At 43.3% G+C, this 72,089-nt stretch overlaps 1 protein-coding gene across 1 annotated transcript; it reads right to left on the bottom strand.

Annotated features, from left to right (window-relative positions):
- Positions 1-56,373: 56,373 nt before the first annotated feature.
- LOC138667764 (D(1C) dopamine receptor) lies at positions 56,374-58,524 on the bottom strand. Its single transcript, XM_069755859.1, has one exon. It carries the CDS (start codon positions 58,494-58,496, stop codon positions 57,099-57,101), a length of 1,398 nt encoding a protein of 465 aa, XP_069611960.1. The 5' UTR covers positions 58,497-58,524; the 3' UTR covers positions 56,374-57,098.
- Positions 58,525-72,089: the final 13,565 nt, after the last annotated feature.

Below are 72,089 nucleotides of genomic sequence, written 5' to 3'. Positions count from 1 at the left end.
GCAGCGGTTTACAACCCGCAGCATGTCACTTCTTTGTGCAGAATCGCAGTGATTCTGCACACATAGAAATGCATTGATCCGCTTACTTCCCGCATGGGGCTGTGCCCACCATGCGGGAAGTAAGCGGATAATGTGCGGGAGGTACCCGGGGTGGAGGAGAGGAGACTCTCCTCCAGGCCCCGGGAACCATATTTGTGGTTAAAAAAAAGAATTAAAATAAAAAATAATGATATACTCACCTCTCAGTGCTGCACGGGGCCATCCGGTCTCAGGTTGCTATGCGAGCAGGACCTGCGGTGACGTCGTGGTCACATGACCGTGACGTCACGAAGGTCTTTCTCGCACAGCATCTTTGGAACCGGACCGCCGCCTGCAGCACCGAGGAGATCGGGACGTCAGAGGGTGAGTATAACCATTTTTTTTTTTAAACATTACTATTGATGCTGCATATTACTGTATATGCAGCATCAATAGTAGGAGTAAATCCCGCAGTGGAAACCGCAGGACAAAACATGATAAATCTGCAGGGATAACCGCAGCAGTTTTGCCCTGCAGATTTATCAAATCCGCTGCGGGAGAACCCGCAGGGACCCGACCCTACGATGAACATGGCCTAAAAGCTGTTAACAGAGACTGCCGAAAACGATGTACCTGGTCCCCGCTGACATCGCTGACCGTGAATGACAGGACGCCCAGTCAGGGCATAAGACTACGCATGTACCGACGGGAGAATTGGGACACCCACTGTGAGGGGTTTCCCTTTGTACCTGAATCGAGTTGCTCGTTTTCCCTGAACACTGACAGGGGGAAAGACTGTGCTCTGTCCGGCTCATCATTTCCTGACACACCGATCACCGACCAGACCACAAGGAATCACCGTCGATGCCAGGAGCCAAGACATCATCTTTTCCCGGACTACACTGGACCACGAGGAATCACCATCGCCACGAGGATCCAGGACACCATCTTTTCCAGAACCATACTGGACCCCTTACACGCCACTGCTTTGGCGCCAATGTCCACATCCTGAACAAACCGCATTCTGAAGTCGTCAGACTGATAAGTTTGCTATCCTGGAAATTCCTAACCTATGTTTCACACCCGCTTCCCCGAGTTACGTCGCCTATGTTCCTTTATACTGTTTTATCTGTTTTCTCCCTCCGAGGAGTATGCCTGTTAGATTAAACCCCACGATAACACTTGTTCTGCCTCTGGCCCGTTACTGCATCTTCCTACCTGCTCACACTTGGCGTAGTCGACAGGATGCAGTCTACTGGCACAGAGGGGCAGACCAAGCATCTGGGGAGAGCCCTAGGTCCAGCATTTCCCTGGGGGCAATGTTAAACAACCTACCTAAATTTAATTGTAGTAACACCATGTTGTGGAGCTGGACTGAACATATTAAAGGGATGATGAGAATACCCGCCCTACAGGCAGAGGTCGCCATGATGGCCCTGGAAGGGGAGGCGAGGTATTCAGTAATGCTACGGCCCCCCAGACAGCGGGATATGCTTGACAAGGTATTACGTATACTGGAGGAAACACACGGGGACCCCACAGATGTAGGAGAGATGCGCATGCGACTGTTTAGCCGAATTCAAAAAGAAGGGGAGACAGTGACACAGTTCATTGAACATATTGCAGGAAATATACACTGCCAGATCCCAGAAAGATGGTGTGGGGGTAGGGTCGATTGACGTGGTGCTGCGTGATCAGTTAGTGACTGGATTGAGAGATGCGCTGCTGAAACAGGCCCTGCGGGAGCGCTGGCGTGCGAACCCAAACGTGACTTTTGCAGAAGTTGGAAGTGAGGCACGCACGTGAACAAGAATAGGGGGTGACAGTTCCGGTGGTGAAGGTCCAGAGCAGAGAGGTGGCTGTGAATGCAGTGGGCCACCGAGGTGTGGTACTGACTTCGGGTGACACAGAGCGTGGATATACTGTTACCCTGGGGATGAATATGCTTAAGAAGTTTGGAAGTTTGCTTATCAACGAGTCCCCAGGCCTGTTTCTGAGACAATGGAGCCCCTGAACACCTCAAAGGAAAATATTTCCACAGTTGATTCGGCGGCTCAGGCGCAAGAAATCTCCTGCGACGGAAAATTGCTGGGCAGAGTGCTCATTCCGGCTGCAAACAGTCTTGAAATACCTCCGAGGCAGACCTCGCTCTCTGTCACTGTACGGCCCTGCACCCCTCTGGAAGGAGTGGAAGTACAACTAGAACCAGCTGCTATAGAGAATCTACCACCCGGACTCCTAATTGCACAAACATTGGCTACTGTACAAGATGGGAAAGTGCCCGTGAGATGTCTAAATTTGAGAGAGGAGACACTGACACTTTTCCCCAGGCGTGAAATAGCACAAATAGTTGGCATGCCGGAGGTGCTGATGCCATCGCAATCCACACAGTTGATGGCAAAAAAATGAGACCCTTGGACTGTAACAGTAGAAAATTATTCAATGTCGGAACCCCACGGCAAAGAAAAGGACAAATAATCTTAGAACAAATGCAGGCTTAACTAACAGAGCTCACAACGCAGCAGATACAGCAGGTGGAAGATGTACTCTGATGCTATTAAGACGTATTTGCTCGTCATGAGAACGATTTTGGCTGTACCACTGCAATCGCTCACGAGATCCCAACGGGTAATGCTGCACCCATTAGAGAACGCTACTGTCAAATTCCTCAACAGCTGTACCAGGAGGTGAAAGGAATGCTCTCACAGATGTTACAGAACGGTGTCATCCAGGAAAGTAAAAGCCCATGGGCTGCTCCTGTAGTCCTAGGACGGAAAAAAGACAGCACGCTGAGATTTTGTGTAGACTATCGCAAGTTAAATGCCTGCACTGTGTGGGATTCGTACCCGCTACCCTGGACTGAAGAATCCTTATCCGCCCTGGGACAAGTGAGATACTTCTCTCGCCTAGATCTGGACAGTGGTTATTGGCAAGTGCCAATGTCTGAACATGACCGAGCAAAGACGGCCTTCATACTACCTATGGGCCTGTTTGAGTTTAATAGAATGCCATTTGGGCTGGCCAACGCTCCTGGAACGTTTAAGCAACTGATGGAGAGGTGCTTGGGTGACCTGAATTTCAAAGCCACTTTGATCTATCTAGATGATATAATTGTCTATGCCGCCACATTCGAAGAACACCTGCAGCGTTTGGAGCAAGTACTGAGCTGACTCCAGAGACATGGACTGAAGGTAAAACCGTCCAAGTGCCATTTTTTCTGCATCCAAATCGAATACCTAGAATGTGTGGTATCTGTGGAAGGAGTACGTCAGTCCCATGAAAAGATTGCAGCAGTGCAAGATTGGCCCACCCTGAAGACTGTCAATGATGTCCAGGCTGTTCTGGGAATAACCGGGTACTATCGACGGTTCGTGAAAGACTTCAGTCGCATCGTGAATCAGTTATTGGAGCTGCTGAGAGGAGTTCCGTCTGCAGCCAAAAATCGGGAAATCCAGTGGGGAGAACAGCAGGAAAAAGCACTTCAAGCCTTGAAAGTGGCTTTAACAGAAGCACCCGTCCTGGCCTACGCTGACTTCTCTCGGCTTTCATTCTACATACTGATGGAAGCTTGCATGGACTAGGAGCTGTGTTGTTGCAGGTTCAGGACGGGAAGTAGCGAGTGATTGCTTATGCCAGTCATTGTCTTCATGAATCCGAAAGGAATACGGACAGCTACAGTTCGTTCAAGTTGGAGCTGCTGGAGTTAGTGTGGGCTATGACAGAGAAGTTTGCGGAATACTTGTCAGGGTCTGAAGTTCTAGTGCGCACTGACAACAACCCACTGGCCCACTTGGAAAATGGCAAGTTAGGGACCCTGGAACAACGGTGGTGGCAAGAATGGCTAAATAACGGTATAAGATCGCCTACAGAAAGGGAGCTGAAAACAAAATAAACATATAGTGGACAGCTAGGAGATGTGTAGCTTATATGGCTGTTTAGCTGTGTTGGCAGAAGCCATATGGCATAGAAATATAATGGGGCAGGCAAGAAAATATCTGGCAGAGTCAGCATTAGCAGCTTCATCCGCAGCAATACTGTATAGATAACATTACAGACAGAGAGTAGATGCTTGGCTGGGCATGGATCATCAGCACTAGCTGTAGCCAAACACTAGAAGATATTGAACAGGCAGGAAGGCAGATGCACGTGGGTAAATGAAAGTCACCAGACACCACGGCAGGCATCCACTTGGCTTTGCCGAGCAGGGAACACAGCTTATTCTGAAAATATTCCAATTTGGAACCTTTTAGAAGAAAAATCCCCCATTTTGCTTTCATAATGTGGGTCTAAAGGCATAGCTCTGCAGTAGTCATCCCTTTGTTTGATAGTAATGATATGCTTGTAATCTCACAAGCATTTGAGCATACATCTTCTAGCAACACCAAGGGCCTTGGTTCAAATTACTACTGAAAAGCTGCTTGTACAGACGCTCCAACATATGTAGCATAAAATTCAAGTAGGTTGCGACATTGCAAATTAGGTGGCTCTCTAGCAGACTGTTCTGTTTTTGCAATAATTAGAGGGCGTGCTTTGGCATGTAAGAATGGTTGAAATCATTCAATCATATTTACTAACTACTTGCTATATTTTTTTCTATATTTGACCATCTATGGCAGCTTGGCTACTTGTGTCTTGAGTCATTGAACTTTACCTGTATCCTGTGAAATACGATATACGTTATATGATTTTACCATGTAAATTTTTTTGGCCCATACAATATTCTATTTGATTGTTATATATTTTTCCTTTAACTATTGCCCACTAAATCTTTGTCTACATTTAGTCACCATAGTATCCTGAATGATGCTTAATTGTATCAATGTAATGTATGTTTCCATACTGTAACCAATGGAATACATGGTTTTATTTTACAATGGTTAAAGCTCATACAAAGTTTTCAAGTTTTCATTTCCATAATTCAACTTGTTGCCATCATGCCTCTTTTTCTAGTGGTTAAATACATATTCCATTTGTCCTTCCCATAGAATGCTGAAATCTCATTGTTCAACGTGTTTATAATCCATTTTAATAATGTATAATTTCAATGAAAATATATATTCTGTCATATCTATTTTGGGTTAATTTGGGTCCATTTTTTCCAAATTAGTTTGTTAAATTACAGCAAAAAGCCGAAAAAAAATCGTTCTGTGCTCGAATTGTGAGATTTTTTCCTTTGTTGCTCTGGTTTTATTCTTACAAACTTCATTGTGCTGTAAACATGACCTGGTGTTTTCTTTTCAGCAGGTTAGCACAATAACAGAGATAACAAATGTTTATAATAATGTTTCTGTTTTAAAGCTTAAAAAAATGAAAACATATTTTTTTCTTAATAGAGCTGTGTAATGGCTTTTTTTTTTGTATGGCGTGAGCAACAGATTTACTCTTTTTAAGTGACTAGGTGACTTAAAGAAATGGCAATTCAAACATTTTTTTACAAAGTTCACCAAGTTTGATAAATAATATTTCACAATTTTGGACTTTCATTACAGATGTTCCCTTTCTGGTTTGTATACGGGAAATCTGGGCAAATAAGACTCTTTTATTACATTCATATGCTGTATATACATCATTTTGCGCTGTTGGCTGGTCTGCATACTGTGGCTGACACACATAGCAGATGCATTTACAGAATGGGTCATCTGCTGCCAGGATGCTTATGAAGGATTGAAGGCATCTGTGGCTGCAATTCTCTACAGAGGGACATCAGTACCTAGTTTATCATACCTGGAATAACCATTTCCAGCGACTCAGATTCACCATTCTCCTTTGTTTGTTCTTTCTTTTAAACTTCTTTTTATTAAGAGTTTTAACACAGATACAGCACAAAATATCCATGTAGAAATATGATAAGAATAAATTTAAAAAGATTGGGATATAAAAACATGAAAATGATGATGCAAAGCATCGTAGTCAGCATATTTTGTTTGAGGAAGAAAGGAAAAATGAAAGTTGGGACAGAAAACATAGAACATTAGAGAGGAGGGATGGAAGGAGGGGTGGAAGGGAAAATCTGATAAGTATTACAATAGGAAGGTGGTCCGCCAAAGCGGATCATAATATGGAAGATAAAACATAGGTATAGGAAATCATGGAGTTTCTGATCCAAACATTAGACCATTCCAGATAGTTGACCTAAAAGTGAAGTTTGCATCTTACGCCAGGAAGACCATGTGTCTATGAAGCTCAAGTGTTTTCTATGCTCCCAACTTGAAAGCTCTTCCAGTCTGTAGATCTGTTCAACTTTTGTTATCTAGTGATGGATGGTGGGAGAAGATTCAGATTTCCACAAGGTGGGAATCAGAATTCTAGCTGCGGCAAGAAGCTGTCTGAGAAACGTTAGCTTATCTTTTGGGATTTGGGCTGGGAAAAGATGCAAGAGGCAAATTTATGGAGATGCAGTCAAATGTGTTTTAAGGACTTGATTTATGATGAATCACCTCTAGCCAGTATAGCACAATTTTTGGGCAAATGCACCAAATATGATAAAAGGTAGCAACCTCAGAAAGTCACCTCCAACAGTTGGGACTATAATCTTTATCAAAGCGGTGCAGACTTGCTGGAGTGGAGTGCCATCTTGGGAGAATTTTAAAGCCACTTTCTTGTACTCAAATACACTTAGAAGAAAGTTTAGGTGCGAGAAGGATATGGTCAATTTCCGAGGATGAGAAGGATCTGTTGAGCTCTACTTCCCACTTGATCAGGAAAGGAAGTTTACTGGATAAGCTGAGGGATACTATTTGTTTATATAAAGTTGCAACAACTTTCTTCTGGGGCTTGGTCAAAGCCATTAAGGTTTCACATTTTGTTAGCTGTCTATTTAAGTCTAGAACCATGGCAACCATTTTAAAGAGAAGTGAGAATTTATGAAAATGGAGAGGATTGAGTGTAGAGACATTTAATATTAACCCTATGTTAGGGCTAGCGGAACGCACCAAGTGAATAGAAGAAGATATTGGCGCGTTCGCAGCCCGGGGTCCACCGTGCAGGTGGAACCTGCTGCAAGCAAATGGCACTATATGACGGTGTAAGCGAACTCTGTTACTTCACAGAGTCGCCGACAAAAGAAAGCACTGGGCCCTGTTAGACTCACAGGAATACACAGCTAACTGCTGAGCTGATAGCAGTCAGTGGTCTTGCACACACACAAACTCCTCACCGGAGGTGCCGGAATACTAGGGGCTTATTTCAGCTGGGACCCTGGATACATACACACAAAACTCCTCACCAGAGGTGCCAGTATTCTAGGGACTTATTTCAACCGGGGCCCTAAATACATACACACAAGACCACACTGGCACAAAGCACATAACATAGATTGATACTATCACATGGCCGTGCGGTCATGCGAACCTTTTATAGCTGCAGCAACTTCAGGACCTTCATAGAAAGAAGTACAATTATGGAGATACCAAGCATGCATACTTTTTTTTATTTAAATGGAGAAAGAAAGTAAAAAAAAATGTTTTGCTTGTGCGCCCTTTTCCGAGACCCATAAGGTTTAATGTTTTTGGCTCGTGGGTCTACTATTTTGTGGTAGTAGATTCCCTGTCCCACTGCCTTCCTCCACTGTTTGAAGAGATTACAAACAGAGCAGGCAGGTCACTGAAAATTCAATGATCTGAAGGGACAGGGAATCACAGACAGGGAGGAGAAGACCCCGTGTACAGTCCGGCCCCTGTGCACAAAAATCTAATTAGCCAAAAACTTCAAATGGTGATTAAAGAAGAACAACAAAGCGGATTTCTTTACCCAAGGCATCTATGTAATCAGTATTACAGCGCCATAACAGCCATATCTTTATTCAACGTTATGAAATCAGGCTGACAGATTCTCTTTAATGTTGCTGTGTTTCGGAGTAAAACATACTGGCCTGAATTGTCAGAGCCAGTGTCTGATACATGCCGCCTGTTGTTAAAATGATTCATTTGCTTCTCTAATCACTTAACCCTGCTGTTCTGTTCGGTCTGGGGAGACCTATTTTGAACTTTGGTATTTTTTGGGGTGTTCAAGATGCGGTTCTGAAACTTGTGGTTGATTGACTTAAATGAGGATGGGTCGGTCGGCCACGGGTTTCAGAGTCGCATCTTGAATATTTTAAAGAATATTGAAGTTCAAAGTCGGTCATTTTTGACCAACAGAACAGCAGGGTTAAATCAATTGAAATGCCAGGGTATAAATTTCTGATTTCGCTTTCACCTTCTGATTGTGTAAGTCCTTTGCTTGTAATTGCAACTAATTTCATGACTCATTACATCCATAAACATTAGCACATTTGCATTCTGACAGGTTCTCTCATTATTTTGCCTCTTGACTCTTAAGGCATGTAGTCAGACCTTATTGCATTTAATATTCAGCAAAGTGATAGTGTTGGCAAATAAGAACTGATTGCACCTAAATAAAAAATGCCACTAATTACATTAAATATATTTATGCAATGGACCATTGACATTGAGTATGAACTTATTGTATGCAGTAATCACTTACCTGAAATGTTATGGCTTATGATGTTAACGAGGTTTTCAAAATAGCCTCCATGATATCGAAAGGCTTATCCTACAGAACCACCTCATGTAACCCTAAAGGATTTAAGCAGGACCCTGGTCTCTCAAGATTGCAGGATGTTGGTCCAGCAGACATGCCAGGACTCCATAATCGAGGGACCAGATAACTGTGGCCCTATTACCATGCTGCAGGGGAATGACATTGTGAGGGCTTATGAATTAGAATGTGCCCTGGAGATGCCTCAGGTAGTAAGAGAGTGATAGTGTTGGCAAATAAGAACTGATTGCACCTAAATAAAAATGCCACTAATTACATTAAATGTATTTATGCAATGGACCATTGACATTGAGTATGAACTTGTTGTATGCAGTAATCACTTACCTGAAATGTTATGATGTTAACGAGGTTTTCAAAATGGTCTCCATGATATCGAAAGGCTCATCCTACAGCACCACCTCATGTAACCCTAAAAGATTTAAGCAGGACCCTGGTCTCTCAAGATTGCAGGATGTTGGTCCAGCAGACATGCCAGGACTCCATAATCGAGGGACCAGATAACTGTGGCCCTATTACCATGCTGCAGGGGAATTACATTGTGAGGGCTTATGAATCAGAAGGTGCCCTGGAGAGGCCTCAGGTAGTAAGAGAGTAGCAGTGCTCTGACCCCGTAACCATGGGATAGGAACGTGGCCACAGGACCAACGTCATGTGAATCTTTTTGCACAACTCTACTCCCTACTCATATACTAATCTTTGCAAGTTAAGAAGTGAAGTAACTCAGGCCCTTCCATGTAATCGAATAGGTAGTATGAAGCACCTATGAGTATGACAGCAGGCCTCCTTATCAACTTGTATTTCCTGTCATGCTCCTGTCAACGGTTACCTGGTATGTCTTATTGTCTGTTAAAATACATGTAGAGAAGACCTTCTTTTCTGACATGTTTGTTTTACAAAATCCTTTAATTCTCAATGAATTAACAATTTTGGATTATCTCTTCACAATACTTGTTGAGCTGTGCAGTTTCTCCTTTAGGGTATGTTCACATGTTGCATTTTTTCCAGAAAAAAAATATTTTCGCAAATACTTGTATAATGTAGAAATACCATTATAGTCCCTAGAAATGTATACCTGCAAAGTCTGTGAGGGTAAGTAAAGAAATAAGGATTCCAAAGATATGATTGTTATTCCTGAACTAACTTTCACTGTACTCACGTTCACCATGGACTCGTTAGTATGCAGAGCAAGGACCATTTACGGACTAACGGCTCGCTCACATTAGCGTATAAAAAATTGGTCCCATTCTCATCCAGAAAAGTGGTGCAATTTTTCCTCACCTGTCATCTGTGTGCTGTCCGTATGCAATCAGTTTTTTTACTCAGCGCCTAAGAAACATTTACAGTTTCCTATACTGCATAATTGTAATCTATCTGTAAAAATCAGTTGCCATACTTATGGTCCATATTTTATCCAATTTTTTTCTCACGCTTGTCAGATTTTGGAATGAAATCGCACTATGCTGCAATGTTTTTTTCTCATGCCAAATACATCTTAGAAAAAATACCCAGATCGGCAGTTCATCACTGAATAAAATTGGTCCAAGTGTAATCCAATTTTTTATTGAATTGCACTCGTCCAATTTATAAGCTAGAGTAAGCGAGCCCTTAAGGCCACATTCATACGTTCAGTATTTGGTCAGTATTGTACATCAGTATTTGTAAGCCAAAACCAGGAGTGAAACAATCAGAGGAAAAGTATAATGGAAAGATGTCACCACTTCTGGTTTTGACTTACAAATACTGAACGTGTAAACATGGCGTATGGTGGGTATACTGAGAGACAGTCATTTAATAGACTGTTTACACAGGCAGACTGCTTTTAACAACGTGCACTGAGCGATCTGTAATAGATCATTCACTGGGCATAGGTTGGCATTGTTCTCAGTAGTGCAAGTCAATACAATATAACTAGAGGATGGGTGTCTTATAGACGCCTCTCCATTACTAATCCATGGGCTTGTTGTTACCGGACATACAAAAGTGACTTCAACCCCACAAATATGAACCCCACTTATCACCACTACAGGACAAGTGGGACTGCTATTTTTAGGCCGGGGTGACCTGAGAATACCAGCCCCCCAGCAATCTGCTTTAGCTTGGTTGGTTGTCAAAAATGGGCAGGACCCCACGCCGTTTTATATAATTATTTATTTATATAATTTAAAAAAAAACAGCTTGGGGTCCCCTCTATTCTTGAGAACAAGCCTTGGTAACGCTGAGGGGTGCAGCCGTGTACTGTTGTGGTACCCGAACCCAAACTTTTTTTTAACTCTTCAGCCAAACCCACCAGATCAGAACATCCAGGGATCTGCCCATCTCTAGTAGAGATGAGTGGATTGATCTGATGTGAATTCACTTTGTGTTGATTATCTTCAAATTCGCAAGTCACCCGGAATTCGAACAATTTTCCATTCAATTCACAAGTATTGCAAGAAAAAATTGCTCACCATGCTTTCACACACTGCTGAAGATTGCAGAAGCCAGGGAGTGGGTAAATGATGCCTGACCCCAGCACACAAGATTCCCCATAATGCATTGCAGCAAATCACATAGTCTAGTGCAGTCAATCGGAGGACTATCACAGGGACTGTAAAAGATGAGGTTAGAACAAGCAGCGGCTATTTTAGGAATTTACAGCTTAGGGATAGGCGATCTGCTCAGTACATATAGTGACAAAAAAAGGCCTAAATCTGTTTAAAAATGGGAATGGTTGTCTCAGTCTGTGAATAACAATTCCAAAATTTAAGTGATAGGCAAGTGCTGTGCCTGCAGAGTAAGTATGACTGTCAATTGATTGATCTGTGATATACGGTAGTAACAGCACCTGAATAACATTATTTATTCTTCACACACTGTAAAGAAGGAGGCCATTTTAATACCTGTGTCCTAATTTTGGCTTGGAAGAAAAATTCTGAAACCAAAAGTTGCTTGCCGGAGAAAATTTACTTCATGGCTTGTTAGATTGATAAGCTATCATTTTTTAAGACAAAATAAAAATCTCCATATTCCAGAAATGTAAACATACAGTTGTGCTCAAAGCTTTTCATTTTAAGATTGGCTACAAATCATATTTTGTGATAAAATTCGATGGAGCTGGCAAATTTGAATTTCATTAAATCTGCTCATCTCTAATTAATAGTGTTTATTCCAGATCCTTATTTCAATGAAGAGAGGAGACTTCACCATCTTGATGTGGGCAGAGCCTTAAAAAAACACTCCCATGAGGATTTTTTTTATAATTAATCTGTGCATATATGCAATGTACTATGTATGGATTAATTTCCTTGCCTACCATTGTGTTCTCTTAGAGGGCTTCTTTAGAGATCTATGCAGATTGCACTAATGAAACAAGGAGGTCAGTGTTTATTTATCTTCCTTCCAGAGAAATAAGGGTCAGAAAGTATCAAAGGTTCTAATGTAGAACAAAAATCATTTCCAGCTGCAATGAGAGCACGGATCTCTACATACCACAGACCGTTAGAGGTCATTAGACCAGAGCCATATCTGCTTCATCATAAGAGCATAGATGCCTACTAAGTGAGTATGTCTGTAAAACAGTCTCCTAGAGCAGATCTTACACCTTTAGGAAGTATTACAGACTGGATATTAGACTCCCTGGATCATAATAACTCATCCTAAATGGTTCATTCTCATAGCTGCTGCCTTTGAAGGACAAGGAAGATATAATTTCTTAGCATACATTCTCTTTGCTTTAGTCCAAGTCAACACCACAGCTTTTCCGCCTAATAAACTATATTATCTTTTATTTTCAGTAGACCTTGTATAAAGATTTTTCTCTCAGTACTAGGACTATATAGGCTACCAATTCATTTAATTAATTATTAATTTCTATCATTTCAGGGATAGAGAATCTCAATTCGTGTTGGTGCTTTGGGCTACAGGAAAGTGAATGCATGGTAAGAAATTTCATTATTTTCACGCCGGTCACTGGGGTTGTATTAGACTCTAACTTCCTGTTCATTAAGGAAATCCACTTGTACATTAGAAGCAATAGACTGATTCTGACTCTGATTCTGGTGTGATGTATTGAAGCATCTCAGGGGTTGAAAAAGTCATTATGAAAGGAAGAGGAGTGAGGTCAGCTGTGACATCATTTGCTGTGAATGGGGGATCCTGTGTTATCAGTTGAGTATAGATATTACCTATAGTGATGAGCGAATATACTCGTTACTCGAGATTTCCCGAGCACGCTCGGGTGTCCTCCGAGTATTTTTTAGTGCTCGGAGAATTAGTTTTCATCGCCTCAGATGAATGATTTACATCTGTTAGCCAGCATAAGTACATGTGGGGGTTGCCTGGATGCTAGGGAATCCCCACATGTAATAAAGCTGGCTAACAGATGTAAATCATTTAGCTGCTGCAAGGAAAACTAAATCTCCGAGCACTAAAAAATACTCGGAGGACACCCGCGCGTGCTTGGGAAATCTCGGGTAACGAGTATATTTGCTCATCACTAATTACCTGTCATTATAATTCTGCCTCTGCTGATAATGAGCCTGATGAAAACTCTTCCTTAATGGACATAAAGTAGGAGCTAAAAATAGCTCCATCCAGTGTAAAAATTGCAAAATTTCAAATTTTATTTCCCAATAAACATTGTAATAGGTAAAAAAAAAAAAAAAAAATCTGATTTAAACATCACCTTTATCATAGCCAGAAGAAGTACTATTGGATTTGTGTTAGAAGCTGTAGGACAACCAAGAGTTACACAAGTTTTACAGCAACAAAACGGTAGGACACTTTTTTTAAACATAATAATGGAAAGTTGCCTAACTCAGAAAATTAAAACGGATATAAAATATTAAAATCAGTTTGCAGACTTTTCCATAGCCTTTAATTTAAAAACATTTTACATTTTTACATTATTGCTGTAACATGCTTGCATTTTGTAGTTGCCTACGATTATAGACAAAGGTCAACTAGTTAATTCTGATTGACTGTGTGACAATAACAAAGAATAAGACAAAGCAAAGATCCCATGAGGCATCTGCCAATATAGCTTCATAGGATGAAAAATTGTTACCTTATTTCACACCTGGCAGTCACAGCAGCTCACTGAACCAATAACTGTAATGTAATTGCAGTCTACACGCTGTTACTAGCATATCCAGTGAAGAAACCCATTCAGATCTTCTATTCTTTTACAATTCTCCCACATTACACTGCAGGGAACTCCAAATCTAATGAACCCTATAATAAAAAAAAATGAATGGGAATAACCTTCCCTCTAGTCACAGTAGATCTTAAAGGGTTTCTCCAAGAAATGTAATAAAATATATTCACATTTAAATATAAAACCTTTTTCCAAATACCTTTATTTAGCAAAAAGCTATTCTTTAGCTACTGCACTCTGTCATGATTTAAACATAATTAATTTGCATTTTATTGCATGAAATAAATATTTGATACAATAAAAAAGCAGAACTTAATATTTGGTACAGAAACCTTGGTTTCCAATTACAGAGGTCAACGTTTTTTGTAGTTCTTGACCAAGTTTGCACACGCTGCAGCAGGGATTTTGGCCCTCTCCTCCATATAGATGTTCTCCAGATCTTTCAGATTTCGGACCTGTCAACGGGCAACATTGAGTTTCAGTTGCCTCCAAAGATTATCTAATGGGCTTACGTCTGGAGACTGGCTAGGCCACTCTAGGACCTTGAAATGCTTCTTACAGAGACTCTCCACAGTTGCTCTGGCTGTGTGTTTTGGGTCATTGTAATGCTAGAAAACCCAGCCCTGACCCATCCTCAATGCTCTTACTGAGGGAAGGAGATTGTTGGCCAAAATATGCAGAAAAGCACCTCCAAAGTATGATGGTTCCCTCACCATGCTTCTCCGTGTGGATGGTGTTCTTGGGGTTGTACCCATCCTTCTTTTTCCTCCAAACTTGGCAAGTGGAGTTGATACCAAAAAGTTCTAGTTTGGTCTCTTCCGGATCATCCAGGTGGTCATTTGCAAACTTCAAATGGGCCTGGACATGTGCTGATCTGAGCAGTTTTACCTTGTGTGCCTGGTGGGATTTTAATCCATGACGATGTAGTGTGTTGTGATAGGCAATTCAGTATCACAATGGACATAGCAGTCAGAGCACATACAGTGATCTGACAATAACCCAAAATAATAGAACGAGCTCTGAGACGTGGGAACTCTGCAGACCGCAATCCCTAATCCTCTCCAAACAACACTAGAGGCAGCCGTGGATTGCGCCTAACTCTGCCTATGCAACTCGGCACAGCCTGAGAAACTAACTAGCCTGAAGATAGAAAATAAGCCTACCTTGCCTCAGAGAAATACCCCAAAGGAAAAGGCAGCCCCCCACATATAATGACTGTGAGTTAAGATGAAAAGACAAACGTAGGGATGAAATAGATTCAGCAAAGTGAGGCCCGACTTTCTTAACAGAGCGAGGATAGGAAAGATAACTTTGCGGTCTACACAAAACCCTAAAGAAAACCACGCAAAGGGGGCAAAAAGACCCTCCGTACCGAACTAACGGCACGGAGGTACACCCTTTGCGTCCCAGAGCTTCCAGCAAAACAATTAGACAAGCTGGTCAGAAAAAATAGCAAACAAATAGCAAAGAAGAACTTAGCTATGCAGAGCAGCAGGCCACAGGAATGATCCAGGGAAAAACAAGTCCAACACTGGAACATTGACAGGAAGCATGGATCAAAGCATTAGGTGGAGTTAAGTAGAGAAGCACCTAACGACCTCACCAGATCACCTGAGGGAGGAAACTCAGAAGCCGCAGTACCACTTTCCTCCACAAACGGAAGCTCCCAGAGAGAATCAGCCGAAGTACCACTTGTGACCACAGGAGGGAGCTCTGCCACAGAATTCACAACAGTAGTGTGCTACAAATGTGTGTTGAGACTGTGGTCCCAGTTCTTTTCAGGTCATTGACCAGGTCCTCCTGTGTAGTTCTGGGCTGATTCCTGACCTTTCTCAGAATCACCTCACCCCACGAGACAAGATCTTGCATGGAGCCCCAGAAAGAGGAAGCTTGACAGTTATCTTGTTTTTCTTCAGTTTTCTATTAATTGTGCCAACAGTTGTTGCCTTCTCACCAAGCTGTTTGCTGCATTGCCAAGTTTTTAACACTAAGATTCGGATATGGCTTTAAAGAAAGCTACTACTTGCGATATAACACAATTTTATTTCAAAGTACAAAATTAAAGGAATTTTGTATTTTAACATACAAAGGTTGAGTACATATAAAGATTAAATACAAATAAAGATTAAGTACATATACTCACATCATCACCAAGGAGCTTTTAAACATCATCTGCCTGGAATATCAGAGAAGCAAGCACCAAGACAGAGAACCCCTGGAAAATTCACAACACTGCACGAGTGTCCCCACTTATGCAGGTATCACAAGATTGAGTGATGGGCAGCGGGGTAAATTCAAAAAAGTTCTTTTTTACCTCATTAATCTACACTCTGCACCCCACCTTGACTGAAAAAAACAGAAATGTAGTAATTGTTGCAAATTTATTAAAAAAGAAAAACTGAAATATCACATGGTCTTAAGTATTCAGACCCTTTGCTCAGTATTGAGTAGAAGCACCCTTTTGAGCTAGTACAGCCATGAGTCTTCTTGGGAATGATGCAACAAGTTTTTCACACCTGGATTTGGGGATCCTCTGCCATTCTTCCTTGCAGATCCTCTCCTGTTCCATCAGGTTGGATGGTGAACGTTGGTGGACAGTCATTTTCAGGTCTCTCCAGAGATGCTCATTTGGGTTTAGGTCAGAGCTCTGGCTGGGCCAGTCAAGAATGGTCACAGAGTTGTTCGGAAGCCATTCCTTTGTTATTTTAGCTGTGTGCTTAGGGCCATTGTCTTGTTGGAAGGTGAACCTTTGGCCAAGTCTGAGGTCCAGATATCTCTGTACTTGGCGGCATTCATATTTCCTTAAATGACAAGCAGTCGTCCTGTCCCTGCAGCTGAAAAACACCCCCATAGCATGATGCTGCCACCACTATGTTTCACTGTTGAGATTGTATTGGGCAGGTGATGAGCAGTGCCTGGTTGTCTCCACACATACCGCTTAGAATATCACCAAAACAGTCTATCTTCATCTCATCAGACCAGATAATCTTATTTCTCATAGCCTGGGAGTCCTTCATGTGTTTTTTTATCAAACTCTATGCAGGCTTTCATATGTCTTGCACTGAGAAGAGGCTTCCGTTGGGCCACTCTGGCATGAAGGTCACACTGCAGGAGAGCTGCAGTGATAGTTGACTTTGTGGAACTTTCTCTCATCTCCCTACTGCATCTCTGGAGTTCAGCAACAATGATCTTGGGGTTCTTTGTTACCTCTCTCACCAAGGCTCTTCTTGCACGATTGCTCAGTTTGGCTAGATGGCCAGGTCTAGGAAGACTTCTAATGGTCCCAAAGTTCTTCCATTTAAGGATTATGGAGGCCAGTGTGCTCTTAGGAAGCTTGAGTACTGCAGAAATTCTGTTGCAACCTTGGCCAGATCTGTGCCTTGCCACAATTCTGTCTCTGAGCTTTTTGGCCAGTTCCTTTGACCTCATGATTCTCATTTGATCTGACATGCACTGTGGGCTGTGAGGTCTTATATAGACAGGTGTGAGCCTTTCCAAATCAAGTCCTATCAGTTTAATTAAGCACAGCTGGACTTCAATGAAGGAGTTGAACCATCTCAAGGAGGATCACAAGGAAATGGACAGCATGTGACTTCAATATGAGTTTCTGAGCAAAGGGTCTGAATACTTATGACCATGTGATATTTCAGTTTTTCTTTTTTATTAAATTTGCAAAAATGTCTACATTTCTGTTGTTTATCAGTCAAGATGGGGTGCAGAGTGTACATTAATGAGAAAAAAAATAACTTTTTAAAATTTACCAAATACAGTTAGGGCCAGAAATATTTGGACAGTGACACAATTTTCGCGAGTTGGGCTCTGCATGCCACCACATTGGATTTGAAATGAAACCTCTACAACATTATTCAAGTGCAGATTGTAAGGTTTAATTTGAAGGGTTGAACAAAAATATCTGATAGAAAATGTAGGAATTGTACACATTTCTTTACAAACACTCCACATTTTAGGAGGTCAAAAGTAATTGGACAAATAAACATAACCCAAACAAATTTTTATTTTCAATATTTTGTTGCAAATCCTTTGGAGGCAATCACTGCCTTAAGTCTGGAACCCATGGACATCACCAAACGCTGGGTTTCCTCCTTCTTAATGCTTTGCCAGGCCTTTACAGCCGCAGCCTTCAGGTCTTGCTTGTTTGTGGGTCTTTCCGTCTTAAGTCTGGATTTGAGCAAGTGAAATGCATGCTCAATTGGGTTTAGATCTGGAGATTGACTTGGCCATTGCAGAATGTTCCACTTTTTGGCACTCATGAACTCCTGGGTAGCTTTGGATGAATGCTTGGGGTCATTGTCCATCTGTACTATGAAGCGCCGTCCAATCAACTTTGCAGCATTTGGCTGAATCTGGGCTGAAAGTATATCCCGGTACACTTCAGAATTCATCCGGCTACTCTTGTCTGCTCTTATGTCATCAAATAACCAAAAAAGGGGGAAGTACCAGCCAAATATAAAACGAAGATTATTTTATTGATAACAAAATTTTAAAATACATACAATATAAGAAAAGAAAAAATGATGAACAGATGGGGACAAGGCAGAGTAGCCCCAAAGCAATCCATATATAGGTTTAAACAATCACATGTAGGTACAAAAAAAGTTCATGCATGAGCAGGCGCAGGATGGGTAGTAGATATAAACACAATGAGGTAGTACAAATCTATGTGCAAGTGTTTATATAGCTCCTAAAGATAAAGTATATAGGTGGCTAGTCCTGTAAAAAATGTGGTTTGTAGAAAATTGATATGTATGCTGAAAAAACAGCTATACAAAATGGCTGGGGAATAAATGTGTATGAAAATATTAATGAGTGGCAAATAAAAAACAAGGCTGGATGTTGGCCCACAGGGAGGCAAAGTGTACGTGGGAATGCTATGTAACTCTCATAGCATTCCCACGTACACTTTGCCTCCCTGTGGGCCAACATCCAGCCTTGTTTTTTATTTGCCACTCATTAATATTTTCATACACATTTATTCCCCTTTTTTGCAGGCATTACTTTCGCACACTTTAGTAGGCCCATACTATTTTTGTTTTCTTTAATTATCACATCCTCCCTTCTTTTTATTTGATCCCCCTTTTCATCGGCACTTGTTTGTATATCAGCAACATATGACACTCCATACGGTCCGCGCTCTGCCCATGTTTAGCATAGTCTTTCTATTCCCCTACTTAGCTCCTCCGTGGTGCTTCCTTTCTGCAGCGTGGTGCGCTTGCGCCCGTCGACCGTCCTGGGTTGCCGTAGTAACGTGTCCCTTCGCGTCATCCTGATCCCCACCTCTCTGACGCGTCAGAGTGGGGCGGGACTTGGTGACGTGGGATGCCGGATCTGTCGCTTCCTGGATTGAGCCTGATGGATGCCAGCGCTGAGTTTAAACGCCGCATATATAAGGTTCTCACTGTGCCCCCCCTTACTACCACGACCCCCAGGAAGAAGCTACGTTGCGAAACGCGCGTCGGGGTTTTCCTCCTCACAGCAATCCTCCCTCCAGCAGGTACTTGTATGGTGTTTCTTATCTACAGCTCCTCTCCCTTTTTCCCTTCAATAGTGCGGTCTAGACTCTGTATTTGGATACACGCTGGTATCTTCTATGCACTTAGCATTGTATTTGCTATCCAGCCGCACTATACTACTTACCTATTAGCCCCCAATTTTAGGGTATTATTGATAGTTCCCGTATTAGTGTGTTTATTACTTCTTTAGCTGTTCTGAATTGCTATTTTTCTGGTCCGCACATTTATGTGGTCCTATGCCATTGTGCACTACACACTTTAATTATACCCCATTACTATATGGTTTGTTTAGCCGTCCTCTGCACTGTCACTTTACTAGCCATTTTGTATAGCTGTTTTTTCAGCATACATATCAATTTTCTACAAACCACATTTTTTACAGGACTAGCCACCTATATACTTTATCTTTAGGAGCTATATAAACACTTGCACATAGATTTGTACTACCTCATTGTGTTTATATCTACTACCCATCCTGCGCCTGCTGATGCATGAACTTTTTTTGTACCTACATGTGATTGTTTAAACCTATATATGGATTGCTTTGGGGCTACTCTGCCTTGTCCCCATCTGTTCATCATTTTTTCTTTTCTTATATTGTATGTATTTTAAAATTTTGTTATCAATAAAATAATCTTCGTTTTATATTTGGCTGGTACTTCCCCCTTTTTTGGTTATATGATATTTTTCTGGTGGTACCCCACATGTATTTATTGGTCTATGTTTTTGGGTAAATCTTATGTCATCAATAAACACAAGTGACCCAGTGCCATTGAAAGCCATGCATGCCCATGCCATCACGTTGCCTCCACCATGTTTTACAGAGGATGTGGTGTGCCTTGGATCATGTGCCGTTCCCTTTCTTCTCCAAACTTTTTTCTTCCCATCATTCTGGTACAGGTTGATCTTTGTCTCATCTGTCCATAGAATACTTTTCCAGAACTGAGCTGGCTTCTTGAGGTGTTTTTCTGCAAATTTAACTCTGGCCTGTCTGTTTTTGGTATTGATGAATGGTTTGCATCTAGATGTGAACCCTTTGTATTTACTGTCATGGAGTCTTCTCTTTACTGTTGACTTAGAGACAGATACACCTACTTCACTGAGAGTGTTCTGGACTTCAGTTGATGTTGTGAACGGGTTCTTCTTCACCAAATTAAGTATGCGGCGATCATCCACCACTGTTGTCATCCATGGACGCCCAGGCCTTTTTGAGTTCCCAAGCTCACCAGTCAATTCCTTTTTTCTCAGAATGTACCCAACTGTTGATTTTGCTACTCCAAGCATGTCTGCTATCTCTCTGATGGATTTTTTCCTTTTTTTCAGCCTCAGGATGTTCTGCTTCACCTCAATTGAGAGTTCCTTTGACCGCATGTTGTCTGCTCACAGCAACAGCTTCCAAATGCAAAACCACACACCTGGAATCCACCCCTGACCTTTTAACTACTTCATTGATTACAGGTTAACGAGGGAGACGCCTTCAGAGTTAATTGCAGCCCTTAGAGTCCATTGTCCAATTACTTTTGGTCCCTTGAAAAAGAGGACGCTATGCATTACAGAGCTATGATTCCTAAACCCTTTCTCCGATTTGGATGTGGAAACTATCATATTGCAGCTGGGAGTGTGCACTTTCAGCCCATATTATATATATAATTGTATTTCTGAACATGTTTTTGTAAACAGCTAAAATAACAAAACTTGTGTCACTGTCCAAATATTTCTGGCCCTAACTGTAGCTGCTATGAAACAAATAGTGTAAAATTTAAAGGAGTATGAGTACTTTCCATTCCCACTATATGACCTCTGTTCTGCTTTATCTAAGTAGTATTTAACCATCTTACACCTCCATCAATGAGCACAATTAGAATTGTACTGGTTTCACCCTCATACATCTCCAATTAGGAGTTTTAGAGAGATTTTACCCATTTTTAAATGATTCTACTCCAACAAGGAATTTAACTGGTTTGATCATTACAGTTAGGAGTATCAATTGAGGTTACTGGTATGACCCATATATATCTCCAATTAGGAGTATAGACTAATATATTCCTGTTTTTTACCATTATACACAAAACCCCGCTAAGTGGTTGGTCCAAAACTAAAATCAATTTTCATCCTATATGTCTCTCTATTTATTTTAATAATATTAAAGTTTTTCTAATATCGTTTAATTAAATAGACTAGGCCTACCCTTTGTCTCTAATCTAAGTGCTTTAATTTTATTTTCATTTTGATGACACTTTGTTTGAAAACCCCAAGGCATGCTGGGATATTGAAATGGGGCATCATCAGGGGGCAAACGCTGCAGCCACTAGCACAGCCTCTGTCCCCACACTGAAACAAAGCATCCTTAATCCATCTGTTTCAGGGGTTGTGCTAATCTCTGCTGTACTGAGCATGTGTCAGTATCAAGCTCACTGTCAGTGCCGCATATTGTAAGGAGATAACCAGCGAAAAAGGCCAGCCACGCCCCTGAAAGTAACAAAGCTGGTCACTTTCTCTGCTCGCCAGGTTCTGTTCTTTCTTTGGAAATCACCAAAGATTTCATTGCATGCATTTTACAATCATTACAAACGAGCACACAAAGACTCACACTGGGGAGAAACATTTTCTTTCCTGAATCCAGCCAATTGATTCAAGGGTCTAAGCGGGTGGCTCTCCAGGGAACATACAAACATGTATATAACTAGTATTGTTTAGTTTGTTGTTATATATAGCCATAAAAGAGCTCATCTACGTTATACCCAAGGCATACACTTTTGCATCCCATCGATATAAATATATGTAGACTGATAATATTCAGCTGTCTAAGAAAATGCTATACCGTAGAAGACGCAAGTGAGGACGTGACGTGAGCTCTAAATGAGCATTATGTTTGTAAAGTCCGAATGGCACAATAATGATATAAAAACAACATCTCCTAAATTAATCAAGCATTGTTTAGTGCAACATTAATATTTTCATCCATTCCCATATTAATAAATAGGCTCTCCTATCTGAGATTAATGAGGTTTTTTTACCACTAGCGCACACAGAGCGAGACCTGACTATTTACTTTACACCTGTCAAATAAATGTAGAATGCAGGGAGGGAATCAATATATATTATTAGCGGAGCACAGACTTTAAAATAGATAGAGATTCTGTATGGATTTTTAGTGGAGCTGAATGTGTTCTCAATTAATTATGACAGAACAGATTCCTGAGGGGTTTGAGGTTTCGATGCTTGTTTATAATATGCAAAATGGCTGATAATTGAAATTAATTACTATGAAAATAAACTTTCTAATACAAATAGAGATCTCAACTAAATACAAATGAAGAAAGATGGAACAAAAAGTCAGTGGAGGGGCATGAATGGAATAATAGGCTTAATCATTATAAAGGGGAAGCGCTGCTTCTTTTCCCCTGACTTCAATTCCTGTATAATTCTGAAAATTTTTCTGACTGCATATTGACATGTCTGTGCTCATCACACCTAGCCTCATCTTTTGATCTTATCCTGCCTCTGTCTTCATCCTTGGTAGTCAAATGTTGTATTAACTGGAATCTGCTAATTATCCCCTGCTGTGGACTATTCTCCACCTCCTTCCCCCCTCCCTCTCTCACCTGGCTTCATTTCTTGGTCATTTGACTGGTATAAGTTGCAGGGAGCCGGTCAGATCTGACTTCAGTCATATGTGACATAATTTCAAGCGACATATTTTAAGTGTATCATCTGAAATATACCAGAAATAGTCCAGAAATCGGCCAGACGGTAAGACTAAACACTGTCTTCTAAGTTTACTTGCCTTTCTTTTTCTCGCCTGCTCTTTAACCATGCTCACATTTCCCCCGCTGTTTTTTCTCCACTAATCCTCACTCTCCTCCACTAACCCCATACCCTTGCACCCTCAAACCACATAACTATCTCCCCCTCTCTCTTACCCCCACCTCGCTTCATCTGCAGACCTGCTCTCTAACCTCAGACCTCTACCACCAAAATATAATATAAGCCAATCACTCTCCTTCACCCACCTGCTTCTTTATCTGCTTATTCTCATGGCTGGTGACACATCCCCCAATCCTGCCCCCCCCCCCCGCCTCATTCATCACTAATCCTCACCCCTAACCTTCTCACACTATGAGAAACTATCACAACCCCTCACACTTAAAAACCTGTGCCACTGACCCCCACCCCCCTGCTTCCGCTCTCTGGGCACTTTGGATTGCCCGCTCTGTCTGCAACAAGCTCCACATGGTCCATGATCTCTTCACTTCCCGCAACCTTTCCTTCCTGGACCTCAGTGAGACCTGGCTGACGCCCCCTGACATGGCCTCGCTGGCAGCACTCCTCGCTCTGGCAACAGACATGGTGGAGGAGTGGGTATCCTTCTTTCTAAGAACTGTTCCTTCAACCCTATCCAACCCCCACCCTCCCTTATCCTCCCTTCTTTCGAGATTCACTCTGTCCGTATCTATGCTCCCTCCAATCTCCAAATGGCTATCATATATCTACCACCGGGCTCAGCCACTGCCTTCATCGACCAATTCTCCACCTGGCTCCTTCACTTTCTCTCTACTGACATCCCCACCATCATTATGGGTAGCTTTAATATCCCTACTGACACCCGCCAGCCAGCAGCCTTCAAGCTACTGGCCCTTACTTCATTGTTTGGACTCACTCAGTGGTCCTCCACAGCCACCCACACAGACGGACATACACTAGACCTCATCTTCACCCGCCTCTGTTCCTTATCTAATCTCGCAACCTCTCCCTTCCCCCTATCTGACCACCATCTACTCACCTTCTCATCCTTGTTCCCCTCACCTGCTCCCCATGTCCAGCCATTACCACATCCTCGCAGAAACCTCGCACATCTAGACATTCACAGACTCTCAGACTCTCTCCTACCGCTGTCCTCCATATCTTCACTACACGACACGGACAGCGCCACCGTTTTCTATAACTCCACCCTCACATCAGCCATAGACTCAGTCGCCCCTCTCATGCATTGCACAGTGCGACGAACCAATAGGCAACCTTGGCATAACAATCTCACAAAAAACTTCTACAAGCATCCAGGGTGGCGGAGCGGCGTTGGAAGAAAACATGCCTGCCAGACGACTTAACTGCTTTCAAACAAGCTACATTTGACTTCAAATTAGCCCTCACCTCCGCTAAACAGACCTATTTCACGAACCTTGTATCTTCACTATCCTACAACCCAAAACAACTATTCAGCACGTTTACCTCCCTCCTTCGCCCACCACTGCCACCTCCAACTCCCCTCATCTCTTCAAAGGACTTTGCCACCTACTTCAAAAACCAGATCGACCAAACAAGGCAAACCCTAACTGTTCCATGACCCCAACCACTCCATATACCAGACCTCTGCCCTTCCCTAATAACCTTCCTCTCCAACATCACTGAAGGAGAGCTTACTCGCCTCTTTTCCAAATCGCACCTCACCACCTGTGCACTTGACCCCATCCCCTCCCACCTGCTCCCCAACCTCACTAACATCCTCATTCCAGCCCTAACCCATCTCTTAAACCTATCGCTATCTTCTGGTACCTTCCCCTCGGCCTTCAAACATGCCACCATCACACCCATCCTCAAAAAAACTAACCTTGACCCAACTGCTATGCCCAGCTACCGCCCCATATCAGTGCTCCCGTTTGCTTCAAAACTCCTTGAGCAGCATGTCCATGCTCAAATTTCCTCCCACCTCTCATCTAACTCTCTCCTTGACAACCTCCAATCTGGCTTCCGCCCTCACCACTCCACCGAAACTGCCCTGACAAAAATTACTAATGACTTACTCACAGCCAAAGCTAACAGACAGTTCTCCTTCCTCCTCCTTCTTGACCTGTCCTCTGCTTTTGACACAGTCGATCACTGCCTACTGCTACAGATTCTTTCTTCCCTTGGCATCAAAGACCTTGCCCTGTCCTGGATTGCCTCATACCTTTCCGACCGCACATTTAGTGTTTCTCACTCCCACACCACCTCCTCATGCCCGCCCTCTCTCTGTTGGAGTCCCTCAACGCTCTGTCCTAGGGCCCCTACTTTTTGCCATCCATACTCTTGGCCTAGGACAACTCATAAAGTCCCATGGCTTCCAGTACCACCTGTATGCGGACGACACTCAGATCTACCTCTCTGGCCCAGATGTCACCTCTCTGCTGTCCAGAATCCCGAAGTGTCTGTCAGCCATATCCTCCTTCTTCACCTCTCGCTTCCTAAAACTCAATGTAGACAAAACCGAACTCATCATCTTTCCCCCATCTCACATATCCCCACTATCTGACCTATCTATTATGGTAAACGGCATCACGCTCTCTCCCGCACCTGAAATCCGCTGCCTCGGGGTAACTGTTGATTCTGCACGGTCATTCAAACCGCACGTTCAAACTCTTGCCACCTCCTGTCACCTCCAACTTAAAAATATTGCCAGAATCCGTTCCTTCCTCAGCCCACAATCTACCAGAACTCTTGTGCATGCCCTTATCATCTCCCACCTCGACTCTGTTGTCCAGAATCCCGGAGTGTCTATCAGCCATATCCTCCTTCTTCAACTCTCGCTTCCTAAAACTCAATGTAGACAAAACCGAACTCATCAGCTTTCCCCCATCTCGCGTATCCCCCCTACCTGATCTATCTATTATGGTAAACTGCATCACGCTCTCTCCTGCACCTGAAATCCGCTGCCTCGGGGTAACTCTCGACTCTGCCCTGTCCTTCAAGCCGCACATCCAAACTCTTGCCACCTCCTGTCTCCTCCAACTCAAAAATATTGCCAAAATCCATCCCTTCCTCAGCCCACAATCTACTAAAACTCTTGTGCATGCCGTCATCATCTCCCGCCTCGATTACTGCAACACCTTCCTCTGTGGCCTCCCCGCTAACTCTCTTGCACCACTCCAGTATGTCCTCAACTCTGCTGCCCGGCTAATCCACCCCTCTCCTCGCTACTCCCCTGCTTCTCCCCTCTGCAAATCCCTCCACTGGCTCCCAATTCCCCAACGAATCCAGTTCAAACTACTAACACTGATCTACAAAGCCATCCACAACCTGTCCCCTCCCTATATCTCTGAACTAATCTCCAAATATCTTCCCTCATGTAATCTCCGATCCTCCCAAGACCTCCTACTCTCCTCCACACTTATTCGTTCCTCACACAACCGCCTCCAATATTTCTCCCGAATATCCCCCATCCTCTGGAATTCCATGCCTCAACACGTCCGACTATCCACCACCCTCGGCTCCTTCAGACGGAACCTGAAAACCCATTTCTTCAAGAAAGCCTACAGCCTGCAATAACCATTCTACTGCCTCGCCATCGCCAGAGCCACCGCCTCACCCCTACCTTCTGCCTCTTCCCCACTATCCCATAGAATGTAAGTCCGCAAGGACAGGGTCCTCTCCCCTCTGTACCAGTCTGTCATTGTAAACTTGTTTACTGTAAACGATATTGTCAAGGTGAAAATATATGTCTTTATACACTTTTGTACTTTTATATATTCTTATGCTGTGAAACAATAAGTTTTTCCTTCATGCTTGCTAATGCATATGTAATTGTACTTAAGATGGCTGCCAGTATTCACCTTTGCCTTAGTTTTTATTCTTGCCAAGAATCTACTTTCGTTTCTGAAGCTAAAGTATCGTTTCTGGAGAAATGGAAACTTAAAGTGACGTGGAGGAAGGAGGATCCATCATATGACGTCAGACCAACCAGAAGGACTGAATACTAGATACATTGCTTAAACCCCGCCTAACCCCGCCCTCTGCACACCTTCCCCCAATGGACCATATAATGTTGTGTATATGAAATAAAGAGTTCAGTTGCTGTGACGTTCCCACTACGTGTGGAAGTACGAGCATGCAATGAGTTTGAACCAGCATTTTGTCTGACTCATCCTTCACTCCGGTACCAACATGCTCTTAATCTGATTTGGAATGACTGGTGGATGAAGGGTATTGTCGTGACGACCCCAACAATTTGGCGCAACCAACGTGGGGCGTGGCCCGCGATCCGAGACCCCCTGGACCCATGCCTGGATATCCGTGGACGACACCCGTAGTGGCTGACCTCGAGGACTGATCACCCTCTAAACACGGTAAGTGGAGAACACATACTATGTATGTGTCACACTTGCTAGTGTTTCAGCCGTTATTGGTTAGTCTGTGGTCTCCTTGGGTCTGGGGAGTGACCGGTCGAGTGGTGAGACCGAGCGCGATCCCGTGCCACGCTTCGAACCAGCAACTGAGAGACGTTGCATTCTGCGCATCCTCGTGTACACCACACCTCCTCCACCGGTCATTGTACTCCATTCAACCACCCTACCCGTGACTATTGTCTAGTAGTGATAGAGTGAAAGATTGAAGAAGTTGTGGATTGGGGGCGGCTGAGAGAAAGGGATAGGAGACGCAGCCTCTGTGATATTGTACACATTGGTAATTAAGACGTCCCAAGTGGGGGGACCACCAGAATCACATTGGTAATTAAGACGTCCCAAGTGGGGGGACCACCAGAATCACATTGGTAATTAAGACGTCCCAAGTGGGGGGACCACCAGAATCACATTGGTAATTAAGACGTCCCAAGTGGGGGGACCACCAGAATCTCAGTGGAGGGGTCTCACTAGGAGACCGCCTCCCAATGTTTAGAATATCGTGACAGGGCAGACTGTAATCACTGGTGTTCAGGTTAGGGAAAAATACTGAGCGCGAGGCTCTTTATTCATAGCACGTCGAACGTGAGGCTCCGTGCTTAGGACACAAGTGTTGCTGTCGCTGTCAGCGGCCTGCTGCAGTAGGGCGTAGTATTCTGTGAGTCATGTTGCGTCTCTTATAGCAGAAGAAGTCCGTGCCCCACGAGTTAAGTGAGGATGCTGTGGAAGTCAAGACAATAGTAGAGTCACGGGAGGGCAAGAAGGCAGTCAAGAATGTTGAGAGGTTGATGGAGAGGAAAGATGAAAGGATGCAGAGCCCGTGTTTGGTTATAAAATACCTCAATCATTAGTTTTTCTAGGGTGTTCTGGCTTATGAGTTGTGTGAAGGTTTTGTAGAAATGAATTAAGTCTGAGAACTGCTGTATTCCGTTACTCTGTGGTTTTCCGAGACACCCGATGGGAGGGGTCAAACAGCTGCGCTGTGCCTTTCTTCTTTGTGTTGAGGAATGCTGTCATGTTCTTATCTGTTCCGTGTTTCTGGTATGGAGGGGGTCGAGTCGCTGCCTCCTCTCCTTGTGTAGTAAGAATTATTGTAAGTTTAAAGTAAAATATGGTGTTTTGTTTTAGATTGTTACGTTGAAAAAGGAAAAATTGTCTATTGCTATGACAAAAACTGGATGTTTTGTGGTGCAAGAAGGAACTGAGAAAGTGACTGAGATTAATGTATTGGGAAAGCAAACAATAAGAAATTTGGTACAGGGGGGCTCCCTGTTAGGTAATATGGTCCCTCCCCAGGAAATTAAGTCTCTTTTCCTGACTGTAAGCTCTGTGCCCCTTAACCCCAAGGCACCAATATATCCTAGACTGCGGAGAAGTTCTATGGGCGTCTTATGGTAGTGTTTAAATATCTGGGGTTTTCACTGTATAATAAAGCCCATTCACACGTTTTTGTGGTAGCTTTGATGTCCGAGTTTTAAATCTGAATTGAAAGAGGCAATAATGTCAGTTAGACCTGACATCGAGAATTCCACTCCGGACGATGCATTAAAAGTAGTACAAAGTTTTCAGAAAAGCTTAACCCATTCTGTATCAGCAGCTGCAGCGATCTCTGCTTGCTCTGTAGCCCCCACCGCTCTCAGCCCCCCCCCAGCTGCAAGGACACAGCTCACAGCTCCATTCCTTATCAGTGGCCCAAGCAGAAGACTCCAGCTCCAGCCCCCCTCCCCTACACAAATGCAGTCTCATACTCCAATATCCATTTTAACCCTGTGTCTGGAAATCTCTCTCGCCATGTTAATTCTCAGACCAAGACAAGATAGATGGATTTGTAAACATTGCGGTCAGACAAACCCAGACTGGAGAAATACTTGTATAATCTGTGCTGCAACCCAACCTAAGTGAATTACGCTGAATCCTGTCCAGATAAGATCACATGTAGTGATATAAGAAGCTGACACAGGATTGTGGTTAGTAGGTAGTGGGGACATTAACTTTTGGGAGTAGGCTGACAGTAATCCTTTTGGGAAGGAGCTGTAGACCAGCATGTCATGTCACCCCCAACCGGTCATCTAGTCACCCCCACCACCAGAGAACCAACCACATCAGGTAGTGTAAGACAGATACAGGAGTATTATCCCTGGAAGCCCTCTGACTAGCTAGCTACGCTAAAATAATTAGCTGACCCTGAGAACAAACCTTTCCCATTTTACAGACAAAGACAATATGATGGACGTATAAGTGCACCTGAGCAGACCTAGAGAGTTGATGAGCCAAGATGATGGTCAGATGGTATTTATGTTATATAACCCCTATGCAGATGAATATAATGAGATGTGTATCTTGCACGCCCTTTCCCAATCAGTTTGAAAAAAAAAAAAAATAGGGGGGATAGTGTGTTTAACCCTGTCAGTTAGAATATCCTTATGTCACGCTGCTTCAGTATGTGGGTAATTTTTTTTTTGTTGTGTACACAGACAGAGCAGGAAGCCATTGTTGCCACTGTTAGTTTTCGCAAGTATCTGGCAGATCTGAACTGTCGGGTTTCGGCCTCGAAACTTCGGTTCTGCCTTGGTCAAGTGATATTTTTGGGTCACTGTCTCCTTCAGGGTGCCAGACACCTCACAGAAGAAAGAAAAATAGCCGTCAGCTACAAAAGGATGAGACTGAACTCCAACGTTTTCTTGGACTATGTACTTATTGTTGTCAGTGGATACCGGACACGTCCCGCATAATGCTACCTCTATACAATGCCCTGAAAGACTGTTCAAGATATGGTGATGATTTTGGCAGATTCCACACTGGATACGCTGTTACTACGGAAGACACCGTAGTGCACGCAGCTGCACTCCCTCCCTCCCTGTCAGCACAAGAAGCAGAACGTCAGGATCTGTCTACTGCATGTGTTCTGGCCAAAGACAGACGGGCTAATAAATACACGGACTCACAGTATGCATTTGGTATTGCTCATGATTTCGGAGCCCTATGGGCCAATCGAGGGTTTGTTACTACCGCCGGGACTCAGTGAAGAATGTTGAAGCTGTTAAAACCCTTATGGACTCAATCGAATTACCTACTCAGGTGGCCATTATCAAAGTTAAGGAGCACGGTACTATGGAACAGACCACAGACTGTTGGTAACGCCTTTGCGGATATGCAAGCAAAAGCCGCTGCTCTTCTGCCCGTTGAACAGACCATACCTGCTATGGTGACCACACGCTCTCAGCGTAAACAGTTACAAGAAACACTGACTCTACAGGAACCTGATGATCTACGACAGACTGAGGTTTTCTGCCGGACCCCCCGAGACCGCTTAATGACGATGCAGAGAATGTCTCCAAAGGAAGAAGTGAAGCAGTGGAAGGCTGATGGAGCATGTATGGACAATGGTCTCTGGAAAAAGGACCAACTTGTGTGTCTCCCTAAGCAGATGTACCCTGCTATTGCCACATGGGCGCATGGGCCCACACATCGAGGTATCTGTCAGACCTGCAATCCCGGTCATCTTCAACGTGTACCCCCGAAGCACCTTGCTAAGCCCGACTATCCTTTCCAAAGGCTCCAGGTGGACCACATCACGTTGCCTAACTCTGGAAGGTATGAATATTGTCTGGTGGTTGTCGATATGTTCTCCAGTTGGCCAGAAGCATTCCCCGTTACCAACGTGACTGCAAAGATCACAGCAAAGAAACTGGTGATGGAAGTTATATGCAGATATGGTGTTCCAGAAGTTGTTGAAAGTGACCAAGGCCCGGTCTTTCCTTTTCATGTGTATCAGGAGGTTCTGACAATGCTTGGATCCACTGTAGCCCTCCATACTCCGTACCATCCACAATCTAGTGGGAAAGTTAAGAGGCTGAACGGCACACTGAAGGGACAATTGACCAAATTGATGCAGGAGACTACGGCTCCATGGCCAGGGCTCTTACACGTTCGTACTACCCCTAAGGCAAAACATGGCCTGTTACCATATGAGATATTGTTTGGTGCTAGGTTCTCAGTTGCAAATTTTCAGTCTCAGTAGTTGTCAGAAGAAACTGACTGTGCTGTTCAATATGTTATTCAGCTTAGTAAAAATGTTGCTAACACCCATGTTTTAGTTTCTTCTTCCCTTCCAGATTCAGCAGAAACCAATATTGGTCACAATTTGAAGCCTGGTGGTTTTATGGTCGTGAAAAGCTATGTCAGAAGACACGGACTAGAACCCTTGTATGACGGTCCCTACCAAGTCCTCATTACTCCTATGTCAGTAAAGCTGGAAGGAAGGCCGACGTGAATCAACGTATCGCACTGCAAGCTGGTCAAACAGACTAGTGGCAAATAAGGGGACATGATGTTTTGGTTTTTCGTATTTCCATATAATAATATTGGTAACCGCATGGGACAGTCTAAATTCCCCAATATTCTTGAATAATAAGTTTGTACAATATCATAAAAGATTAGTAGTACAGATGGGTATAGCCAATAAAATTGTCAGTTATACAAATGTGGGATAAATTGGTTAGGCCACAGATTGTCCAGATGATCAAATTTGGGATATATTGGATATACTTAATACTACTGCCTGTGTTATGAATCTGTTGAAGGATTTAAAGCCCACTGATTGCTCAGATTATGTTCCACTAATTCATGAAGAACCTAAACTAAAGGTCCCAGGGGGAATAACCGTATTAGCTGATAATTATACCTGCTATAATTCCCACGACACTACAGGTACACCAGTAGGGGTCTTCGAGACAGGTTTCTGCAAAGAGAACAGTTCCCTAGATACTGATTTGCTAGCTAATCATACACAGTACATGTACGACATTTATTGGTTATGTGGAGATGGTAAGCTCCGTCCTAGGTTGCCTAATGCCTGGATAGGTCAATGCACCCTTGTTAAACTAGCTATGCAGTTCAAGATTTTACCTTGGGATCCAGAGATACCTGATGAATATACCAGAAAGAGGAGAAGTCTCGATCAGCTCAACATGAGTTATGAAGAAGATCCATTAGTATATGTCGATGGCATTGGAGTGCCAAGGGGGGTGCCTGACCAATTTAAAGCCCAGAACCAGATCTATGTTAGCTTTGCTTCCATAATCCCACAGGTGCAGATTAATAAAAATGTTGATTGGATCAATTATATATATTACAGTGAACAAAGGTTTGTCAATTTTATCTGTGATGCTTTCCAAGGTATAGTTGAGGAGTTAGGCCCTAACACTAGAATGACCCTCCAAAACTGACTAGCCCTTGATATGATCTTAGCTGAAAAAAGAGGAGTCTGTGGGATGGTGGGAGAGGAATGTTGTACCTATATCCCTCAAAACTCTGGGGTAAATGGAAAGACCATGATAGCCCTTAAAAAGATAAATGGGTTAGCAGCAGAATTAAAATCTAATGCTGGAGTAGACATATCTTTCTTTTCCGGTTGGTTGGGTGGGCTCAAAGGATTCTTTCAACGAGATTGTCTAGTACTGATTGCTCTCCTTGTAGTTGGATCGATAATTCTCTGTTGTGTTATTCCCCTGTATAAAAAGGTTATCATTGAGGCAACTCCGACTGGCACCTTCCTTAACCAAGAAGTAGATTCACCAGAGTACGATGGCACTGATCCAGGGGAGATCCCTAAGTATGTCCCCCTCAAGAAGATAGACAAAACCCCTTACTCTCAGATGATGCTAAGAGATTTAGTTTAGGGACAGCGGGAGAACTCCATGTGAAGCTAGTGAAGGGTTCAGCTGCCTGGAGGCCTCTCACAAGGGGAGAGCTTCTGAGGTGTCTGGATGAAGAAATCCACCTCCCCTTTCCCCATCACATGGACAGTCTCGAAGGATCTTTCTTTTTAGGGAAAAACTTAGTGTTTAGGGGGGATTGTCAAGGTGAAAATATATGTCTTTATACACTTTTGTACTTTTATATATTCTTATGCTGTGAAACAATAAGTTTTTCCTTCATGCTTGCTAGTGCATATGTAATTGTACTTAAGATGGCTGCCAGTATTCACCTTTGCCTTAGTTTTTATTCTTGCCAAGAATCTACTTTCGTTTCTGAAGCTAAAGTATCATTTCTGGAGAAATGGAAACTTAAAGTGACGTGGAGGAAGGAGGATCCATCATATGACGTCAGACCAACCAGAAGGACTGAATACTAGATACATTGCTTAAACCCCGCCCTCTGCACACCTTCCCCCAATGGACCATATAATGTTGTGTATATGAAATAAAGAGTTCAGTTGCTGTGACGTTCCCACTACGTGTGGAAGTACGAGCATGCAATGAGTTTGAACCAGCATTTTGTCTTACTCATCCTTCACTCCGGTACCAACATGCTCTTAATCTGATTTGGAATCACTCGTGGATGAAGGGTATTGTCGTGACGACCCCGACAATATCTATAACTCTGTATGTAACCCCTTTCTCATGTACTGCACCATGGAATTAATGGTGCTATATAAATAAATAATAATAATAATAATTAATAATAATAATAAAAGGAGAAATACATGTCATAGAACTGAAGTGGAGCAACTATTTCAGTTTATGGTTTGTTTTTATGATGGGAAAATGAAGGGAAACATCATAATCTAGGATTCAATCTGCTTGTTTCTCGAGAATTGGTGTATTCCAGTTCAAAAACAACCTATACATATAGAACCTACAGGTGCAATGCCCAAAATTTGGACTAAATGTTAGAGTGAATATTAGAATGTTATCCCCTTCCCCCTGGGAGCATTCATGGCCTTAATAACCAATACAATTATTTAGATGTTTGCATGTATATTATATTTTTTAAGCTATCAAAGGGATTTCGACATTTTCTTATCATGGTATAGGTATTTTATTATACCATGTTTATCACCTTTTTTTTGCATCAAGCAATGAATGAACCTTACACACACACACACACACACACACACACGCATATATTGTAGTGCAGCAGGGTTGATGCAGTGTGACAGACAGGCAGCGACCACAGCAAAGTTCAAAACAAAGTCTCTTTAATGTCCAACGTACTCACAAATGGAAAATAAATTGTATCCTCTGGATCACAGCCGGGAATCAAGACAGTCTGTATCCGAGACCGGTTGCCGTGGGAGACTGCACCACCATGCTACGCTGAGGGGTGCCATGCCCTTTGGCTTCACTTAGCTCTGTGTTACTTCACCTGCTCTGCAGGTTTGCAAAACAAGACTGACACACCCAACTCTTTGCTGCAGGGTTTTCAACTGAAATCTGTGGCCATGGGCCATTTGTAAGACCCGGCCTGGAGGGAGCGAGTTGTCCCACTACCATCCTGTAGTTCACTCCAAAAATAACAGCCCATGCCGGGTTTTCCTAAATCTACCTTGGGCAAATAGCTTGCCCATGACCAAACTTACTTTTACTTTGCACTGCAATCACAGCTATGCCTGTGACTGCAATGCACTCCAGCAGCCTCAATTCACCTCTATGCACATCCTGGGGTACACATAGCGACCTTCACATATAACACCTGTAATTGCCTTACAACATATATATAGATAGATAGATAGATAGATAGATAGATAGATAGATAGATAGATAGATATAGATATACAGTACAGACCAAAAGTTTGGACACACCTTCTCATTTAAAGATTTTTTTCTGTATTTTCATGACTATGAAAATTGTACATTCACACTGAAGGCATCAAAACTAGGAATTAACATATGTGGAATTATATACTTAACAAAAAAGTGTGAAACAACTGAAATTACGTCTTATATTCTAGGTTCTTCAAAGTAGCCACCTTTTGCTTTAATGACTGCTTTGCACACTCTTGGCATTCTCTTGATGAGCTTAGAGAGGTAGTCACCGGGAATGGTATTTTTTGTATACCACATGCAAAAGCCCAGAAAAGTGCAGTAATCAAGGATCATCCTCCCTCCAGGTTCGAATCACTGTAATCATTGCAGTAATCAGCTATACACCCACCCAAGTTTATTAATATTGTAGCAATAATTTGCAGTTATGATCCATCATATGTCCTTTGCTATCTCTAATGTCCTCTACTGTTTTTTGTCACAGACAGTAACTATGATGACGCACAGGAATTATCCATCACATGCTCTTATGATGGATTTACACTGCACAATTATCATTTCCCGATAATCATCCAGTGTAAACAGGCTACAAAATGAATGAATGAAAGATGAATAAGTAAAATGCTCATTCATTGGGAAAAAAAAAATTTTTTAGGCTGGCTTAAAAATCTTGATTCTCGGCAGCACATCGTCCTTTGTAAACAATGGCTGTGTGTGCATAGAACAATCTACTACTGATCGTTTTATGTGCATATTTCTTCGGGACGTTCTAGACACTCTATTGAATGAATGCATTTAGCCAGTAGGCGGTCACATAACCTTGGCTAGAGTAGATCTGTTCTTAGCCTAGCCTAGTAAAGAGACTGTGATGTATGATTATTTACTGCATATCATAGTTATTGCCTGTAGGGAGAGGACGCAGAAAGATAATAAACATGATATGCAGTAAATAAGCGTACATCATCATCACATGATGTTAGTTCTCCTCCAGACAGTTGTCTGATGTTAAGAGATTTACAAATGCAGCTCATGCTATAATTACGGTCTGGGAAAAGGGTTGGTGGGGGCCTATTATATAAATGTCTGGGGCTTAAAATAAGTCCCCACCTGTATTAGACGGTAATTATGGGCTTAAATTATATAATATTTTAAGTTAACTGCTTTCTAATGTTATGCTCGTCCTTCGTTTTCGAAGATGACCATGACTTCAGGGTTTGAAGAGAATTAATAGTTATGGGTCCGGAGGTGGCTAATGAGTCCAATCCAGGCCCTGAAGGTTCGCCCACATACTTGACATACGAAAGCAGATGTGGTCAGTACACCAGATTCTACTTGTGTCTTGCGTACAGCACGCTTTCTTTTTGCGTCACAGATTTTCCTATTTTCAGCTGCATGTGCTCCTGAGGTAATCCTGCCCCGCCAACCTGGACGATCCAGGGCAAGCTCTTCCCATTCATTGGTGTTGACTTCCAGGTTTTTGAGAGACACCTTAAGGCAGTCTTTATAGCGCTTCTTCTGCCCCCCAACTGCTCGCTTTCCTTGGCACAGTTCTCCGTACAGCAGTTGTTTCGGTAGTCGGCTGTCAGGCATTCGGACCACATGTCCAGCCCTCCTGGCTTGGACTTTTAGCAGGAGAGTGTAAACGCTGCAGAGCCCAGTTTGTTCCAGAATTACTGTGTCCGGGACCTTGTTTTGCCACCTGATGTGGAGGAGTCTGCGGAAGCAACTCATGTGGAAATGATTAAGCTGTTTAGCATGCCGGCTGTACACTGTCCAGGTCTCGCTAGCATAGAGAAGTATGGTGAGGACCACCGTGCAGTAGACCTTCAGCTTGGTGGTAAGGCTGAGTCCCCTTCTTTCCCAGACGTTCTTACGCAGTCTCCCGAAGGCGGCACTGGCTTTGGCGATTCTGTTATTAACCTCAGCGTCTATGGTTACTTCACGGGAAAGTGTGCTGCCTAAGTAGGTGAAGTTATCGACTGCTTTGAGGTTTTGCTCCTTCACCGTGATACGTGGCTCCTTGTACAGTTTTCCTGGAACCGGTTGATACATGACTTCGGTTTTCCTAATGTTGATCTCGAGACCAAAACTGTCGCAGGCTTGCAAAAAACAGTCCATTTCATGCTGCATCTGCTGTTCCGTGCTAGCGTTAAGTGCACAGTCATCAGCAAATAATAATTTACAGATAACAGTCTCATGCACTTTTGTAACCGCCTTCAGGCGTTTTGGGTTGAATAGCTTGCCATCAGTCCTGTACCTAACCTGGATTCCATCTTCACAGTTGTTAAAAGCATCACTTAACATTGCAGAGAACAGCATACTGAACAGGGTTGGAGCAAGCACAGAGCCTTGTTTTACACCGTTTGTTATTGGGAAAGCCTCAGATACGTCTCCATCTTTCAGAACCTTCACCATCATGCCATCATGGAACTGCCGGATGACTGGGATGAACTTGCTCGGGCAGCCAAATTTTGCCATGATTTTCCACAGGCCGTCCCTACTGACTGTGTCAAAAGCCTTGGTCAAATCAACAAAAGTTACATAAAGGTCACAGTGTTGCTCCTGGCACTTTTCCTGAAGTTGACGTGCTGAAAAGACCATATCTGTTCCACGTTTAGCATGGAAACCACACTGGCTTTCGGGTAATAGTCCTTGCTCAAGGTGATGTAAAAGGCGGTTGAGCAAGACACGAGCCAATATCTTGCCTGCAGTGGACAGAAGGGAGATGCCTCGATAGTTGTCACAAGATTGGCGATTACCTTTTCTCTTGTATATGTGGATTATGCTGGCATCTTTCATCTGTTGTGCAACCTGTTCCTTTGTCCACATATATTGGAATAGTTTGGTCACCGTTTGCATCAGAACAGGACCGCCAGCTTTTTATACCTCAGCAGGTATAGCATCATTTCCGGGTGCTTTTCCACAAGAAAGTTGTTTTACTGCTTTCCTGACTTCATCTCCACTTGGAAGAACATCAAGCTCCTTGTTGATTTCTATCTGGGGCAGGCGAGCAATAGCCTCATCATTGATATTGGCAGGGCGATTAAGAATATTATTAAAGTGCTCAGCCCACCGTTCCAGAATTTGTTTCCTTTCTGTCAGCAGCTTAGTTCCATCTGCGTTAAGCAGAGATGAAGAGCTTGATGACTGGGGTCCATATACAGCTTTGAGGTATCTGCATAGCGCTGAATTTCGTCGGCCTTCTTGCTAAACCAGATATCCTGCATCTCGCGTAGCTTGATTTGTACCTTTCTTTTTATGTTGGTAAAGGCACCTTTCTTAGCTAACGACGTTGGGTCATTTTGGTACACCTTATACCGCTAATGTTTCTCTTCTAGGAGTGTCTTTATTTCCTCGTCGTTTTCATCGAACCAGTCTTGATTATTTCTGGTTGCTGATCCAAGATGCTCCAAAGCGGTATTATAAACAGCATCTCTCAGAATTGTCCACTGTTCCTCAACGCCAATATCCTCTGCCTGTAGTATATTTAACAGTCTGCCATCAAGGTCATTGGCAAATTCCCTTGCAATTCTTTTATTTTGCAGCTTATAGATATTCAGCCTCTTTGTCGTTTTCTGCCCTTGGGGTCTCCTTGCAGGCAGGATGCGGAGCCTGCACTTAGACACAATGAGGCGATGGTCAGTCCAGCAGTCTGCACCGCACATGGCCTTCGTCACTCTAAAGTCCATCTCATCCCTTTTCCTGGAAATGATGTAATCAATGAGATGCCAATGCCTCGAGCGTGGGTGCATCCATTATGTCTTTGTGCGTGTGGGTAAGCAGAATAAAGTGTTGGTGATGACAAGGTCATGTGTGGCACACATCTTGAGGAGCAGCAGGCCATTACTGTTACACTTGCCAGTGCCGTGTCTCCCAATGACCCCTTCCCAGTTTTGATGGTCTGTTCCCACTCTGGCATTCAAGTCTCCAAGTATAATGAGCTTGTCTGCCTGTGGGATTGCTGAAATAAGTGTGTCAAGTTCATCATAGAACTTATCTTTAATGTCTTTAATGGGGTTTATGGGGTATCTAGATAGAGGTAGCACCTCTGGTGGAGTGCTTGCCGTGTCCTTTGTGGACAGCTCTTCCATCTTTGGTCCTCATCTGATGCTCAACTCTCACCTGTACCTCCAAGTAGCTGCTAGCATGCGGCAGTGGGTACACCCCGGAACACCGCCTTGGCAGGCGGGCCAAACCAGGTGAGGGTAGCTGTTGGGTTTCTTTGAGACCTACAGTGATTTTTAAGGGTTTGCCTACCCTTGCATGTGAAGACTGGATATGGCAGACTGTGCGGAAGAAACCAAGAGTCAACGGACAGACAAGCGATTTCCAGTACAGTGTTGTGGAGCGCTGAGAGGGCGCAGCGAGGCACATATAGGACACTGCTGGCCATCCACTGCACCCTGACCTATCTCCAGTTGTCTCGCCTAGTTCTTGCCACTGGGGCTCGATAGGTACGGGCGAGAGAGTGAGGTTGACGACTGCGCAACTCCTCACTTTAATCCAAGTCAAACGCAAGTCATGACTTCAACCACTGCGTATCAAAAGTCCTGTGGCGATGGGAGAGTGGCAAAGCAGCAGGTGTGGAGTCACTGGAAGCTGTAGTCACAAACCTGCACGCAGGCGGCCCAGGCCATATGGTCGTTCTTTACTGGACCGAAGCAGCAGTGGAGTTTGGCAGCCTCTTGGGTGTCTGAGCAGTCCTGTTCAGGATCACTCTGTTCACCTCAATCGAGGAAGGGGCTAGAAAAGGTGCCTCAAACATAGTCTGCTTCATTTCACCTGGCCAGCCTACCGCAGCTGGCGGGTTTACTATACAGCATTCGACACACAATAAAGAAAAAGAAAATGATGGTACTCAACCTTGGCACATGGAATGTGAGAACTCTGCTGGATAATACCAAGGCAGACAGACCAGAGAGAAGAATGGCATTGGTTGCTCGGGAGCTAGCTCGTTACAAGGTTGATATAGCAGCTCTCAGCGAAACACGCCTGGCAGACAAGGGTCAATTGACAGAGCATAGTGGTGGATATACATTCTTCTGGAGTGGTCAAGGCAGCACTGAAAAACGAGAAGCAGGCGTGGGATTTGCTCGTAAACTTACCTGGCTTCCGGAGGGCATCAGCAACCGTCTGATGACATTTCAGCTCCCACTTACAAACAAGAAACACGCGACTCTGATCAGTGCCTATGATCCCATGATGACTAATCCGGATGTCATTACTAATGTAGTGGCAAACTGAATGCTCCTCTATGGTGGGCGATGACAACAATAGAAGCATAGCACTTTAAAGGTAAGTGTTGTGAATTCAGCTTTTGGGCTCCCTCCGGTGGTTGTAGAGGGTAATGCAGTTGTGCCTGGATTGCAGGAGTGGACATGTGTATCTACTAATTGCAGGACTGACTGGGGTATATAGCTTTGCAGGATCCTTTAGTCAGTGCCAGTTGGCCATTGTTCTTGAAGGATTCACTTCCCTGCTGGTCTTTCCAGTTTGCTGTGTTTTTCTACAAAGATAAGTCCTGGCTTTGTTTTTGCTGTCCACCTGCAGTGGACCTTATAGTTCTGTGCATTTTCATGTTTTTGTCTTGTCCAGCTTGGTCTGTGAAGGATTTTTTGCAGCCTAGCTATTTCTCTGGAGATGCAGATATGCCCCCCATGTCTTTAGTCAGATGTGGTGATATGTATTTTCTGCGGTGGATATTTTCTAGTGTTTTTATACTGACCGCATAGTACTCTGTTCTATCCTTTCTTTTTAGCTAGTATGGCCTCCTATGCTAAAATCTGATTTCATATCTGCGTATGTTATTTCCCTCTCCTCTCACAGTCAATATTTGTGGGGGGCTATCTATCCTTTGGGGATTTTCTCTGAGGCAAGATAGGTTTCCTGTTTCTGTCTTTAGGAGTAGTTAGATCTTAGGCTGTGCCGAGGGGTCTAGGGAGTGTTAGGTACCCCCCACGGCTGCTTTTAGTTGCGCTGCTAGGTTCAGGGTTTGCGGTCAGTACAGGGACCACCTTCTCCAGAGTACGTCTCATGCTGCTCCAAGCAGGGGTGGATTATAATAGGGTCAATCTGGGCGGTAGCGCAGGGCCCAATGGTGTGCGGGGGCCCTGGGCTACCGCTCAGATTTCCCGCCGCCATCAGGGCATTACTGCCCTGACTGGCATATGGGCCTGGTGGGCAGAGGGGGCCCGCATCGGGCCCCGTCTCATCTGCTCACCGGGCCCCTACCGGCGCTGCGGCAGTTTCACCTATTGACGTGATGTCATTGTCAATCGCTGGCGAGTGCGCGCTGCTGGAGTGAGCTCGCCGCTGGAGCGCACAGGTCAGGTGAGGAGAACTCGGGTTTTTTTAATCTTTTTTGCTAACAGCAATCCGGGGGGCCCGGGCGGGCCAGAATGCTGGACACTGTCTGTGGGCAATATGCTGGACACACTGGGGCAGATTGCTGGTGGACTGTTGTGAATTCTGTGGCAGAGCTCCCTCCTGTGGTCACAAGTGGTACTTCGGCTGGTTCTCTCTGTGAGCTTCCGTTGGTGGAGGAAAGTGGTACTGCGGCTTCTGAGTTTCCTTCCTCAGGTAATGTGGTGAAGTCGTTAGGTGCTGCTCTATTTAACTCCACCTAGTGCTTTGATCCTGGCCTCCAGTCAATGTTCTAGTATTGGACCTGTTTCCTCCTGGATCGTTCCTGTGGCCTGCTGCTCTGCATAGCTAAGTTCCTCTTTGCTATTTGTTTGCTGTTTTTTTCTGTCCAGCTTGTCAATTTGTTTTTCTGCTTGCTGGAAGCTCTGGGACGCAGAGGGTGTACCTCCGTGCCGTTAGTTCGGTACGGAGGGTCTTTTTGCCCCCTTTGCGTGATTTTTGTAGGGTTTTGTGTTGACCGCAAAGTTACCTTTCCTATCCTCGCTCTGTTCAGAAAGTTGGGCCTCACTTTGCTAAATCTATTTCATCTCTACGTTTGTCTTTTCATCTTAACTCACAGTCATTATATCTGGGGGCTGCCTTTTCCTTTGGGGTATTTCTCTGAGGCAAGGTAGGCTTATTTTCTATCTTCAGGCTAGCTAGTTTCTCAGGCCGTGCCGAGTTGCATAGGGAGCGTTAGGCGCAATCCACGGCTGCCTTTAGTGTGGTTGGAGAGGATTAGGGATTGCGGTCAACAGAGTTCCCGCGTTTCAGAGCTCGTTCTTGTTTTTTGGGTTATTGCCAGGTCACTGTATGTGCGCTGACCTCTATGTCCATTGTGGTACTGAATTACCTTTCATAACAGTGGACACACTGGGGGCAATGCTGGACACACTGGGGCAGATTGCTGGACACACAGTCTGGGGGCAATGCTGGACATACTGGGGCAGATTGCTGGACACACTGGGGGTAATATGTTGGACACACTGGGGCAGATTGCTGGACACTGGGGCAATATGCTGGACACACTGGGTCAGATTGCTGGACACACTGGGGGTAATATGCTGGACACACTGGGGGTAATATTCTGGACACACTGGGGCAGATTGCTGGACACACTGGGGGCAATGCTGGACACACTGGGGCAGATTGCTGGACACACTGGGGGCAATGCTCGACACACTGGGGCAAATTGCTGGAGACACTGGGGGTAATATGCTAGACACACTAGGGCAGATTGCTGGACACACTGGGGGTAATATGCTGGACACTGGGGCAATATGCTGGACATACTGGGGCAGATTGCTGGACACACTGGGGGGTAATATGCTGGACACACTGGGGGTAATATGCTGGACACACTGGGGCAGATTGCTGGACACACTGGGGCAATGCTGGACACACTGGGGCAGATTGCTGGACACACTGTCTGGGGGCAATGCTGGACACACTGGGGATAATATGCTGGACACACTGGGGCAGATTGCTGAACACACAGTCTGGGGGCAATGCTGGACATACTGGGGCAGATTGCTGGACACACTGGGGGTAATATGTTGGACACACTGGGGCAGATTGCTGGACACTGGGGCAATATGCTGGACACACTGGGTCAGATTGCTGGACACACTGGGGGTAATATGCTGGACACACTGGGGGTAATATTCTGGACACACTGGGGCAGATTGCTGGACACACTGGGGCAATGCTGGACACACTGGGGCAGATTGCTGGACACACTGTCTGGGGCAATGCTGGACACACTGGGGCAGATTGCTGGACACACTGGGGGCAATACTGGACACACTGGGGCAAATTGCTGGACACACTGGGGGTAATATGCTAGACACACTGGGGCAGATTGCTGGACACACTGGGGGTAATATGCTGGACACTGCGGCAATATGCTGGACATAGTGGGGCAGATTGCTGGACACACTGGGGGGTAATATGCTGGACACACTGGGGGTAATATGCTGGACACACTGGGGCAGATTGCTGGACACACTGGGGGCAATGCTGGACACACTGGGGCAGATTGCTGGACACACTGTCTGGGGGCAATGCTGGACACACTGGGGATAATATGCTGGACACACTGGGGCAGATTGCTGGACACACTGTCTGGGGGCAATGCTGGACATACTGGGGCAGATTGCTGGACACACTGGAGCAATGCTGGACACACTGGGGCAGATTGCTGGTGGACACACTGTTTGGGGGCAATGCTGGAGACACTGGGGCAGATTGCTGGACACACTGTCTGGGGGCAATTCTGGACACACTGGGGCAGATTGCTGAACACACTGTCTGGGGGCAATGCTGGACACACTGGGGCAGATTGCTGGACACACTGTCTGGAAGCAATGCTGGACACACTGGGGCAGATTGCTGGACACACTGGGGGCAATGCTGGACACACTGGGGCAGATTGCTGGACACACTGTCTGGGGCAATGCTGGACACACTGGGGCAGATTGCTGGACACTGGGGCAATATGCTGGACATATTGGGGCAGATTGCTGGAGTGGACACACTGGGGGTAATATTCTGGACACACTGGGGCAGATTGCTAGACACACTGGGGGCAAGACTGGAGGCATGGGCAGAATGTAAATACGGGGCATGATTGGAGACACGGGGCAGAATGAAAGACATGGGGCAGGATTGGATTATAGAGCAGGATGGATACGATTGAGACCAATGGGGCAGGATGGGGAGATCATATGTGGTAGAATGGATACTCATGAGGGCAGGATGAGAGAACATATGGCTGGTGCCAGGAATGAGATAAACGGAGCCAGAATGGGGAATATTATTACTATAGGGGCTAATTAAGGGATATTATTACTGCAGTGATGTATTTATTTTATTTTTTGAGTATACTGTTTTAAATGGGTGGGCGGTCCTGTTACTGTGTAGAGTGACACTATATCGCCTTTTTATCTTCATGTGGTGTAATGTAGAAGTTGTGAAAAATTAAGTAATGTGTTCTGCAAGCGGAGCTTGAGATAACTGTGTTATTTCCTGCAGAAACGAGTCCTGGCTGAAAGAAATGATGGCGGTCTGTGCTGGATGAAAGATGAAGGACTTCACCTAGAGACGTCACTGGTGAGTCAGTGTTACCTATACACTGACACTATACACTATATACTATATACAGAGGTCCTATGTACAATGTCACCAGTGATCACTGTATTACCTATACATTATATACAGAACTCCTGTGTATAATACCACCAGTGATCTCTGTATTACCTCTGCAAAGAAAAAAAAAAAGGGATTGAGATCCAGCTCCTAAAATTCGGTAATTTTTATTAGATTCCAAAAACGATAAAATCCACAGACATGGAATAACCAAACTCCCTCCGGGTGGGTGCCCCTGCACATGAGGGGCTATACGGCAACGCGTTTCGATCTGACGATCTTTTTCATTACCTCTGCAAAGACACTGCATATTAAGTACAGATCTCCTGTGAATACTGGCACTTATGGTGATAGTATTGTGTTTTGTTTTTCTTTATTACTGATCAGTATTGTAGTATTCAGTCACTATGTGGTGGTAATATGTGGTCTGGAAATGGTGTTGTGGTATTTGTCCCTTGTATGTGCTATTTGGTCACCAGTGGTTGTAATTTGTGGTCTGGTCATGGTGCGGTGGTATTTGTTCCTTGTATGTGATATTGGTCACTTTGAAAATTGAAAAATAAATCAAAATATACCTAAATTGTATTGCATATTTTAACAAATATTTAATAGGTTACAGTAGAGTAGGGCCCGGCCATTTTTCTGGAATAATCTGGTTCAGGTATATCATGACCCCTGTCACATGACCCCCGTCACATGACCGGGGGGGCCCACAGTGTCTGAACAGCCCGGGGCCCTGGCTACCCTTAATCCACTCCTGGCTCCAAGGCCACCAGATCATAACAGGTAAGGTTCTCATGCACAGCAGGAGTTCCAGTGTGTACGACCAATCAGAGTATGCCCAGTGGCCTAAGGAAAGTATTGTCCTGCCTGCACTGAACAGTACAATAGTGATCTCCACCTTAGTGACCCCTTAACAGTAGAAATGTCCCCATTGTTGTCTCCATACAATCATACTATCCCTACTGTGCCCCCCATACAGTAATAATATCCCTTATTGTCACCCACATACAGTATAGTGTCTCTGATTGTGGCTACCATGCAGGATAATATAAGTGTAGAGGGGTACAGATTCTAAAATATACCTTTTATTTGAATTAATTTAAAATTATCAAGTCATAACAAAATTACATGTGACATAGTTCACTTTCAATTCATTGTCCACTATTTGGACAACTACTTGTCATACCCCTAACTTGGTCCCCATAAAATAATAACGCTTATACTCATTCCCGTGGTGTCGGCGCTCGTTCTCCCTAGGCTCCCGTGCGGTTGTTGTGACGTGATGCCAGCGCCCAATCAGCACTAGTTTCACTGTTCCCGCCTCCTGTCAAATTGTGCATGAAAAGGAGGTCAGGGATCAGCTGCAGCCCTGACTTCCTCTTCATGTTCGTTTTGTCCAAAGGCGGAGACAGTAGCACCAGCGCTGATTGGGCGCTGGCATCACGTGTCACAACACCACACGGGAGCGCCAGAAGAGTGAGTGCCAACACCGCTGGAACGGCATCGGCACATGAGGTGAGTATAAGCTTTATTATGTTTTGGGGCCAAACATTTTGATGATAAAAGGGTGGACAACCCCTTAAAGTATGTGTTGCACCACATAGGCAGTATCACCTCTCTTCTAAAAAAGTATATTGTGTATATAAAAGAGAAGTATTAGAGACAGATTTGATTTTAATCAGACAAGAAAAGAATTGAAGATCTGAATAATTCCAGTACTTAATCCATTCAGTTGTGGTTGAGGAACATTTATTTCAAATTTTCAGCATAAAGCGATGATTATATAATCCAAATACAATCAGAGATTTTCATGCATATTCCCTTAGAATTTCATTAATACTTTCCTTCACTTATCTGCCTATTGTTCCACAACTATACTGTGTGCACAATTATTAGCAATTTGTATTGTTAGGCTATGTGCCCACATTCAGGTTTTTTTGCGTTTTTTTAACGTTTTTTCGGTGCAAAACCGCTTAAAAAATGCTTACATTAAGAATCCCATTATTTTAATGCATTCCGCAATTTTTATTGCCCATGCTGCATATTTTTCCGCCAAAAAATGCATTGCGGAAAAAAGTGCGGAAAATCTGCAGATTTGCCACTATATTATTGCATTGGGAAGCTCCGGAAAAAAACGTGTGAAATCCGAGAGAAATACTAGCAAAAAAGCAAAAAAGCGATTAAAATGCGTGCAGATTTCCTGCGAAAGGAGTCTGGTTTTGTTCAGGTAAATTCTGCAAACAATCCTGAACGTGGGCACATAGCCTTAATGAGTAATTTTGTTATTGAACAGCTACACTGCTGTCAGTTAATAAATAATATTAAAGGGAACCTGTCACCCCGATGTTACCTGAAAGAGGAGAAAAAGACGTTATATTATACTCACCCAGGGGCGGTCCCGCTGCTGGTCAGGTCGGATGGGTGTCTCTGGTCCGCTGCGGCGCCTCCCATCTTCATTACAAGACGTCCTCTTCTGATCTTCAGCCACGGCTCCGGCGCAGGCGTACTTTGCTCTGCCCTCTTGAGGGCAGAGGATAGTACTGCAGTGCGCAGGCGCCGGAAAGGTCAGAGGCCCGGCGCCTGCGCACTGCAGCACTTTGTCTGCCCTCAACAGGGCAGAGCAAAGTACGCCTACGCCGGAGCTGTGGCTGAAGATCAGAAGAGGACATCTTGTAATGAAGATGGGAGGCACCGCAGCGGACCAGAGACGCCCATCTGACCTGACCAGCAGCGGGACCGCCCCTGGGTGATTATAATATAACGTCTTTTTCTCCTCTTTCAGGTAACATCGGGGGCTTATCTACAGCATTACAGAATGCTGTAGATAAGCCCCTGATGCCGGTGGGCTTACCTCACCCGCGATTTTTGGGGTGACAGGTTCCCTTTAATTAACCTGAAACCTGAATATTTAAAAAAGTAAAAGTGAGGTTTTGTCTATGTGTACAGAATTATTGTGCAACTAAATGAAAAACATAAACTTTCTTATCTCATTTGTTTATTTTCATCTGTTAATGTGAGAATCATAACCAAACAACTTAAAATGTAGAAAAATTTCTGACATTTAAAAAAAAATATCAGTGATCAGTATAGCCAGCGTTCCTTTCAATAACAGTCATAAATCTTCCATTTATACATGGAGTCTGTCAGTTTATTAATTTGTTGAGATCAACTTTTTGGGCAGCACCAACCATAGCCTCCCAGTACTGTTTAGGGGTGGACTAATAGTTTGTTTATCCACAACTGCAAGCCCAAGGAGGATTCTACACTCTTAAGGCTCACGGGACTCCAGAGGCAACAGCAGCATCAAATACCTGCTTGCTCATTTGTAATGGTATTTTAGCAGCTGCTCTCTTAATCTGGTGAATATGTCCTACAGAAAACTTCCTCATCATGCCTTTATCTGCACAAACCCATCTGTGCACTGTATCAGCCACAAATCTCTTCATGGTACGAAGATCACAATTAAGTTTTTGGGAAATATCTAATGTTTTCATACTCTGTCCAAGGCATTTAACTATTTGAAGGGTTTCAGCAGCAAAGAAATCCTTTTTCTTTCCCATACTGCTTGAAACTTGTGGCCTGCTTAATAATGGGGAATGTTCTTAAGTAGTTTTACTTAATTGCGCTCGCCAGGCAAGCTAATTATCACAGGTGTTTGAGATTGATTTCAGCGATCGAAAAAGCTTTGAGACACAATACCATATGTGGGTTTATTTGAAAAACAAAATATACATCTTTATCATACTTAAATTCAATTTGCATAATAATTCTGATTTTTGTCAGATTAAATGAGATTGATTTGTCTGAAAGTACAATGACCATTTATAGCTTTACATAAATAACTAGCTGTTTCATAACACCATAATGCAGCCACTCCTGGTGCTATGAGCCGTTGCAAAATGAAGATTATTTTTTTCATGGTTGTAACAGACAAAAGTAAGTGCACAAGCTGAATGTTTACGTTGTATGAATAAAAGCTCACTGTAAGCAACATATTCTGCTGACCTAAAATGTGAATGAATGTTATTTCCCAGCACCTGTGTAATGATGCATTTATTTTACATACTTGGAACCACTGTATATTTGACACGGTGTTCCGTGGTTTCTTCAGATCAGTTATTGACAGTAATGTATGCCTGTATAAGATTTATGAGGCAGCTGTTTACCATTGTACTTTTTTGTAAAGCTGGAGATATTCACAATCAGTAATGTTCTCATTTTCAGATGACCTTCAGTACTAAACAGATCACCATTTTCCAACAGAAAGGTGTAAAAATATTGAAGGTGGTTCTAAATGCTTTGGCTCAAATGACAGAGCACAATATATGTCCAGATGGCTTGCTTTATCATCAGGACCAAGTTACCAATATTGTTCTAGCGTCCAGGGCTGCCACTAGGAATGTCAGGACCCCATACTGGCAAAATTTTCAAGCCCCCTTGAGACTCCGCCCAGGCTCCACCCCAGATGCTCCTCCACACCTCGAACCTTCCACAGTCTCACCACCCACTGTTGAAAAAACTCAACTTCTGCACCACATCCACCAATTAGATATTAACAGTTCCCAGCAAACACCATATCACATACATAGCCAGCAGATTTTGTTTTGGTCAAAAGATTTTTTAAGCAGAGAAAAGGCAGACTCTTTTGGCAGGGTCCTACTCTACTCTTATCTATTAAACATTTCTTAAAGTATCCAATACTCTTTTTAGGTATATATATATATATATATATTTTTTTTTAAGGGAATGAGACATACATTTTTTAGAATGACCATTAATACCACGTAAAAGGGACAAATACCATCACACCATGACCAGACCATATATTACAACCACATAGTGACCGAATGCTACCACATACAAGGGAGAAATACCACCACACCATAACCAGACCACATAGTGACCGAATACAATCACATAAAAGGTAAAAATACAGCCACACCATGACCAGATTATATATTACCATGGCATAGTAACCAAATAATACCATATACAAGGAAAAAAATGCCCCACCATGACCAGACCACATATTACCACCATATAGAGATTGAATAATACCAAATACAAGGAAGAAATACCTCCACACCAAGACCAAACCACATATTACCACCACATAGTGACTGAATACTACAATACTTGTCATTAATAAAAAAATAAAACACAATATTAAGTGCCATTATACACAGGAACTCTGCATTTACTGTCAGTGTACAGGTAATACAGTAATCACCAGTGACATTATACACAGGAGCTCTGTATATAGAGCTCTGTACATAGTAGACAGTGTCAGTTTACAGGTAATTCAGTGATCACCGGTGACATTATACCCAGGAGCTCTGTATATATCATCAGTGTATAGTGTCAGTGTACAGGTAACACACTGATATACCAGTGACTCCTCTAGCTGAAGTCCTTCATCTTCGCTTTTCTTTTTCATGCAGCGCAGATCGCCATCACTTCTTCCAGCCAGGACTTGTCTCTGCATAAAATAACACTCTTTTTGCCTCTCTTGTACACTACACATCTGAACACAGACGTGCACCCACCATTAATATATAATTGGTTATTATGGAACCCACCATTCCAAATATAAATTATAACCCACTGTTACAGAACCCCCCAGCACCAAGAATATGTTATGCAGTTTATGTATGTATAATAGTTTCCATGTGAAATGCATCAGTCCACAGGCTGCGCCCCTGGACAAGATATTCTCTTTCTGACCTCCCCCACCTTTGTAATTCCCACAGTAAATACCAGCAGGCTCCGGCCCCCTGCGGCTATTGTAATGTATGTCTGGCCTGTTTTTTCTATTGGCCTGCCCTGTGTATCTGTGTTATATATTCTGTGTGTTGTAAATAAAGTGTGTTCTTTTAGATTGGAAATACCTGGAGTAGCAGTCAGCTTTTATTTGCTCCCATATAATCAAGAAATTCTAGCCAGCGTCCTTCATTCAGAATCCAGCAAATGCAGAGTGGACCTTCTGAAACACGGGGGGTGCTGTAAGAGATACTACAGCACAGTAGACCCCTTTACACACACCATTTTGCCCCCACCAACTATAAATAGCCATTTTTTTAGCCATATATAAATTAATTAGCCCCTATACTCTTTCCCCCAATTCATTACCAGTCACTGCATCCTCAATGCCCCTCACTCTGTACCTCCTGCTCCTCAGATTAATTATATTTACATACCCCTTCCATCCCAATTCATTGTCATGTCTTCTCTCTCTCACCCCCACTCTCTATTCATTATCAACTACTCTCCCCCCACATTCAGTACATCATTTACTCCATACCACCCTCAAAATTCATCATTATTTGCTCTCCCCAGGTCCTCGTTTGCTCTCCCCATCCCCTACCTTCAATTCAAATGCTGTCCCCCCTCCCTCACCCTCAATTCATCATTTGCAGCCCATCCCCCACTTCATCATTTGCAGTCCTCTATCCACCCCTCACTTCATCATTTGCAGTCCCCCTCACCTCATTGTTTGCTGTCCTCCTCCCCATCACTTCATCATTTGCAGTCCCCCTCTCCCCACTTCATCATGTACAGTCCTCCATCCCCTCCCTCACTTCATCAGTTGCAGCCCCTTCATCATTTGCAGCCCTCCTACATCATTTGCAGTGCCTCCTCCATCATTTGCAGCCCCCTTTCATCATTTTCAGCACCCCCGTTCATCATATGCAGCCCCCTTCCATCATTTTCGCTCCCTCCATCATTTGTAGCCCTCTCCATCATTTTCACCCACTTCATGATTTGCTGCCCCACCTTCATCATTTGCAGCCCCTCACACCCATTTAATTCATTTTATAAAGAAAAAAACCTTTTTCATACTTACCTCACAGACTATCCCCAGCAGGCGCATCTCTGCTTCTGGTGTCCTCGTACATGTCGGGCGTACGTACATCATTGCATACAAGCCGTCACCTTACCAGAAGTCTGGGGAAAGGAGAAGGAGCTGCACAGCCATCTAGGTGCACCGCAGTGCACAGCACTTTAATGCACGATGGGGCCCAGTGAGCAGAAGCACAAGAGGCAGGGCCTCCATCTGTACCGCTGCTTACTGGGACCCATACAGCAGTAAGGGCAGTAATGCTCTGATGGCAACCCTGCTAGCATTATCTAAATAGGAATTGATCACAAGATAAAACTTTCCACTTATTTGGCATCTTATAGCTTTGGCACATATATTCTTATTTTCTGCAAAAGCCATGCAGATTTAATAAATGTAATACATTTGGCAAAACATTGAGCTGAAGTAGAAATCTGCAGCTCTACAGCTTTTGCTTTTTAAAAAAAAACAAAAAAAAACCTACATAACAGCTGGAAAGCCATAACTCATGTGGGAGGCTAGACAAGAGATAATGTTATTTTGCATGTTTGAAGCGTGCAACTATCTAGGGATGCTATACACTTCGTGAGTAGAGGACGTATATACAAATATTTTTTTGGGAAAAAAATGCCACACATCTCCGATAAATTTAATTTAGCACATTGTATGGCTTCCGTATGCCAAAACAAAATGTAAAAATATAAAAGAAGAATCACAAAATAATTAAAAAAAAAAATAGAAATATATTGTACCCACAAATAAATATTTTTATGCAAAAAATAAACAAAAAAAGTACACATATTTAATATCACTCCGTCTGGAATGACCCGACCTATATATAGTTAACCCCTTCAATGAACACCGTGCTTTATTAGCATACTGCCGAACGAAAAGTGGATAAAAATGTGATTAAAAAAAAAGAAAGATGTAAATAAAAATGGTATCTCTGGAAATGTTATTTTGACCCACAAGTAACAATCCATACAGTTCCACCAGCAGAAGCAAAAAAAAATTATTGCTCTCAGAATAAAGAAATGTAAAAATATTTATTTCCATAGAATAGTTTTTATTGTGTAAAAGCTGTTTTTACTGTGTAAAAAAAAAATATATAACTGTGATATCGTTGTAATTGAACTGATCCAAAGAATAACGCTGCCTTATCAATTTTACCACACGCGGAACAGAGTAATAAAAAATAAAACACAACTCCTAAATTGATGGTTATTGTTCATTGTGCCTCCCAAATATCGTCATAGAAAACGATCAAAAAATGTCAAGTTGCTGAAATTGATACCAATAAAAAAAATCAACTCTTCCCACAAAAAGCAAGCCCTCACATTACTCTGTTGGCCGAAATATAGAACAATTTTAGCAAAATCTTGTTTTTCCAATAAAAAGCATCTTTTAGGCCCCCTTCACACGTCTTGGTGATTCCTGCACTGGAAAAAAACAGTACTGGTGAGATCCGAGGTCTGTGTGCCATCCATATGTACATATGTGACATCCTTGTATCGGTTTCCTGTCCGTGGGCCACATCCGTGACATGTACCGGCACCTAAGAAAAAGCAGCACAGCACGCGATGTTGGCAGGTGCCGCGTGCTGAAGACAGCTCTCATCATTGTCGCCTGGTCTTTCTGAGATCAGCACAACCAAGCAACAATGATGGGAGTTGCATTCAGCACTACAGATGAGCGAGTTTGCTCAGGTTCCCTCTTTTTTGGCAAGCTATAGTGCTTGTCGAGTAAGCTGCAAAGGAAACCCGGCTTCCTGGATCCCGCCGGCCAATTAGCTGATTGGCGCCGCAGCTGCATGTGTCGCAGCTGTGTGACAGTCACGACACATGCATGGAGAGCCTAACAAACAGACTCTCCATGCATGTGTCGTGACTGTGACACAGCCACGACACATGCAGCTGCGGCGCTGATCAGCTGATCCACCAGCGTGATCCAAGAAGATGGGTTCCCTCTGCATCTTATTCGGCAAGTGCTATAGCTTGCTGAATAAGAGGGAACCCGAACAAATTCGCTAATCTCGATTCACCACCCACTGTGTACATTGTGCATAAAATAAATAATTTTAAAAAATGGCTTGGGCTCCTGCATAATTTTTTTGAACCATCAGAGGAAAAGGGAGACCAGGCGACAATGATAAGAGCGGTCTTCAGCACCCGATGCCTGGGAACATTGCAAGCTGTACGGCTTTTTCCCAGGCGATGTCATCCATGTGTCATCAGTGTGTACATATGCAGCACGCTTTTTGTTGGTGATGCGCGTGAAAAACTGACATGTCTGCGAATTTTTCACATGGACACACGGTCTGTGTGAAATCCATACATGCATGTACCACCATTGAATACAATAAGTGTGCGTGTGTCCGTATTTGTGGTCCTTACAAGAAGGAATGCATAAGAACACAAAAAAATAGACATGTGAAGGGGACTTCAGTGTGTGACAACAGACAAACATAAAAAAATATATAATACTGGTATCACTGTATTCGCCCCGACCCGAAGAATAAAGTTCTCTAATCACTTATAATGCATGAGGAGCGGCATAAAAAATAAATAAAAACAATTCTTCACCTGTTGTTGATTTGTTCATTCTGCCTGCCAGTCTGGCTCGGCTCACATTTATCCTGCGCTCTACACTGAGCGCTTACACTGGGATTTCTGTGTAAACAGAGAACAATGCTGAACAGAGGCCAAAGTCCATAGTAGCTCTGGCGCATCATTATAATGAATGGTTCCCTGTGGAGTTTCATCTGAATGATGTCACTCAGGGATTTAAATAGAAATCACAAAGTAAGTGGCAGCATAGAGTGCAGGATAAATGGGATCCAAAAAGCAAGTCCCCACTTAGGTCCGTCATCTGTTAATGCAAATATTGGAGGCTTCCACATTACTGGTAACACAAAGGCTCAGGAAAATTGAAATGGCTCCTCGCCCTCAAAAGAAATTCAGCAAATTCTGCGCTCCCAAATGCAAATGCCCCCCCCCCTCCTTCTGAGCTCAAATGTGCCTAAGCTACATTTAGCATCCACATGTTTGACATTCCCGTACTGATGAGAGCTTGCATGTCTCCAAAAGCATGAGATGGGCACAACAACGTACTGGGTACTACAATAGCAGTTTTCAATTTTTACTAAGCAACATCCACTGCTGCTTGTTTCTAGAAAACACCCTTGAAGTCTAAATCGTCACCACATCTGTATAATTTCCAAAATGGGGTGACTTGAGGGGATTCTGCTCTTTTAGCACTTAGGGGCTCTGTACATGGAGTCCGCAAACTATTCTAGGAAAATCTGTGCTAGAGTAGGCAAATAGTGCTCCGTTCCTCCGGAGTCTTTCCGTATGGCTAAGGCTGGGTTCATACTGCATTTTAGGCGTCCGTTAGACGGATTACGTTATACCGCGGCATAACGCGGTGTAACGCGGCCCGTTAACACCGCCATTAAGTCCAATGTCGGACGCATTGCTAGCGCATGCCCACAATGGGCGTGTGCTAGCAATGTGCCGTCAGTGAGTGACGGACCCTGGGACGGGGGCTGCAGCGTTTCCGAGTCCATCACTGCTAGTGCAGATAGAGCATCTGCTAGCTCTATCTGCGCTAGCGCGATGTCATGTCGGCACTTGCGTTAACAGCAGCCCGTTCAACACATGCGTTAACGTAATGTGAACCTAGCCTAAGCAGTACTGTACAGCCACATGTCGTGTATTTCCACATTCTGCAGAAATTGTGGGACAAATCTTGGTGACATTTTTACCCATTTCCCAATGTGAAAATGTAAAATCTGGGCTAAAACAACATTTTAGTGGTAAAAATGTAATGTAATGATTTTTTCTTTAATGCCCAATAGTATAAAATTCTGTGACATACCTGTAGTGTCAATATGATCACTACAACCCTAGATGAATTAATTAGGGGGGGGCTTCTTCCATTCTGAGCTTTGCACTGTGCCTCAAAAGAAGATTTCAACCACAGATGGGCTATCGATGTACTCAGGTGAAATTGCACAACAAATTTTAGGGTCCATTTTCTACTGCTATATTTGTAAAAATTAAAACATTTGGGTCTAAAGCAACATTTTGTGGGAAAAATATATATTTTTTCATTTTCACAGATCATCGTTGCAAAATTCTGTGAAACACCTGTGGGTTCAAGGTGTTCAACACACATCTAGATAAATTCCTTCTAGGGGTCTAGTTTACAAAATGGGGTTAATTGTGGGGAGTTTCCATTGTTTAGGCACATCAGGGGCTCCCCAAATGCATCATGACACCCGCAGACCATTCCATCAAAGAATGCATACCAAAATGTCACTCCTTCATTTTGAATGTATCTTATCAGAGAAATCTGCTTCTTTCTCCTCCTGGACTAATTATTCATTCTCATAATTCTCAATTCACAGGTAAAATCTGTGTTCAGTGAAGACCGACTTTTACATTACTGAGATAGGAGAACGCAGTTGGTGCTGATAAGATTCTATGTAGAGGGGAGGATGGAGGAGACAGAGACAGAGACCTTCCTCCTTCTCACTCCCTTCCTTTTCCTCTCCCTCCCGTCTATGTAGAACCCTATCAGTAGTAGCTGATAGGTAATAATCTGTCTTCACTGAATATAGATTTTACCTATGAATTGAGAATTTTGTAAATGACTGATCAGTCCAGGAGGAGAAAGAAGCAGATTTCTCTGATAAGATATATTACATTTTTTTTTATTTTCACTTTTACTACTGATTTAGGAAATTAAAAATTAAAATGTGATACAGTTCTGCATGGACAGAAATCATTTTGGCTCCATCTTTAATTTTTTCAACATGTTTAGAATTTTCATTTAGCTTGGGGAAACATACTGACTTTTTCGGGTAAGTGTTTTTAAGTGTTTTCTAATTTTAACACGATTTGTATAAAGCTGAATGTGATCATCGGGACTGCAGCGATACCTCAATAGTTAAAATTGGTTAAGAGGATAGAAATATTACAATCTTTACATGCATTGTTATGGAAGAAAAAGACAAAACACTGCATTTATAAATGTCTTTAATGAAGAGAAGTACTAGTTAGATGTATACCAGCTGAGAATAGATCAGGACACTTTTACATCAGATATAGACTGGATACTATAAACAACAACTGTTTAGTCAAAATTGGTCTGATGGTCAACACTGGTGAATATTTTTGATTGAAAGTTGACTATCTTCATGAAATGATTTACCAACAGGTTGTTAGAAGTTTTCATGTCTGCTTGATTTGTGCTATTTTAGTTATACAGTTAATGCAATTTTGGATTTCATATGTACCAATCTGATGCCAAAAAATAGGAGAGAATCAAGAAGGACAGTCTTTCTTCTATCATTTTTCTTATCATACAATCCACTCCTGACAGTGACTTCAAAAACTGCAAAAAAAGCTTCTCCAAAAAATGACGACTGTAAAAGCATGCTCATAAGAAAATTGTTCTGTATATTGCCACCTAAGGTCAACATTGTTCCGAAGACTAAAGTGAGGATTACCAATGTCGTATCAAATGCTGTCCTCTTTGAAGTTACTCAAATCTAAATTACCACAATAGAGAGCAAGATGGCAGAATACTAAGAATAGTCCCTGAGATTTACCGACACAGAAGATGTTGAACAAGCAGAAAAATATAGCATTGACTAGGGGTATGCCTTCCCTTTAACTAAATGACAGTACTCACCATATTTGATATAAGATCAATTGGGTTATTGAAGGTGATGGTTGGATAGAGATAATTACTGTTACATATCTAGTATAGTTTCGTAGTAAATTGACTGTCTTCATCAGTTACTGTATGTGGATGACATTCTAGGGGTCCTGCAGAAGTAAATGGGGTGATTGTGTCCAATGATATTTCTGCTTCACATTCAAATTGAACACTAACAGGTAATAACAAGGTTTTCTGACTCCTGGTTCCATGAGAATTCGATATCACAGACACTTTGTCAAAACAATGTCCTCCCAAATCCTCTGGGTCTTCAGTCACAACATTGGGGAGCTGGGGAGTATTGAAAGTGACCGGGATGTCTTTCTGAAAAGTGGTGTCATGATGGTAGGACACTAACTCATTGCTGAAGTTAACGGCTTCAACGTTGGTACTAGAACAGAATCTGTTGCATCCAAGTATTGTAGTAAACGCTTTTCTAAAATCTGCATTAAATGCATAAATAACAGGGTTGAGAGATGAGTTTGCCCACCCAAACCATACAAATATACTGAATGTGGTCTCACTAACACAGGGAAGTTCTGGATCACTGTGTCCTGGAAGACCAAGGTGACAAAAGGGAACCATGCAGTTTAGAACAAAAAATGGCAGCCAACAAAACACAAATACCCCCATAATAATGGACAACGTTTTCAGGACCTTGGTCTCCTTCCTGAAGGAAGTTTTTAGTGAGTTTTCATGGGGACAATCAGAATGACAACTTTGAGCATGCTCTACAGCTCTTTCAAGAGACGAAATCCTCCTGATTTGAGTTTGAGCTATCCGATATATTCTTGTATATGTCCCAATCATGATGACCACAGGTATGTAGAAGCTAATGAGAGAAGAAGATATGGCATATGTCCTATTAAGGCTGGAGTCACAGTTCTCTGTCTGGTTTGTAGCATTGAGGTCTCCAATAGTCCCTTGAGATTTATGCCAGCTGAGCTGCACTGGAATGAATGATATCAAGATTGATAAAGTCCATGCTACACCAATCATGATGAAAGCCACCCTCTGAGTCATTTTTCTCTCATATCTGAAAGGACTTGCAATTGCCCAATATCTGTCTAAGCTAATGATGCACAGGTTCAAGATAGAAGCAGTGGAGCACATTATGTCAAATGCAATCCATGTGTCACAAAAGTTTCCAAAGATCCAGTAACCAGCTACCTCAGTCACTGCCTTCCATGGCATCACCAGAAGGGCAACAAAGAGATCTGACACAGCCAAAGAGATGACAAAGAAGTTGGTCACCTTGGACCTAAGGTGTCTGAACTTGATGACAGCCAAACAAACCAAAGTGTTCCCTAAAAGAGTGGAAAGTATGAGTAAGGACAATAACAAGCCAGTAACTGCTCGGAGGCTCAAGTCCTTGCTGGCAACATCTAGTTCTGCACTTAATACATTGATTGTGACATTGTAAAAGGAGAGGTTTTCCATGGGGTGGACACCAGGTGATGTCCACTCTGTTTATTTACAGGTGCAGCTTCCACTCTAGAATGCTTTTATCTCATTTCGAAAAATTTCAGACATTTAAAGTCAGTAAAAGTTGAAAGGACAGGAAACATACACAGAATTATAAGATGATCAGCCAGAGTCATTTGCAGCCTCTGGTTTGTGCATCTGAAACATGACCACAACGTGCAGAAAACCAATAAAGTAGCTACCTCTTCATATTTTAAGATGTGCTTTTATCCATAAAAGAAATCCAGCCATGATCCAAGAGCAATGAATGATAAAATCCATGAGCGGAGGAAGGACAAATGACCATTCTGTGTCTTCATTGAAACCCAAGAATCCTGTTGTGTCAGTCTAATCCCGATCTCCTAAAATTCTGAGCGCAGTTATCTCCCAGCTAGGAGCTAAAAGAGGAGAATCATGTGTGCTGGGACTCAGAGAGCCAGAGCTGCATCACTGCTCATTGTGATTATCCAGCACAAATACTCATTGCTGCTGAAATCCTCTCTATTGGTTTGGGTTAAAAATAGATTCCCGGTCCTCTTCTGTAGGGCACTTACTCTGTTCTCCTCTGCTCAACCTATGGTTGCCGTGATTAACTTCTTCATAGCCAGTAGGTGTTTGTTTTTTTTATCTTAAGTGACTTTTATATTACCAATAGATCAAATATGATAGATAGATAGATAATAGATAAATAATAGAAAATTGATAGATAGATAATAGATTGATAGATAGATAATAGATAATTGATAGAGATAGAAGATAGATAGATAGATAGATAGATAGATAGATAGATAGATGATTGATAGATAGATAGATAGATATTGATAAATAGATTGATACAGTGGAATGTGAACGTTTGGGCATCCCTGGTCAAAATTACTATGTAGGTGGCTAACAGGAAGTAAACTGGATGAAGTGTATACCTCTCCCAGAATGTTAAGCTTGGAAAGATATTAAAAGTCGATTAGTACTCGTTGGTGCAAGCAGCTTAGGTGCTGAACTGTTTTATTCACGGTAGTTCCGGGCCGGTTTTTATTGGAGTAATGAGTAGGATTTGGCAGTTGAACTCATCACTCCCACTCCAGTACAGGTGCCATTACAGACCCAGAAACGGCTGCAGGAAAAGCTTCAGAGAGACACAGCCTCCAGACAGTTATGGTGTATTTCTAAGCAGGGTGGGTAAACGTGTTAAACGCGTTAAAAGCTGAGTTGCTGGAGAGTCAATCCCTGCCCCCATCCCTGGTAGTGTGAGTCAGAGGTATGGTAAATTAGTTAGTGCCTAGCTGGGCAAGTATTTGGTGTTTTTCAGTTGAACTATTGTTTGCTGCATTTTGATTGAAAATAAAAGCCCCATGTTTCCTTTATATGGACTGTTTCTGTCTATGTCACGGCCATGCCCCTTAAAGTGCCCATAACATATTACAATTTGGTGGAGAATGCTGGCACCTCCTAGTAGAGGTCATTGGTAGTCAGCGGCTTAGTGAATTGGTTCTCCTAAGAAATACCAAGTCCAAAAGTATCTCCCGTGAGTTATTATTTATGTTCTCTCGGATGGGACTTCTGAATGAAATCCTTACAGATCAAGGCACATACTTCATGTCAAAAGGTAATGAAGGGGCTGTGCCGAATGCTGAAGATGACATACATATGGCCCTTCGATAGTCCATCCATTTGTGGATGATTTACCGAGGTAGATATATAGATACGATAGATAGATAAATAAGAGAGATCAATATTAATAGATTTGTTATTTAGAAAGATACTGTAGATACTAAAGAGAGATGGATACTGTAAATAGATGGATACAAAATAGATAGATAGATAGATAGATAGATAGATAGATAGATAGATAGATAGATAGATAGATAGATAGATAGATAGATGAATGATATCACCACCTCACAGAAACTGACCGTATACCAGAGTCTTCAGAGAGATTACAGACTGGCCCAATAGCAGGAAAAATTCCCGGATCCCAGAGACCGCCAGATCCTGAGCCGGTATAGACAATCTGACCATCAAATCCGAGAGGACCAACTATGCTCACACTATAGCCTGGAGGCCCTGGAGGATGAAATCCACTTCCTGCTACACTGCACCAAATACTCAGCAGTGAGGGACATTCACTTCAGGAGACTCTCTGATCTCTCTTCCTGGATTTAAGCTCCATGAAGGAGGAAGAGAAAACAAATGTCCTTCTGGGAAAGAAGAGAGCACGATGGAGTTAGCAGCACAGTATGCGAGTGTATGCCATAGGCTGCGAGAAAGACAACTATGATATGCCATGGACTTCCTTAGCCCCTACTCTGGATGCACCCCATGTGTTCCCTGATGTACACTTTCTTTGAAAAAACTAAAGTGCATTTAGTCTTGTCATTAAAGCTACTTTGAATTTGATAGATAATATAGATAGATGATAGATAGATAGATAGATAGATAGATAAATAGATAATAGATAGATAGGTAGATAGATAGACTGATTTTAGGCCAAAAAAAATTGTCATTTTTTAAACTTTAAAAATTTCAAAAAGGAAAATGGGCTGATGCAAAAGTTTGGGCACCCTTGGAAATTTGTGTGCTAAGATAACTTGACCAAGGTTTCAGACCTTAATAAGCCTGTTAGGGTTATGGCTTGTTCACGATCATCATTAGGAAAGGCAGGGTGATGCAAATCTCCCATCTTTATAAAAACCCAGCCTCCTCTAACCTTTTACCAAAGAACTACAGCCATGGGTTCTTCTAATCAGCTGCCATGAACTATGAAAATAAAATTAAGAAATGGCAGATAGCAGAAACAGTGGAGGTCAAGCTACGGTCTGGAAGACCAACCAAATTTCCAGTGAGAGCTCCTCGTAGGATGGCTACAGTGGCAAATCAGAATCCCTGCTTGACTGTAAAAGACCTTCTGAAGGATGTAGCAAACTCTGGAGTTGTAGTACGTTGTTCTCCTGCACAAATATAGCCTTCATGGAAGAGTCATCAGAAGAAAACCTCTTCTACTCTTTGGCCACAATGATCAAAGGTATGTGTGGAGAAAAAAGGGCACATAATTTCAGGAAAAGAACATCTCGACAATCATTAAGCATGGGGGGGGGATCAATCTTGTAGAGGGAAATGTGGATTCAATGAAATTTCAACAAAGTCTTGATGGAAACATAACACCATCTGTAAAAAAGCTGAAGTTGAAAAGAGCATGGCTTTTAAAAATTATTTTATTTTATCCCCTTAATGACCGCCAATACGTCTTTTTACTGACCTGAGATATAAGAGAATAGTATCCCCATACAGATGACAATCCAGCATCGGTCGGTTGTACACTATAGCGGACAACTTGCTGTACCAGCCACAATCAGTATTTGCACCATCCATATCTGTTTAACCCCTTAGATGCTGGTGTCAATAGTGACTACATCATTATAAATGGTTAACAGAGTGTGGGGGCTTCTTCTTTGTCCCAATTGGTGCCCTCAGATCATGATTTTGTTGTCCTGATGTTTGCCATGGCAATTCATGACCAAATAGTGGCCTTAGAGTCTGACGGCTGTAGTAATCTGTTTAGAAGTTAGCAACATTTAGGTGGTAAAAATACACATTTTCATTTCTGTCATACCACTTTGCATTAATTCCTGTAAAGCACCTGAAGGGTTAATAAACTACCTGACAGCAGTTTTCAATATGTTTAGGGGTGCTGTTTTTAAAATGGTATCACGTTTGTGGGTTTCCCAATATATGGGACCCCTAAAGTCACTTCAAACATGGATAAGTCCCTAAAAAAAATAAATTTTGTAAATTTCTTTGAAAAAATGAAAAATTGCTGCTACATTTTTAAACCTCCTAAAATGCTAACAAAATAAAATAACATTTTACAAATGGTCCTGATGTAAAGCAGACATGTGAGAAATGTTATTTATTAATGGTTTACTGTTGTATGACTATCTGGATTAAAGGGATAATCATTCAAATTTAGAAAATTGCTAATTTTTTAACATTTTTCTCAAATTTTTGATATTTTTTATAAATAAACACAAAAAATGTTGAACTAAATTTACCATTATCATAAAGTATAATGTGTCACGAAAAAACAATCTCAAAATCACTGGGATTTGTTGAAGCGTTGCAGAGTTATTACCACATAAAGTGACACTGGTCAGATTTCAAAAATTTGGCTCGGTCACTAAGGGGTTATAAAAGGAGTAAGATGATGGTTCTACAATGGCTCTTACAGCCCCCTGTTCTGAACTCCATTGAAAATCTGTGACTAGACCTTAAATTAACAGTGCATACAAGACGACTCAGGAATCTCACAGAATGGAAGAATTTTCCAAGAAGTTTAGATGAAAATTCCTAAAAAAAGAATTAAATACTCTTGGCTAGCTGCAAAAAGCATTTTCAAGTTGTGATACTTGCAAAAGGGGGTGCTACTAGGTACTAACCATTAATAAAAATAACACAGTATACCCACAGTAGTTTTAAAATGATTTTCCTATCCCTTTAATTAGGAGATATATAGACTAATAGAATAAAAAAATATATATATTGTAAACCACCAGGGTGCGCTGTGCCCGATTGTAGAGGAACCACTACATAAATGATGCAAAAGGCAAAGCAATACCACACGGACCCAAAACCAGAAAATATATACAAGGCACGGGAATATTAAAATATGGCTTTATTAAAGGAAATGCCAAATGTTACATAATCAAAATTATATTTAAAAACAAACACTTCCGCATGACAACAGGATTATATTGCTGTAAATATTCACCAGCTCTCTAACCTCCAATTCACCAGGATACAAATACTAAGGCCGTACAAGAACTATATATTGCACAAAGACGGAGGGGGAAGGGGGTTAAAAAAAGTAAAAAATAAGGAAAAATTATAGAAAAAATGGGAAGAAAGTATATATATAATTAAATAATGTGCAAATTCTGCTTCAAAAAAAGTGCTGTGCAAAATCAATACTATTCAGCACATATGCAGGGCACACGAAAAGTGTAAAAATATATTATTGCACATAGGACAATCTCCAAACCAGAATCAAATTGTGTAAAAAATAGGAAAGGGGGTATAGTATCCCCGTTATATATTCAAAATAATTTACATAAAGTGCCAAATACAAGGTGCAGTGAAAAAGTGATAATGTGCCAAAATCCTGCTTCAAGTAAGTAGAATCCACCCTTGCAAGTAACTACCATAGGGACAAGGTAATAGCGTCCGCCTAGATTAGCATTAGCATAATGTATTATGCAGCTGTGCGGCCAGAAATCTAAATAACACATATACCTGGGGAGGGAAGGGCTCTGCTTCTGTGTCAGCGCGTACCCGACGCGCGTTTCGGAGTAATCCTTCGTCTGGGGTCGGCTTACCCTCTGTGGCCGGGAGTTTATATACTTGCGTTTCGCCAGTTGGGTGATGCGTCCTGCTACAAAAGACTAACATATAATCCGCTGGCGGCGTATTGCTCTCAGCTGGATGATATTTTGGACAGGGCCCTCCAGGACGGCATTATCACCAAACAACTGGCACTGGCACTGGCGGTCCCCGAGCCGACTATCCCAACCTTGTATCTCCTTCCAAAGATACACAAGAACATCTCCTCTCCACCTGGCAGGCCAATTATTTCTGGTAGGGGGAACTTCCTGGAACACGTTAATAAATGGATTGATTTCCACCTTCAACCACTCGTTTCAGGCCTCCCATCTTTCTTGAAGGATACTGGTGATTTGTTGCGCAGGATCGACGGGTTGTGTTTGGGGGGTGATACTCTTTTAGTTTCAGCAGACATTGAGTCCCTCTACACTAACATTAAACATCTTGATGGCATTGCTGCCGTACGTTTTTTTCTGGGGACATCTTCCCTATCTATGGATATGAGGGACCTTCTGCTGGAGCTATTGGAGTTCACCCTCACGCACAATTTTTTTGTATTTAAGGGGTCCTTCTACCTACAGCTCCGGGGGACCGCCATGGGGGCGGCCTTTGCGCCGGCCTACGCCGGTCTTTTCCTGGGGCTGTGGGAGAGGGACCTCTTCCTGTCGGATGAACAGGGGTTGATGGACCGCGTCCCTTTTTGGACGAGGTACATCGACGACATTTTCTTCATCTGGCAGGGCACACCCGTCGACCTTGGGCAACTCATCTGTACTTTGAACAACAATGACCTGAACATACATTTGACGTTTTGTCAGAGTGATGTCTCGTTGGACTTCCTAGATGTCACTATTAGGCGTGACCAATTTGGGGTTCTGCAGACTGACATCTACAGGAAAGAGACATCAACTAACACCTTGTTGTTCGCTTCCTCTGGACATCCGAGGCACATCATCCGTTCCGTGCTGGTGGGCCAGTTCCTCCGGTTACGGCGGATCTGTTCCTCTGATGCGGATTTTGAGGTTAGGGCAGATGAATTGAGACAGCGTTTTGTGGCACGTGGATATAGCCGTAGGGTAATTAAAACTGCCTATCATCGAGCTAAACATGCCTCGAGAAACGATCTGCTTTATAAACAAAATTCTAGCGGTAAATCCAGGACAGATGACCAAATAAGATTTGTTACTACGTTCAGCTCGCAGTCCAATAGGGTCCGTGCTATTCTGGAGCGGGCCTGGCCAATTCTCCGGGTGGACCCTATTTTGAAAAAAATTGTACCACCTAGACCCTCTATGTCATTTAGGCGGGCTAAAAATTTGAGGGACCACCTTGTCTCCAGCCACTACCCGGAGCGTCCACTACCCACCTTTCTAGACAGATTTAAGATGAGTGGTGGATGTGTTCCGTGTGGTGGGTGCGTCGCCTGCCCCAATATTGATCGGTGTAGTAGATTTTTTAATTCTGATGGTACAAGATCTTATGAGATTCGTCAACGCATCACGTGTACCACGAGGTACGTGATCTACTATGCCACGTGCCCGTGCGGCCTTATTTATGTTGGATTAACAACGCGCCAACTTAAGGTCCGCACGAGGGAGCACGTGTTGGGGATTCAGGCGGCGGCCCACCAGGCGGACGCATCCACCCTCAAGACGATACCACGACATTTTAAAAATTTACATAATTGTGATAGCACCCTACTAAGGGTACGTGGTATCGACGCTCTGAAAATTAATATCAGGGGCGGTGGGCTATCTGGGCGCCTGGCGAGGCTGGAGACAAGGTGGATATGGACCCTCAATACGGTCCACCCGTTTTGTCTTAATGAGTGCCTGTCTTTTGCCCCATTTCTGGAGTCCCCCGGGTGATGTGTATCGATGGGTGCGGATTCTTCCGCATACATTGGTTTTATGTGGTTTTAATTCTATTTTTTTCTTATTTATCTAGTGATATCTATATCTGTTGATATGTTCCATATATTACGGGACAGGAATGGCCAAAACTACGTCATGTATATATGCCTCTGCGCTGGATCCGGTACCGATGTGGACTCGACATTGAAGTTATATGTCTTGAACATCATATGTTGTATGCTTTTATAGCATCCATTTTGTACTTTTACTCTGATGCTTGTTTGTCTACATGCTTTGTTTGCATTGTTTTGAATATTTGGGCATATTTGGTATTTATATGATGCTATGCAGTGCTATCTGTAGATTATATTGTCTAGTTATGTTGCATTATTTGATTTTCTGCTCTTTTGTATATATTATGTGATATCTGTCCTTGCACGATATCTATATCGTTTATATTTGTATTTTCCTTTGATGTCCTTGTTAATGTTGCTGCGGCTGGGCGCTGTCCGTGGGTAGATGCCTCCCGTGTGCGCTGGCCCCGCCCGCCGTTGGACGCGATGGTCACATGGGGCCCCATGTGTCCTCATGTCTGCGGCGGTTATTGGTGCCCGCGTGTGCGTGATGTGCACCCCTCGGTCACTGCTCATATGCAGCCTTTATGCCCTTATTGTTATATGCACTTACCCTGTGATGTTTCTGCTTGTTCGCAATGATACTGTGCTGTGCACTTTGCACTATGGGCTGTTGCCCTCCACCAATATGGCCGCCGGTGTGTGGTGTGCGCTTGTGCGGCTGGATGTTGCTTGGCTCCGCCTGATGGTTCCGCCCACCGCATGACGCTTTGATCACGTGGGTTCCCAGGTGGCCCAGCGTCGGCGGTGAGTTGCGGTGCCTGCGAGTGGGCGGCGCTTCCTATGCCGGCCGGCGCTCATTTCCGGTTTGTGCCTTTATCTGGTGGCGGCTTTCTGTCCGGTCCCATGCCCCCTGAGGAAGGAAGTTTCTAAACTTCCGAAACGCGCGTCGGGGAGGGCGGGAATACGCGTGTGAACCTGCCACATCACTTGGTATGTTATTTGAGACATGGCCACTGTGCAATATGGGTAATGTTTACTACTCTCCATAATCATTTGTTGTCTCTTTGGGTTGGTTCGCATGCTCCTTCTCCGCCGGTTTTGTCTGTGGGAGTGTCCGTTTATCCTTTACCATGTGTGCTGTCTTTTTTATATGATTAATAAACTTTTGCATTTATTTTGGTGCCAGTCTCTAGACATTTGTACACTGATTTATATTAGTGGTGTTCTCTTAGTATCTACACCAGGACAGTCCGAAGACTCAACCTGCCCTGAAGAGAAATGAGGATGGAAACCAGAATTGCAGAAAAACGGCGAAACCAAAGTAGCTGAGCTGGCCCGATTATTAAGGGCGAACTCAGCCAAAGGCAAAAAGGACACCCAATCATCCTGATCAGCAGAAACAAAGCATCTCAGATATGTTTCCAAAGTCTGATTAGTACGTTCGGTTTGGCCATTTGTCTGAGGATGGAAAGCCGAGGAAAAAGACAAATCAATGCCCATCCTAGCACAAAAGGATCGCCAAAACCTCGAAACAAACTGTGAACCTCTGTCCGAAACGATGTTCTCCGGAATGCCATGTAAACGAACCACATGCTGGAAAAACAACGGCACCAAATCAGAGGAGGAAGGCAATTTAGACAAGGGTACCAAATGGACCATCTTAGAGAAGCGATCACAAACCACCCAAATGACCGACATCTTTTGAGAGACAGGGAGATCCGAAATAAAATCCATAGAAATATGCGTCCAGGACCTCTTCGGGACCGGCAAGGGCAAAAGCAACCCACTGGCACGAGAACAGCAGGGCTTAGCCCGAGCACAAGCCCCACAGGACTGCACAAAAGAACGCACATCCCGCGACAAAGACGGCCACCAAAAGGATCTAGCCACCAAATCTCTGGTACCAAAGATTCCAGGATGACCAGCCAACACCGAACAATGAACCTCAGAGATAACTCTACTAGTCCATTTATCAGGGACAAACAGTTTCTCCGCTGGGCAACGGTCAGGTCTATCAGCCTGAAATTTTTGCAGCACCCGCCGCAAATCAGGGGAGATGGCAGACAAAATTACCCCCTCTTTGAGAATACCCGCCGGCTCAGGAACACCCGGAGAGTCGGGCACAAAACTCCTTGACAGGGCATCAGCCTTCACATTCTTAGAGCCCGGAAGGTACGAAACCACAAAATCAAAACGGGAGAAAAATAGTGACCAACGAGCCTGTCTCGGATTCAACCGTCTGGCAGACTCGCGATAAGTCAAATTCTTGTGATCCGTCAAGACCACCACGCGATGCTTGGCTCCTTCAAGCCAATGACGCCACTCCTCGATTGCCCACTTCATGGCCAACAACTCTCGATTGCCAACATCATAATTGCGCTCAGCAGGTGAAAACTTTCTAGAAAAGAAGGCACATGGTTTCATCACCGAGCCATCAGAACTTCTCTGCGACAAAACAGCTCCTGCTCCAATCTCAGAAGCATCAACCTCGACCTGAAACGGGAGCGAAACATCTGGCTGGCACAACACAGGGGCAGAAGAAAAACGACGCTTCAACTCCTGAAAAGCTTCCACAGCCGCAGAAGACCAATTGACCACATCAGCACCCTTCTTGGTCAAATCAGTCAACAGTTTAGCAACACTAGAAAAATTACTGATGAAGCGACGATAAAAATTAGCAAAGCCCAGGAACTTTTGCAGACTCTTCACAGATGTCGGCTGAGTCCAATCATAAATGGCCTGGACTTTAACAGGGTCCATCTCGATAGTAGAAGGGGAAAAAATGAAACCCAAAAATGAAACTTTCTGAACTCCAAAGAGACACTTAGACCCTTTCACAAACAAAGAATTAGCACGAAGGACCTGGAACACCATTCTGACCTGCTTCACGTGAGACTCCCAATCATCCGAGAAGACCAAAATATCATCCAACGCCAAATGGTGCACAACTTTATGCTCACGCAAGCGTCGATCGATCTGAATGGCCAAAGACATAGACTCATTCAGACCAGCAGGCATGGGAAATCTCACCATGACATCCTTAAGGGCTTCAGAGAGACTGTTATGGCTGGCAATCAGGCAACACAGCGTGCAGTAATCAGCGCACATACAGAGATCTGGCAATAACCAAAAACAATAGGACGAGCTCTGAGACGTGGAATCTCTGTAGACTGCAGTACCTGATCTATCCTCACACAACTATAAGCAGCAGTGGATTGCGCCTATCACTACCTATGCAACTCGGCACTGCCTGAGGAGCTGACTAGCCTGAAGATAGAAATACAAGCCTGACTTACCTCAGAGAAATACCCCAAAGGAATAGGCAGCCCCCCACATATAATGACTGTTAGCAAGATGAAAAGACAAACGTAGGAATGAAATAGATTCAGCAAAGTGAGGCCCGATATTCTAGACAGAGCGAGGATAGCAAAGAGAACTATGCAGTCTACAAAAAACCCTAAAACGAAAACCACGCAAAGGGGCAAAAAGACCCACCGTGCCGAACTAACAGCACGGCGGTGCACCCCTTTGCTTCTCAGAGCTTCCAGCAAAAGTTAATAGCAAGCTGGACAGAAAAAACAGAAAACAAACTAGAAGCACTTATCTAGCAGAGCAGCAGGCCCAAGGAAAGATGCAGTAGCTCAGATCCAACACTGGAACATTGACAAGGAGCAAGGAAGACAGACTCAGGTGGAGCTAAATAGCAAGGCAGCCAACGAGCTCACCAAAACACCTGAGGGAGGAAGCCCAGAGACTGCAATACCACTTGTGACCACAGAAGTGAACTCAGCCACAGAATTCACAACAAGAGACCCTTTCTGAAAATTGCTGCCAGCGCACATTCATTTCACTGAGTGAGTACAGACCACTTCCTAAACTTCTGACAATATATCTCTACCTCATCCTGACCCTGACACAGAGCCAGCAAGATTTTCTCTGCCTGATCCACCGAATTTGGTTCATCATAAAGCAATCCAAGCGCCAGAAAAAACGCATCAACATCACGCAATGCCGGATCTCCTGGCGCAAGGGAAAATGCCCAGTCTTGAGGGTCGCCACGTAACAAAGAAATAACGATTTTCACTTGTTGAACAGGGTCACCTGAGGAGCGAGGTTTCAAAGCAAGAAACAATTTACAATTATTTTTGAAATTCAGAAACTTAGATCTATCCCCAAAAAACAAATCAGGAATTGGAATCCTAGGCTTTAACATCGGATTCTGAACCACAAAATCTTGAATGTTTTGTACCCTTGCAGTGAGATTATCCATACAAGAGGACAGACCTTGAATGTCCATATCTACACCTGTATCCTGAACCACCCAGAGGTAAAGGGGAAAAGAGAGACAAAACACACTGCAAAGAAAAAAAAAATGGTCTCAGAACTTCTCTTATCCCTCTATTGAGATGCATTAATACTTTGGGCCACCTGTACTGTTATGACCTGGTGGTGAGGACAATAATGGACCTGGTGGTTAAGAGCACACGGAATGACCTGATAGTTACTAATAATACAGGACAAGCTCTGAGACGTGGGAACTCTGCTGACCGCAATCCCTAATCCTATCACACACACTAGAAATAGCCGTGGAGCGCTACTGACGCTCCCTAGGCGCCTCGTCACAGCCTAAGGAACTAGCTAGCCCTAAAGATAGAAAAATAAAGCCTACCTTGCCCCAGAGAAATTCCCCAAAGGAACAGGCAGCCCCCCACATATAATGACTGTGAGTAAAGATGAAAATTACAAACACAGAGATGAAATATATTTAGCAATGTGAGGCCCGACTTACTAAACAGACAGAGGATAGGAAAGGTAACTTTGCGGTCAGCACAAAAAACTACAAAAAGACCACGCAGAGGGCGCAAAAAGACCCTCCGCACCGACTCACGGTGCGGAGGCGCTCCCTCTGCGTCCCAGAGCTTCCAGCAAGCAAGAAAAAAATCAAAATAGCAAGCTGGACAGAAAAAATAGCAAACAGAGAAAAACAAGCAGGAACTTAGCTTCTGCTGGGAAGACAGGTCACAAGAACGATCCAGGAGCGAACTAGACCAATACTGGAACATTGACAGGTGGCATGGAGCAATGATCTAGGTGGAGTTAAATAGAGCAGCCAGCTAACGAATTAACCTCGTCACCTGTGGAAGGAACCTCAGAAGCCCCAGCCCCACTCACAACCACCAGAGGAAGCCCATGGACAGAACCAGCCGAAGTACCATTCATGACCACAGGAGGGAGCTTAACAACAGAATTCACAACAGGATAAATACCGCCACACCATGACCAGACAACAAAATACCACCACATAGTGCCAAAATACAATACTGATCATGAATACAAACCACAATACTAACAACACTGTTATTACCACCAGTGATATTACACGCTGGAGCTCTGTACATAGTATACAGTGTATAATGTAAGTGTACAGGTAATACAGTGATCACTAGTGACATTATTCCCAGGAGCTCTGTATATAGTGTGTACTGTACAGGTAATACAGTGATCACCAGTGACATTATATACAGGAGCTGTGTATATAGTATACAGGTAATACAGTGATCACCAGTGATGTTATACACAGGAGTTCTGTATATAGTATATAGTGTACAGGTAATATAGTGATCACCAGTGACATTATACACAAGAGATCTGTATATAGTGTCAGTGTATAGATAATACAGTGATTACCAGTGACATTATACACAGGAGCTCTGTACATAGAGTATTGTGTACAGATAATACAGTGATCACCGGTGACATTATGCACAGGAGCTTTGTATATAGCGTATAGTGTACAGGTAATACAGTGATCACTAGTGACATTAAAAACAGGAGCTCCCCCATATATATGCATCCTGGGCCTCCATATATCCATCCTGGTCCCTTTTCCTGCCCCCCATATATCCATCCTGGCCCCCTCCATATATCCATCCTGGCTCCCAATATATATGCATCCTGGCCCCCCAGATATCCATCCTGGTCTCTTGTCCTGCCCCCCCATATATCTATCCTGGCCCCCCATATATCCATCCTGGCCCCCCATATATCCATCCTGGCCCCCCATATATATGTATCCTGGCCTCCCATAGATCCATCCTGGTCCCCGATATATATGCATCCTACCCCCCAGATATCAATCCTGGTCCCTTGGCTTGGCCGCATGCACAGAGAGAGAAAAAATAGATTCCTCTCACCTGCCTGTGCTCCCTCTTCTACAGATCCAGCACGCTCATATTAAAATGGCTGCCGGCCTATGCTAAGTGAATGCT

The sequence above is a fragment of the Ranitomeya imitator genome, chromosome 2 (assembly GCF_032444005.1).
Source record: "Ranitomeya imitator isolate aRanImi1 chromosome 2, aRanImi1.pri, whole genome shotgun sequence".
In the NCBI taxonomy this organism is placed as follows: Eukaryota; Metazoa; Chordata; class Amphibia; order Anura; family Dendrobatidae; genus Ranitomeya; species Ranitomeya imitator.
Note: the sequence above shows the minus strand (reverse complement) of the source record. Positions and strands in the feature narration are given on the sequence as shown.

Excerpts from the sequence above, each read along its gene's own strand:
- LOC138667764 (XM_069755859.1), bottom strand. The coding sequence starts at position 58,496 with ATGGAAAACCTCTCCTTTTACAATGTCACAATCAATGTATTAAGTGCA.